General features: G+C 37.0%; 4 protein-coding genes and 1 pseudogene across 6 annotated transcripts; 4 read left to right on the top strand and 1 right to left on the bottom strand.

Moving 5' to 3' along the window:
• Positions 1-16,765: 16,765 nt before the first annotated feature.
• On the top strand, positions 16,766-26,443 carry LOC143544980 (putative ABC transporter C family member 15). The gene is made up of 9 exons (XM_077036948.1): positions 16,766-17,561; positions 19,708-21,137; positions 21,838-21,924; positions 22,702-23,292; positions 23,942-24,106; positions 24,203-24,497; positions 24,968-25,552; positions 25,945-26,184; positions 26,275-26,443. Exons 1-9 carry the CDS (start codon positions 16,766-16,768, stop codon positions 26,370-26,372), a joined length of 4,287 nt encoding a protein of 1,428 aa, XP_076893063.1. The 3' UTR covers positions 26,373-26,443.
• A 2,231-nt stretch (positions 26,444-28,674) lies between these two features.
• On the top strand, positions 28,675-37,567 carry LOC143544981 (glyceraldehyde-3-phosphate dehydrogenase, cytosolic-like). 2 transcript variants are annotated; one of them, XM_077036950.1, is made up of 10 exons: positions 28,675-28,731; positions 28,802-28,902; positions 29,752-29,867; positions 29,964-30,063; positions 30,147-30,293; positions 30,380-30,440; positions 30,531-30,628; positions 30,712-30,854; positions 30,941-31,114; positions 37,370-37,567. In XM_077036950.1, exons 2-10 carry the CDS (start codon positions 28,900-28,902, stop codon positions 37,422-37,424), a joined length of 897 nt encoding a protein of 298 aa, XP_076893065.1. In that variant the 5' UTR covers positions 28,675-28,731; positions 28,802-28,899; the 3' UTR covers positions 37,425-37,567. The 2 variants fall into 2 exon arrangements, with proteins under 2 accessions (XP_076893065.1, XP_076893064.1); XM_077036949.1 differs by lacking the exon at positions 37,370-37,567 and adding an exon at positions 31,225-31,438.
• Positions 37,568-42,363: 4,796 nt separating this feature from the next.
• LOC143544946 (uncharacterized) lies at positions 42,364-43,696 on the top strand. The gene has a single exon (XM_077036917.1). The coding sequence runs from the start codon at positions 42,638-42,640 to the stop codon at positions 43,274-43,276; it is 639 nt and encodes a 212-aa protein (XP_076893032.1). The 5' UTR covers positions 42,364-42,637; the 3' UTR covers positions 43,277-43,696.
• Positions 43,697-47,321: 3,625 nt separating this feature from the next.
• Positions 47,322-51,768, top strand: LOC143544947 (4-coumarate--CoA ligase-like 9). Its single transcript, XM_077036918.1, has 7 exons — positions 47,322-47,946; positions 48,716-49,173; positions 50,210-50,399; positions 50,566-50,711; positions 50,947-51,014; positions 51,360-51,462; positions 51,530-51,768. Exons 1-7 carry the CDS (start codon positions 47,382-47,384, stop codon positions 51,653-51,655), a joined length of 1,656 nt encoding a protein of 551 aa, XP_076893033.1. The 5' UTR covers positions 47,322-47,381; the 3' UTR covers positions 51,656-51,768.
• Positions 51,769-52,188: 420 nt separating this feature from the next.
• LOC143544948 (uncharacterized) lies at positions 52,189-57,806 on the bottom strand (annotated as a pseudogene). The gene is made up of 4 exons (XR_013137340.1): positions 56,958-57,806; positions 55,544-55,819; positions 54,685-54,822; positions 52,189-53,786 (listed from the first exon to the last, which is right to left on the bottom strand). The product of XR_013137340.1 is annotated as an uncharacterized LOC143544948 (transcript).
• Between the last annotated feature and the right edge of the window lie 14,283 nt (positions 57,807-72,089).

Consider the following 72,089-nt stretch of genomic DNA (forward strand, 5'->3'; position numbering starts at 1 on the left):
CAAATGTAAATCGTCCAATCACACGAATGGAGCAACACATTTGACACGACTATCGGGGCGATAAACTGAAGATTGCAACAAATAATAAAAAACAATTAACACGGTAAAGAAAAAATAGTCAAAAATATCTATATTTGGCTAATCATACATTAAATATAAAGTCATATCGCTTTGTAAACGACTAAACGTGTTGCAAATTTCTACCGAAGATCGTTAACAAATAGTAAGACACAATTAACACGGTAAATAGAAATTTGTCAAAAATTACAATCTATATTTGGTTAATCATACGTGTTTCAAATTTTTCGTGTCAACCAATTAATCTATTTATCACAATTTGCTAAACATGTCATGCGTGTCATAAAAAGTTATAATGGGTTGAATCCATTTAAACACATTTAGTTGTGACATTAAGATGTTGACCCGTTTATAACCCAAGCCCGTGTACCCTAAACACTAACTTGTTTAGTTTCGTATGAAATTATATCTTGTTAACCGTTAATGTGTGTTTAATTTTTTTTGTTATTAATAAAAAATTAGTGTTAACAATTTCTGATTATTAATCATACGATGTCGTATAGATGGTGACTAAGCAATGCAACTCGTGCTACAGTGAGGCCTACATTCATGGCTCACACGCCTTCTTCCATTCGACACGTGACTTACTTTTTTAACTTTTCGGACCACCACTATTTACTTTATTACTTTTTAAATTAAATATTTATAATTAATTTAAAAGAAAATAATATTTCTTAGTCACAGTCATAAAAATATGTTGGGTTAAACCGTTAAACTATAGCTTTTTTTAAATATAAAATACTCTATTTACTTTATTTTCAAACTTAAAAGTATTACGCCATGTGTGACGGTTGTCCCGTACCCACTTCTCAACGCTCCCTCTTCTTTGTGTTTTCGTTGTGTGACGCGAATTCCCTGCACCCTTACCTTTGTTTGGATGCATTTTTCACGGTGGCGGTGTTGACATGGCACATAGAACCACTATATTTGGTCTTATCAAGATTATTTTAAAAATTATATTTTTTTAATGTTTATAAGTGTTTTCTATTATACTGTGAGGAAACATTCATATAGAGGTGTTTAGTTTAGGCAGAAGAGTGTAGTGAGTGGGTTTGAGAGGTGATCCTTAAATGGTAGGTCTTGAAAAATGGTTATGTTTCACTTTTTTCGACCCACATTAATGAGAAACGATGTCTACTTTATCTTGACGTTTTATCACACATATCTTAAAATTTTCAAAATGACCAAAGTTTTACCTTTTCTATCTATGAGTGAACTTTTCATAGTAACCTTTTTCATGTTTTTAACTTTCTTTTTTGAAAGGCTAAAGATTATATATGTTTCAAGAATATACATGGTTACAAATTTATAACTGTTCTGGCTCTAGTAGTAAAGTATAAAATTAAATAGAATGATACACAAATATTTATTATACATATGATTATTTTTGAGATAGTATTCAGGAAATTTATTCAACAATCTAACCAATGTCTTTAATAATTTGTAATTATATGCTATGTACCTTAAATACAATTGCTCTTTGGTGTTGATGTATGGTTTTTACCAAGTTATATGTTACATACCCTAATATTCTAATAATATAAGTTAAAAAGTGTTTTGATATGTCTAGTTCGTATTTTTAGTATGCATACAGTGGCGAAGCTAAGATGAAAACACGTACGAGATTGGGTGGGTGTGGGTGGGGGGATGTATGCACATGTTAACTTACTATTAGTTAGATAAAGCCAACTATCAATATAAAAAGGTAGTTAATTATCAAGAAAAAGGTGTTAAAAGCAAAAATGGTTCCAACTTATGAGTAGAAAGCTCGTGTGTCCTTCTCGAGCCTTCAAACCATGACCATTCCAACCCTATTGTTGAATTCCACAATTACAAGCCTAAAAGATAACAATAATATTATCTTTGTAAAGATAGGTTGGACTCATACTTATTTATACATGGGTCATGAAAATTTATAGCATCACCGATAATATGACATTAATAGTTAACGTGACACGACTTAGCATGAAATTAAACGGGTTAGTGTTCAGGATAAACGAGTTCAAATCATTATGACACGATAAAAATTACATTTTAAAACGTATATAAAAACTTGCGAGAAAAAGTTAAGCGTGTAAACTTTTTGGTAGTTCACTTTATTATGAAAAATATAAAATCATATCTAACATAAATTTTATCGTGTAAATACACTAAAAACATATTTTTTAATTCCACTACAATTGTACTAAACAATGTAGTTTATAAGAGTGTTATTGGTTTTTAATTGCACATGTAGTTAACTCGTTAATTCGTTATTAATATTCTCTTGTTCGATATTTATTATAGTGTTAGGTATAACAAACGTCTAAGTAGAAGACAATGATTGTACAATATTGTCGTATACTTACTGTAAAATACAATCATGTTACTAAAAGTGTGTTTGAGATTGTGTTTTGTCTCAACATTTTTGTCTATCATGGTTTTAAGAAAACCGAGTGAGTGTTTTTATTGCGTCTTGGAAATGATGTTATAATTATTATTTTTTGGGAAGGTAATTAAGTCTCTTGATTTTTTAGAAACACGATCCTATCATAAATAACTATTAATTATATATTAGTCATTTCCATATCGAAAAAATAAATAAATTAGTCATTGCATATTTTGCGTCATTGTATTTTGTAGAAGCAAACCGAACAACTCAATTACATCACCCAAGGGAACGTAGGGGCCCTTGAGTTGTAACGCTAAAGCTCATGCTAATATCGGCAAATGTTGGTATAAGGTGAGGTAAGAGAATCGAGTGGGTATTATGTCTATTGCTTATATGTTTGTCGCATAGCAACATTTGTGCCTACAATTTAGCAATGACGTCACTGTCTACAATTTAACAATGAGCTTCACTAGCAACAAAAAAAACGTATTAACAACCTCTACTGAAATCAGGGTGAGGAGTTAAACCCAGAGTTTTCGAAGGTCTTAGGTTTAGAGAGCGATCTTTCTAACCTTAAGTCACCATGAATGTCCATATGTTTTCAAACATCTAACATTTCATAGTGAATACTCGCCCATACAAAAGGTAATTATTTGCTTAACACAAACCTCTCTAATTTTAATACATTTTAAAGGTTACAAACTCGTTACGACTATGAAGAAACGTGGATCTACTCACTGGTAGCAGATCTACTTTCCTCGGGTGTGATTATACTATTTCACCGATGGTTCTTCTGGGTCTGTGTTCTTCCACCTACAAAATGAACAGCGCCGTTACTTACCCCTCAGAAAGGGACAGAGGGGTCCTCTTTGGGGTAACCCTCCGGCGTGAGAATCAGTATATTTGTGGAGAAGATAATAATATGTCTGAGAGCTCTCTCAAGAGTATTGCTGAATAGCTTAATACCCTCTGATTGTGAGACTGTCTGTTTGTATGTAACTGACTGTGAGTGAATGTGATTCAATATGATTGAATGTGTTATCACTGCTTGTAACTGTCAATGATTGAGTATGAATGTGTCATCAAAGTGGAGTTGATGCTGTATTTATAGTGCTAAGGTTACCACCGGTTGGGCTCAACCTCGTTGGCTTCCTCCAATCGCACTGCGCCACGTGTCCTCTGGGACACCTGGCGCTTTCTCGTTGGTTGTAATCACGTGGTAACACATGTGTCATGCTGAGTTGTCGTCCTTTCATTTGGCAGCTATCAACATCAGCATATTCTTTCTCCTTAAAAAGATGCCTTCTGGAAGGTTGTCTGACGTGCACAATCAAGGTTGCCCTAATCCTGATTTGGATAAGGACGAGGTTGATTATGCGCACGTGTGATATGCGCCCATCCTGAGGATGCGCGAGGTCTTCTCTTTATTCTCACGCGCAGATATTTCATGCGCAGATGTGATATGCACGAGCATGTGATATGCGCCGCGCGCTGATGCGCTGCGCGCATATGTGATGCGCGAGCATATGTGTGCCTGGGCAGATGCGATATACACGGGCATGTGATATGCGCCGCGCGCTGTGTGCCTGGGCATATGATGCCTGAGCATGTTTTGTATGCGCCATGCGCATAGGTTTTGGCTTTGTGCCTTCATAATGTCTTTATCTTGTGGGTTGACCCGCCTTGCTCGGTGTTGAGGCGGGTACATACCTCTTCAAGCCCCCCCAGTCTAATGTGTGTCTTATTTCGCGCGAGCGCGGTAAGATGGATATTAGACTTACTGATTTGGTCTTTAAAGGGGTTTTGTCGTTTTATTGGTTGTTTCCATCGTTGCGCGAAGTTCTATCCATTTGGTTGAAAACGAAGGGTTGAAAACGACGGGTCGAACACGTGGTTAGTTGGTGGTGACGTGCGCCGTAAACATGTCAGACGTTTCGTGTGCTCGAGGTGCTACAGTTGCCTTTCACGTCCCCTCACACAGCTGTCTTGAACACGTGTCGCGCTCGCATTGGTTAGCACCTGCGAGTGGGGGCGCGTCTCTGCTCCGTGGCAGGTCGGTTACAATTTTATGTCCCCTCAACAGTGTTAGGGACACGTGTCGCGCCCTCGTTGGCTTGCACCCGCGAGTGGGGGCGCGTGAAATCCGATCAGCTGCCACATTTCTCTCTCCTGGGCCTATAAAAGGAGGCCCTTAGGAAATTTTTTATCTTCATCTTCATTGTTGATAATTTTCGAGTTTCTGCCTTTCATATTCTGAATTGAGTGTTTTCATCTTTTCGATTTCTCGATTATCTGCTGCTGCAGTTGTATGTCTGATAGTTCAGACTCGTCTAGCCCCTCAATCACCTCTGTTGCCTCTCGAAGACGCCGTGTGAAATCTGTGGTGATGTCGACATTGAAGCAAAAGGGGAAAGGGAAGAGGGTTGTTGAGACCACATCGGAGGAAGTAGGGAGGACCAAGGCCACCAAAAGGTGGAATGAAATCCTCTGCAAATTGAAGCAGGCCGATCTCGACAACCTGATCGCCTCTCAGGGCTTTCCCACCCTGTTTGGCTGCATGTTGCCTAGGTCCGGGCAAACGGCGGCGGACCCGCCTGCCGGCTATATATCCCTATATAGCCACTTTTTCACCCACTGCAACCTTCGTCTCCCGATGACAAGGTTTGTGGGTGCACTGCTAAAGTTCTATGGGATTCATATATCCCAAGTCCATCCGTTTGGACTCGTGCGCGTGACTCACTTTGAGTTCATGTGCAAATCCCAGCGCGAGGAACCCACTCCTCGGCGCTTTCAATATTTTTACAAGCCCAAGATCCAGGACAATTGGATCTCTTTCATTCCTCGCAGTCAGAAGGTGAAGTGCTCCACTGTTTCATTCAAGAGCCTTCATGACTGGTCTGAGAGGTTCTTTTACATTAGGGCTGGTGTGATACCCATCCGTATGACCATGCGCTCTATCTCTTCGGCGCCTGCGGATGAGGGTGTCCTCAAGAACCCAACTGGCGCCTGGGTTAAGAAACTGACCGCCGAACCATCCCCCGCGAAGAAAATTTGCGAGGAGGCGCTGGTGGGGGTCGGCATGAGTAAGCTATGGGCCGACAGCGCGCTTGAGCCCGTTATCCAAGTCGACGGGTTGTGTAAGTTTATTTCATTGCTTTATTTATTTTTTCTGCGCGAACATAATTATTTTGCTGATATCACTTGACTTGTTTTTGCGCAGTCACCAAGGATTATGTCCTTGCCGCTTATGATGAACAAGTGGAGGGTGGCTCCGTCGCGCTTGGCGCTGGGGAAGTTGGTTTCCCAGATCGCTTCGATGACATGTTCATCCCAGTGGATCTGGAATTTGACTTTGACAGTGACGCGCCTGGTAAGCTTCGCACTTATGCTCATTCCTTTAGAATACCCAAGTTTATTAACAGTTCTGTTGGTTGTTTTTGTAGATGCGCTTGAAAACTACGAGCTAGAGCTCGCGGAAGAGGAGGAGGAGGAAGAGGAGGCGCCCCTACTAAAGCGCAAAGCTAAGGGGAAATCTGGCGCAGGGGCCAGTAAGAAACAGAAGAAAGATGACACCCCTGTCGCTCATCCCCATGCTCAAACGAAGGGACCTAAGGAAACCCAGGTGTTTACCACAAAGGTTTCTTTAGCTTCCCTGCCTGTGAGAGTGGGCAGACCTCCTGTCCACTTGAGGTATGGTGGCGTCGCCTCCTCCTTTCGCGCGGCTGAAGAGAGAAGCAGTGCCGCGCCTGCAACAGGTATACTTTATTTATCTTCATCTGGCTGAATTGTTATTAAACCTTTCCTCCTTTGAATGTTTGCAGAACCGGCGACGGTAGCAGATGAGCCACAGGCGCCACAAGGTGCTGAGGCTGCGCCGGGGGCTGCTTCGGAGTCCCCTGTTCTACCCTCTGAAAAGGGTAGAATGAATTTTATGGCGATGTTCGCCGCGCGAACAGATTTGCGCCAAGGTATGTTTTGCACACTTGTCTTCTTTATTTTTCTTTTGGATTCAGTCATAAACCATTTTTCCTTGTTGATTTGTTCATAGGAGTTGTAGCTGGCGTACAAGTTGCTGGCGACACTCCTGGCGCCGTTGGCGGCGCCGCTGGTTCTGGTCCTGCTCCTGCTAGTGCTGATTCTCCCCTTATTGGGGTTACAAAAGAGCAGGAAGCCGTATTGCGCGCCGAACTGGCGGCGTCGAAACCTCCCTCGCCTCCTCCTACCCGCAGCCCTCTCCGCGAGGCTGGTTTGGAGCCCCCCAGGTCGCAGGAGAAGAGGCCTATTCAAGAAGATGAGGAGGATGAGGGGGCTCAAGCTGAGGACTCCTTGGGAGACCGCGCCAGCCCTGCGATGCCACAAGCCTTCGCAGCGCATACTTCTGGTGGGGCTGGCGCTGACTTTTCTGCTTCATCCCCGCAGGTATGTTTTAATTTTTTGCTCCGCTGCGCGTACCTCCATATAAGTATGTTTTATGACTTAGATCATTTCTTGTGTTTTGCAGGAAGGTGACCACGTTTATCGCCCGAGATGGAATATTAATGAAGAAAGTTCCTTCCAATCCATGGGCGTATGCGAGGACTTCTGGGCTCATGCCGTGCCTCCTACTGAAAGGAGGTATCAGGAGGAGCGCACTCGCGCTGACTTGCTCAACGATCACATTTTCGCTGGGTCAGCTTTCTTTGCTGCCTCCCAAGAGCTTCATCGCGATTATATTAAAGTACGCGATGCTCTTGTGGCAGCCCAGCAAGAGGCTAAGGTGGCTGCCTGGAACCTTTCTGATGCTCGCGCACGAGCTGAGAAACTCCAGGCGGAGCTCAGCGAAAATAGAGCAAGTGCCAACACCGCCTATATTAAGCGCGGGCATGAGCTCCAAGCTGCGCGGGAGAAGCAGCAGTTGGCGGAGGCCGAAGTTGCCAAGTACGCGCGTAGAGTGCGTGTCTTGGAACAGCAGGCTGAGGCGCGTGACCAAGCTATCGTCCAGAGTATCACTGAAAAATCATCACTGGAGAGCGAGGTTGCGCGCCTGAAGAGGGAGTTGGCGGCCGCGCAGGCCGATAGAGATGAGGCCTTGGCGACGGCGGCGTCCAGCCAGGAAGCACTTGGTGCTGCGCAGGCGGAGAATGAAAAAATCTTGGCGGCAGCAGCGTCTGATAAGGAGGAGCTACAAAAGACTAAGGAAACTGTTGAGTTATTAAACTCCCAGGTTCCTGTCCTCGAGACGTCTGTTGCTGGCCTCGCGCAGGATCGCCAATGGCTGGTGTCACAGGGCATAACTCGCTGCGCTTTGGCGATGAAATATTCCGCCGAGTTTCAGGCCCTTGTGATGGACTGCAATGCCGCCGCGCGCTTGGTGGGCCGAGCTGAAGGGTTTACGGATGGGTATGACTATGGCATGTTGAAGAAGAACCCATCCGAGTACCCTTACAAGAGCGACGCGGCCTGCGCGGACATGGCCGCGGTGGGGGAAAAGTACATGAATACTCCATTCCCATCCTTATGCAGGTACCTTGACCTTAATGAGTTTTACTTGACTAATTTTTCCAAGTGTTTTGTACTCAATACTTTTCTAATGATTTTGCAGATAGCTGCGCTTGCTGACCAGCCCGACCTCGGCGCGCTAAAGAAGTTGCTCGATGAATGCGAGAGGGCTGGTGGCGATGATGGTGGCGCGGGGGATGTTGCCCCTGCCAGCGGCTCTGGCGCTGCAAATAAATCTGCTCCTGCCACCGTCGTGATAGAAGACTCCAATGAGGAGGAAGAACTTGACTATGGTCAGTTCGGAGATGAGGAGCAGGCCGCGTCAGATGCTGCGGGAGATGATGAAGGTGATGAAGTGGCTGACGTCGACGTGGAGACTTGAGAAGCCCTTCATCAAATTTTACATATTTAATTTTTTATACTTGTAATTTGTAACTCATCATACTTGTAAATTTCAATCCAATGGAATGAAACTTGTTTTCTGTTTTTCACATCTTGCGCATTTCCATTCATCTCTTCATGTTTGCTTGTATAGATATAAGATATGCTTGCACGTTAAAATAAGAACAAGGTTGTAAGGAAATTATTCACTTAACCTCTGTTCTATTTTGTTTGTGGTTTCGCAGTATCTTGTTTATGCTGACATGCGCGCTAACTTTTCATTATTTCTTTTTTGCGCGTCGTTGTCGCGCGGTATTTATATGGAAGTATGAGTTTAGCCATTACATGTCAGCGTGTGTTACTCAGATATCCACTATGATTCCGCGCGCGACCTCGACCTGAGACCTTATCATGATATGGCATGTACTTTGCCTTAGTTGTGTTTAAGGATTTTTATGATCAGGCTGCGCGGGATGTAAGATGGATGTTTGTGAGTGTTTTGAGCTAAGGCTCTTTGTTTTGGGCTAAGGCCCTGACGTTTTTAGAGTTAAGACTCATTAACGTGTTTGAGCTAAGGCTCGTAAGTTTGGGCTAAGGCCCTGGCGTTTTAGAGTTAAGACTCGTTAACGCGTTTGAGCTAAGGCTCGCGCATGTATGTTTTACTTCGCTTTATTTTGCTTTGAAGTCAATATAGTGTTGTCATATTGTTCCAAATTAATAAAGGAAGTGTGAAACATGTATGCAAAGGTAATAGAACAAATATTGAAAGATAGCGCGACAAATATTGAAAGATAGCGCGAATCATCATTTATGATGGCTTAAAAGCCTTGATTACATATTTGAACTTTTTACATGAAGCATTTTCTAAGTTGTGCCGCGTTCCACGCGCGCGGTATCTTTTTTCCATTCAAATCTTTTAAAGTGTACGCGCCTTTCCCCAAATCTTCTGAAATTTGATAAGGTCCCTCCCAATTGGGGGACATTTTTCCTGGGGGTATTGCGCGACTAGCTTCATTGTTTCGAAGGACAAAATCATTTTTCTTGAAGTGGCACTCTTTAACGCGCTGATTATAATATTTTTCCAGCTTTTTCTTATATCGGCTTCATTGATGATAGCCGCTTCTCTGCGCCCTTCAAGCAAGTTAAGGTCCAATCTTCTTTCGCGCTCGTTATCAGTTTTGCTCATCATGAGTACCCTATGGGATGGGCATCCAATTTCTGCTGGGATCATAGCCTCTGTCCCATAGGTTAGGCTGAACGGGGATTCGCCATTGCTAGTTTTGCTTAATGTCCTGTGCGCCCACAGGACATTAGGTAACTCTTCGACCCAAGAATGGGATTCTCCCTCCAACCTTTTCTTCAGCCCATTTAGCAAACTTTGATTCGCGCGCTCCATTTGGCCATTCCCCTGAGGGTGGTAGACCGACGTGAAGATTTGGTTGATGTGCAATTCTTTGAGCCAACTTGATATCTTCCTGTCAGTGAATTGTTTTCCATTGTCGCTCACAATTTCCATAGGAAGGCCAAAACGGCAAATGATGTGGCTCCAGATAAATTGCTTCATCGCCTCAGCTGTGATTTTTGCTAGTGGCTTGGCCTCAACCCATTTTGTGAAATAGTCTATCGCCACTACCAAAAATTTCACTCGCCCTTGCGCTTGCGGCAGGGGCCCCACAATATCAATGGCCCATTTGTGGAAAGGCCATGCGGAGGTCACTGGAATCAAGTTGTTCTTTGGAAGCATGGTGTTTGGCGCGTAGCTCTGACATGCCTTGCATTTTTGGATTTCTTTTAGCGCATCCAAGTACATGCCTGGCCAATAGTAGCCTGAGCTCATTGCCTTGGCAACCACCATGCGCGGACCAGCGTGTATTCCACAGATTCCTTCATGAATCTCCCTAATCACATAGCTTGCTTCTTCAGCATCCAGGCATTTCATGAGCGGTCCAAGATAAGAGCGCCGATATAATGTACCATCAAGTAGTTCATAGTTCTGCGCCTTGTGTCTTATCTTTCTCGCCTGTGCGCGATCATCCGGTAACGTCCCCTCCTTCAGGAATTCCATTATTGGAGTTATCCAGGATGAAGGGGTTGTATGAATTACAAGGACCGATTGCGTTTGCACTGACGGGTTGCTCATCACTTCCACCCTGACATCTTTGCCAAAGTGATCAAAATTAGTTGATGCCATCTTACTCAACGCGTCAGCGGACTTGTTTTCGCTGCGCGAGATGTGTATGATTCTGAAGAAGTCAAACTGCTCAACGAACTTTTTTGCCTGCTCTAGATATAGAGGCATTGTGTTCTCCTTGGCGTCATATAGGCCGTTGACCTGAGCAGCTACCAAGTAAGAATCAACATGGGCCTCTAGCCTTTTAACTCCAAACTTGCGCGCAATGCGCAGACCAGCCAGCAGGGCTTCATACTCAGCCTCATTGTTGGTACTCTTGAAGTCCAACCTAATAGCATAAGTATATTCATGATTATCAGGGTCCACCAGTTTGAGGCCTGCGCCGGACCCTTCGCTGTTGGAGGCTCCATCAGTGAATAGCCTCCAAACATCTTCTTCATCATTTGCTCGCGGAGGGTCTACCTCGCGCTGAGCTTCTTCAATCTTTCCCTCTGGGATTTCCGTGATGAAATCCGCCAAAACTTGACCCTTTATCGCTGGGCGGGGCTTATAAGTGATCGTGTGTTCACCTAATTCCAGCGCCCACTTTGTCAGCCTTCCGGAGAGCGCGGGGCGTCGCAAGACTTGCTGGATGTTGTAACCAGTCAGAACTTCAATAGGATGACCATTGAAGTATCTATGGAGCTTGCGCGACGCGTGTGTTAGTGACAAAACTAACTTTTCCATGATGGAATAGCGCGTCTCAGGGTCTGTGAGCACCCGACTCACATAGTATATTGGCGTTTGGATCCCCTTGCGATCCACCAATAATACTGCGCCGATCGCGCGGTCTCCAGCTGACAGGTACAATGTAAGGGTTTCACCAGGAAGTGGAGCTGTGAGCGCTGGCAACTTTATGAGACATTCTTTTATCTCAGTGAAAGCTTGCTCAGCCTCAGGCGTCCACTTGAATTGGCTCTTCTTCAAACAGTTCCTCAAGGTGTTAACGAATGGAGTAGATTTGCTGGCGTGGTTCGCTAGGAACCTGTTGATTGACACCAATCTACCATTCAGCTTCTGAACCTCTTTCATGGTGGATGGTGAAGGCATGTCAAGGATGGCTTCCACCTTTTCAGGGTTCACCTTGAAACCATCCTTAGTGACCATTACACCAAGAAATTTCCCCTCTTCTGCGCCGAAAGTACATTTGCTCGGGTTGAGCTTCATGTTAACTTCCGTTAGGCGCTGAAGAGTTTCCTCGATGTCTTTGAGCATTTGTCTCTCCTCCCTGCTCTTGATCACCAAATCATCAACGTAGACTTCTAGATTTCTTCCGATTTGTTCACTGAAAACCGAATCCATAAGTCTCTGATAGGTTGCGCCCGCATTCTTTAAACCAAAGGGCATTTTTGTGTAACAAAAAACACCCTTGTCGGTTCTGAAGGCAGTCTTGTCTTCATCCTGTGGTGCCATTTGAATCTGGTGATAGCCTTTGTAGGCATCCAGGAAACATTTGAGCTTGAATGGCGCCACGGAGTCCACCTTTGCGTCGATGTTTGGGAGGGGGTAACAGTCTTTCGGACATGCTTTGTTGAGGTCCTTGAAGTCAATACACATTCTCCATGACCCGTTGCTTTTCTTTACCATCACAGGATTGGCTACCCATGTCTGGTATCGGATCGGGCGGATGATGTTTGCGCGCAACAGGTCCTCCACTTGCTCATTCATGGCCTTCGCCTTTTCATCCCCCATGATTCTCTTTTTCTGAGCAATTGGCTCCACCGACTTGAACGTGTTAAGAGAATGTTGCGCCAAGTCTCGCGGGACCCCCGTCATATCGGAGTGTTGCCACGCGAAAACCGACGTGTATTTTGTGAGCAACTTTTTCATTCTCAATCTCGTTTCGTCTGAAATGGTAGCGCCAATTGTGACCGTTTGCTCTGGGAATTTTGGGTTTAAAATCCACTTCTCTGGCGCATTGTCAGCCATTGGAAGTTTCATTCTCCCTTCCCGCGGCGTGCTTGTCACTGCGCACAAATGATCGCGGTAAACAAATGTTACGCCTGTTGGTGTAGGGAACCCCAATGCGCCTTGCGCTGGCGACGGTACAGCATTAAATTGGGCAATCGTTCCCCTACCCAGGATCATATTGTGGCATGACGTGGTGGGCAAGACCAAAAAGTTGACAACTTCGGCTCGCTTGTGCTCATCATCCCCCATAGTTAGTTCAAACTGAATCTGGCCTAGGGGATGTATGATTTCATTTGAGACACCACAGATTGGTGCGTTCACAATTTCGAGCCGCGCTTGGTCTGCCGGGTCTAACTTTCTGAAACACTGCTCATACATAATGTCAGATTCTCTTCCAGTGTCCACCAGGACCTTTGACACTTCGTAATGAGCAATGTGTGTGGTGATGACGAGAGGACTGCTTATTGAAGGGCCTCCCCTGATTCTTGGGAAGATAACTTGCTGCTCGCGCCAATCTCCGTGGATTTGTGCGCTTCTCTTTTTTGACGTCTGCCCTTGTCGTCCCCCCTCAGCCACACAGATTCTTTTGTATTTCTTGCTGGCAGAGGCTCCTTCCGGTTGCTCATCTTCTATTCTTTGGTTTTTTACCAAGTGAGCCAGCCTGCCTGACTTTACATCCTTCTCGATCGCATCCTTTAAATGATGGCATGCGTCGGTGTTGTGGCCCGGGGACCTGTGAAATTCACAATATTTGCCACTGTTTTGCGGTTCCTTGTAGTGTAGTTGCTTGGGGGGCTTGAATTGGACATTCTCAGTACTTAACACCTGTGAAGGTGTTTTAGTGAGGGGCGTCCATATTCTTGGCAGAGGTCTGCTAGGATCTCTGCCGCCCTCCCTCTTGTCACCCTCCCCGCGATTACGAACTTCTTTTTGGGGCTGGGGTGAGGTTGATTGCGCTTGTTTTTCCGCGGAAGAAAAACTTGTTGGCTGCAACCTGGACCATACAGAGTTCTGTTTGGCCCTCTTCTCTTTGCTGCGCGGTGATTCTGCCTGATGCGCTCTTTCTCTTGCCCTATCTTGGGCAATCTGTTTCTCATTTCTCGCGAAAACTCGCGATGCCTCCATTAGCTTGGCCCACGTGGTGGGCATACCATCTTTGCTTACGAGAGCCCGGCGGAGTTGATCACTGCGCGCGCCTTGTATAAAGGCCACGCGCATGAGTTGCTCAGTTATACCCCCGATTGCCAGGGATTCCTGATTGAAACGAGTGATGTAATCTTCAATCGTTTCATCATTCCTGCGTATGCAGTGCATGATGTCATCAGGATCGCGCGTGTGCCTGCGCTGCTGTACGAAGTGGGCTTGGAACTTTTCTAATAGTTCCTCGAACCCATCAATTTGCCCTGTCGGCAAGCCCTCGAACCATACCCGCGCTGCGCCCGTGAGGCAGCGAGCAAACATATGACACCATGTTGGCATCGTCCAGCTCTCTAGGTTTCCCGTGTTATAGAAACCTTGCAAAAAGTCATCTGGATCTGTTGTGCCATCATATTTGCCCAGACCACTTGGCATCTTTGTCTTGTGCTGGATGGGAGCCTGCGCGATGCGCGCAGTAAACTTTGAGTGTTTTACCAGGATGGCTGGTCTGTAGGGCGTGGTTACGTCCACTTGCCCTCTGACCGGTGGGCTGTACGGCATGTGCAGATCCAGATCTGCTCTGGCTCCAGGCGCCATGTTCACAGGCGCGCGGAGCTGTGAGCCTCCTGCATGAGTATCCCGTGTCTTCCTCATGCTATGCACTTCTTCATCACTGAACTCAGTGTGTGCAGTGTGAACAGAATGTCCTTCTTCCGGCGCGCGCGGCCTCTTTGTAGTCTGCTTATCAAAAGCTTGCCTTTGTGTTTGGTCGGCTAGCTTCTTCTGCTTGACCATTTCGTTGTACTTTTCAATCAGACGCCGCTGCTCGTTTATGAGCCATTCATTCGGATCATTTGCTTCATCTTCTGGACCCATTGGTCCTTTCAGCTTCGCGCCGGCCATATTTTGTAACGTGAGATCGTCTGGAGGAGTTTCAGTCTGGCCGTGAGGGGTTGTGACGAAGGGATGGTTGCTGGTGGTACGCGTAGAATCACGCGGAACCCTCAGAACCTGCTGTCCGTCGTTAACACCCTCACGTTCAATATCCTCCAGAGCTTGATCAACGTTACGAACTCCAGAAACCATGGTGATTGATTTTTTTTTTATAGATCTGATGAGATCTGATTGCCGTTTGTAACAGTGGATGGCGCCAATGAAGAAACGTGGATCTACTCACTGGTAGCAGATCTACTTTCCTCGGGTGTGATTATACTATTTCACCGATGGTTCTTCTGGGTCTGTGTTCTTCCACCTACAAAATGAACAGCGCCGTTACTTACCCCTCAGAAAGGGACAGAGGGGTCCTCTTTGGGGTAACCCTCCGGCGTGAGAATCAGTATATTTGTGGAGAAGATAATAATATGTCTGAGAGCTCTCTCAAGAGTATTGCTGAATAGCTTAATACCCTCTGATTGTGAGACTGTCTGTTTGTATGTAACTGACTGTGAGTGAATGTGATTCAATATGATTGAATGTGTTATCACTGCTTGTAACTGTCAATGATTGAGTATGAATGTGTCATCAAAGTGGAGTTGATGCTGTATTTATAGTGCTAAGGTTACCACCGGTTGGGCTCAACCTCGGTGGCTTCCTCCAATCGCACTGCGCCACGTGTCCTCTGGGACACCTGGCGCTTTCTCGTTGGTTGTAATCACGTGGTAACACATGTGTCATGCTGAGTTGTCGTCCTTTCATTTGGCAGCTATCAACATCAGCATATTCTTTCTCCTTAAAAAGATGCCTTCTGGAAGGTTGTCTGACGTGCACAATCAAGGTTGCCCTAATCCTGATTTGGATAAGGACGATGTTGATTATGCGCACGTGTGATATGCGCCCATCCTGAGGATGCGCGAGGTCTTCTCTTTATTCTCACGCGCAGATATTTCATGCGCAGATGTGATATGCACGAGCATGTGATATGCGCCGCGCGCTGATGCGCTGCGCGCATATGTGATGCGCGAGCATATGTGTGCCTGGGCAGATGCGATATACACGGGCATGTGATATGCGCCGCGCGCTGTGTGCCTGGGCATATGATGCCTGAGCATGTTTTGTATGCGCCATGCGCATAGGTTTTGGCTTTGTGCCTTCATAATGTCTTTATCTTATGGGTTGACCCGCCTTGCTCGGTGTTGAGGCGGGTACATACCTCTTCAGACTATAACCTTGCTTAAGACATATTCAAAGTACGCTAATATCTTGACCTTTAGAGTCGTATCGAATTAGATTCTAATTCATGCCTTGCTAGTAAGTTTATCCAAACCTTGTTTAGACTAGCGTGATGTGGGGGAGGGGGACCATTGACAATGAAAATACCGCCTCATATTTTCCTTGAGTATATCTACATAATAACAACAATATTACAACATATGTATATTCCTTTTCAATAAAACAATCGTAAAGTTACAAGCCATAACACTTGTTTCTTTTACCACAATACCTTCATGGTATATGGTAGTTACATAAACAAAACCCTCTTACATATTACGCATATTTCCCTGCATATGGTTAGTCTCATAACTTCAACTTTTCTTGCACAATCACTGATCTTATAACGAGTTAAATTTTCATTCGCAACTATTTCTTACTTAAGTCATTAGATTTCTGTCATTAAGTTACGTGCGCGTGTACTTTAAACACCCTATCTCCTATGTTATTTCTATCATTAAGTTACGCTCACGTGTACTTTAAACACCCTATCTCCTATGTTATTTCTATCATTAAGTTACACGCGCGTGTACTTTAAACACCCTATCTCCTATATTATTTCTATCATTAAGTTATTTTACAACAATATTTTCCTATATTTGGTAAATAACTTAATAACATTACATATATGTTCACTATTCATTACATCTTCATATATAGAACTTCATTTAAAAAAAATAAATATGTTACAGATTCTACAAAATCCTCATATTCCCATATATTATTTATAGGATCACCTACAGGAATAAGAATATTATTTATTATGAAACTAGAATCTTTGATGAAAAGGATGTTTTAATATATAATATTTAATTAAAGTTCCATTTATCACCTATGCATACATGATGCCATAATGTATCCATATATACACATATATTTGCAACCACCTTAACCTCATATTCATTCCACCAACCCCCCACTGTCTTTAGTCTATACAGATCCACATCTAACCTCATCCCATTTGTTTTTTTTTACACATTTTTATTATTAAATAAATAATGTGGGCTTCTTCTTTTTCTTTAATCCATTTCATGGAGTTTGCATCAATGGGGTTGATTATGAACATATGCAATGTGTTGTTATTCATATGGTTATTCATTTGGGGTGTTACAAATATTATTACAAACAAAAAAAGTGGTCAAAAATCAAGATTCACTACAAATGTGTCTTGGTTTTCCATTATTACTATTGTGTCCACTTCCATAATAACAATTTCCCACATGGGTTATATTGTGTACAAGTTATTACATCATGAACTTGTGACATATGAGTTAATGATAATAACATCAACATGGTGTTTATCAAGTATTGCTGGTGTTTATTCATTAGTTACTAGAGCGAAATCACCGGTTGTGGTTATTCTGTTTTGGTGTGTTTCTTTGGGTCTTGATTCGGTTTCGGTTACTTTGATGGTATTAAACAATAACACGAATGTTTTTCGGTCGGTGACGAATATTATTGACATGGGAAATTTGGCACTCACAATTGTTTTGTGTTTTAATGGTGTTAGTTATTTTGTTACGAAAAATGATAAAGATTTAGAGGAGCCATTGATTCAAGAAAGTGGTGAAGAATGTGATGCTTTTACAAATGCTGGGATATGGGAAAAGGTTACATTTAATTGGCTCGGCCCGCTTTTTGAAACGGGCCGAGCTCAAAAACTTGAGTTTGTTCATGTTCCTTCGATTCCTGAGTCCGAAACGGCTGAGGAAGCTGCGCTTTTGTTGGAAGAATCGATTCAGAAGCAAAAGACGGGCGGTGCAGTATCGCCTAAAGCCATAATTCATGCTATACGAGGATCTTTAGCGATTAATGCGGTTTTCGCAGGTAAATTGTTGCTATTTTATTATTTTTAGTTAGTTTTTTAAACTTGTATTCAGTCTCTTCTTTGTAATTAGAAGTTTAGTGGCCCTTGCATGCTAACAGGACCGTCTCCAAGAATTCTAAAAAAATTTTGGGCTGAGGGTTAAAAATTTTTTTGGCCTTAAGTAAAAAGCTTTTTGGTTGGGTTTAAACAATTAAATTTTTAAACGGACTTAATTTGTTATGATTTAGGCTGTGCAAAAGTAATTTTGTACAAAAACAGGCTTAAATGAGTCTATTAATTGACTTTAAAACTCGAAAATACATTTTTAATAAAAATATATATAAAGTTTATTTTAATAAATTTTCCGGTCTAGTAGGGTGTCGGGCCAGGGTCCGTCGACCACTCTGACCTCCCTGAGGGCCCGCCTGGCATGCTGAAGGTACTCCCTTATGAGTTAAAGTAAAGAGATAATGTGACGGATTTAATATGGGAGGGGTACGTTCAATAATAGCCACAGGCGCAATGATTTCAACTTGTACTATGTAATCAGAAGTTTAGTGGGGGTGGTTGGGTGGTGGTGGTGGTGTCGTGTTTTGAAAATACTATTTGTGTCTAATAGAATATAGCATGAGGCTAAACGTACCCCAGGGGTACATTCAGTAAAAATCCGTAGAAGGGGTACACTTATCACAACCCTGGAATATAGTGTTTGGATATGTAGGAGTCAAGGAATCTACTTTGTTGATGTTGAGAGGTTGACAAGTTAATATTATACAAAGTTAGGGTTGTTAATTCATTCAACTCTTTACCATTTGCGGGTGTTTTGGATTGCGTATTAATACTTGTTTATTTCATATTATGTTTGAATACATCAATACGCGAGTGAAATGACACATTTTGAATAGTAAACGGATTTATGTTTAATACGATACCAAACGCGCCCTTAGTTTTGTTGTAACTAGACAACTAGTATCACTGTTTTATTATTTTTTATATAAAAAATTATTTATTAGAGAACCATATCCAAACACCAATTATAAACCTACTAATTATTGCTAATTAGCATTAAGATTAGACAAATGCCAAAACCAAGCTTGTCCTTTACAGCCACATATGGTCCAAGATCCCTGCAGAAACTCACAAAACATATAAGACAATTGATAAAAAAGCTGAAGCTAATTTTTCAGCGCATGCAAGAAGAGGTGGCATATTTATAATATTATAAACTATTTTTGTTTGGTTCTTGTAAGTGAATCTTTAATAATCATACTAACAGTTTTGTAAAGAAACCATTTTTATTGTTGAAATGATAAGATAAAGTATTAAACTATGCTAGAAAATTGTCTGAATTTAATGCTTTGATCATTTGATATATTTTGGTCTGTTTTGTATTTATCACTTACAATATTATCCATAAGCAGAATGTTTTTTAAAATCTTTTTTTATGTTTTTTTTTTGGCTTTTTGAGCAAAGCAAATGCCATGTGAAAAGAACATGTGTTGTACACAAGGTATCTATTTTTATGTAAAGTTAAATAAAGGAGTGGGAAAGTTAGGGTAAGCATATAGACCAAAAGTTATTATTAAAGTTTAATGTTTGTTATCTATCAAGACTATTAGTATGCAAACATTGTCTAATTCATTTACCCCTTTAAAGATGTCCTAGTGAGTCCCATTCGATTAAAGACAGATCAAGTGGGACCCACATCACAAAGATGGTTTAGTGTTCGTGGTGGTGGGTCCCACTTTGTTAAAAAAGGAACCCACATAATACAGACAGTAAATTTAGACATTGCCTAATTCATTTTCTCCTTTAAAGATGTCCTAGCGGGTCCCATTCGATGAAAGACAGGTCAAGTGGGACCCACGTCACAAAGACGATTCGGTGTACGTGGTTGTGGTGGTGGGTCCCACTTGATTAAAAGAAGGGACCTGCATAATAAAGACAGTAAATTTAAACATTGTTTAATTGATTTTTCCCTTTAAAGATGTCTTAGCGGGTCCCATTCGGTTAAAGACAGATCAAGTGGGACCCACGTCACGAAGAGGATTCAGTGTACGTGGTTGTGGTGGTGGGTCCCACTTGGTTAAAAGAAGGGCCCACGTAATAAAGACAGTAAATTTTTTAAAGGCGATTTTAACTGTATTTTTTTTCTGGTGATTTTAGGAGTCAACACGCTTGCTTCATACATGGGCCCGATTTTGATCACGCAATTCGTGAATTACTTATCGGAAGACAGTACCGAGTCAAGCTATAAAACTGGTTTAATCCTGTCATTCATTTTCTTCGTGGCGAAAACAGTCGAGTCATTGTCACAAAGACAATGGTACTTTGGTGCGCAACGTATTGGCATACGTATACGCGCAGCCCTCATGGTACTAATATACAAAAAATCTTTATCCATCAAATATGGTGCCACAAGCAATGGGAAAATCATAAACTTGATCAATGTGGACGTCGAGAAAATAAGCGAGTTTTTCTGGCATATTCACGGAATATGGTTACTCCCGGTTCAAGTTCTTCTAGCTTTGATCATATTATACACTAACCTTGGTTTTTTCCCTTCATTGGCTGCACTTGTGTCAACTGTTTTAGTCATAATAAGTAACACCCCTTTAGCTAATATGCAAAAAGATTTTCAAACAAAAGTTATGGAGAGTAAAGACTCGCGGATCAAAGCTACTTCGGAAATCTTGAAAAGTATGCGCGTGTTGAAGTTGCATTCGTGGGAATGCAACTTCAAGAAGAAGTTGGTTGATTTAAGAGAAAAAGAGCGAAACTGGCTCAAGAAATATTTGTATACATGCTCGGCCATCGCTTTCTTGTTTTGGACATCGCCTACGTTAGTTTCGGTTTCCACTTTTAGTGTTTGTATATTTTTAAAAACACCATTAACCCCGGGTGTGGTTCTTTCAACTTTGGCTACTTTTAGAATCTTGCAGGACCCGATATATAATCTCCCCGAGCTCGTGTCCATGGTGGCCCAAACAAAAGTTTCACTTGACCGAGTCAAAGATTTTGTATCGGATCAAGATTCTAAACAGTTGGGAGAATCTCAAATGTTAAACGGGTCGAATGCCGCTATAGAGATTGAACCCGGGGAGTATTCGTGGGACACGAATGATTTGGATCAAAGACGGCCCACTATCAAGATTTGTGAAAAAATGAAAATCCCAAAAGGGTATAAAGTGGCGATTTGTGGGCCCGTTGGGGCCGGGAAGTCGAGCTTGTTGTGTAGTATTTTAGGTGAGATCCCGAGGGTCTCGGGTGGGCGGGTTAAAGTGTTCGGGTCGAAAGCGTTTGTGCCACAAAGTGCTTGGATTCAAACGGGGACGATAATGGATAATATTTTGTTTGGTAGGGAAATGAATGAAAGTTTTTATGATGAAGTGGTTGAAGGGTGTGGTTTGGATCGTGATTTTGAGACGTTGGTTGATGGTGATAAAAGCGTGGTGGGCGAGAGGGGGTTGAATTTGAGTGGGGGTCAGAAGCAACGGATTCAGTTAGCGAGAGCATTGTATAGTGATCAAGATGTGCACTTTCTTGATGACCCGTTTAGCGCGGTTGATGCTCATACCGGATCTCATATGTTTAAGGTACAATATTTGTTTTTTTTTTGTGAAGGTTATGGACTAATGTGGTTTATTCGTGACGTGACCATGCTGCATATGTTGTTACAAACGTTTAATCAAAATTCAAAACTTTGTGAAGCGGGCTCTTTGTCAGCGAGGATACGGGTCAAATGGGTTAAACGGGTCGTTGTTGGTTTGTTGACTTGTTTCTTAGAAATTTCTTTTGTGTTTTTTTTATAACAATATAATTAATGGTTTAAATATGAATAAAGAAACTATATTATTACATGAATATCTGACTTTTTATTAGTACAGAGGTTTTTATACATTTTAAATACAATTTTTGTGATTTTTGACTTGTTTGACAGATAAATTCTTTGGTCCGTTAGTGATAAAGTATAGCCTAGATCGACCCGTTTACCTTTAAATGGTTGGAGATTCCAACATAAAATGAATACGGATGTTTATGCATTTGAATACATTTTGAATGACTTTTGGCCCGTTTGACTTACGCCAACCTGGCCCATTAGCGATAAAGCATAACCCAGATCGACCCGTTAGCCTTAAATGCTTGAAAGTTTTAAAATAAACTAAATACGGATGCTTTATACATTTCTAGTACAATTCAAGTGATTTTCGACCTGTTTGACTTACTTTTTTTTTGAATTTTGGCCCGTCTGACTTCTTAACCTATTCCTCATTAACGTGACTGTTTATTTTGCAGAAATGCTTGCTAAATCTGCTAGATAAGAAGACTGTTGTGTATGTAACACATCAACTGGAGTTCTTAAGTGCGTCAGACTTAATTCTGGTAATTCCATCATTATTTTATTCTCTAAATTAAGAATGACATATATACATAACCCGACGGGTAAACCCGAAACATTATTCAGGTATCATATTAAACGATACCTGACCCATTTACCTGCACCACAAAGGTATGAACTTTATTTTTCAAGTAAACTACGGTTTTCGTTCTTGTGGTTTTTCCAAATCTACGGTTTTAGTCCAATAGTTTTAAATTTGCGATTTTCGTCCCTATGGTTTCATTTTACTTGTAGTTAAACCTGAATTCAATAACACCGTTAAGTATGGTCGTTAAACCCATCAGCGTGCCCCTCACGTGAGGGGCAGTTTCGTCCTTTTTCTCCCCAAATACAGCCCAGCCCCTCACGTAGGGGGCTTGTGAATTAGGATTGGGGTTTATTTTGGGAGAAAAAGGACAAAACTGCCTCTTACGTGATGCGCACGTTGATGAGTTTAACGTCTAGACTTAACGAGGTTAGTGAATTTGGGTTTAATTGCAAGTAAAATGAAACCACATGGACGAAAATTGCAAATTTAAAACTATTGGACTCTGACCGCATATTTGAACAAACTAGAGGGACAAAAATCGCAGTTTACTCTTATTTTTCTTTTGACCATAGTAATATAAAAGCATGCTATATATTTATTGGGTAATAAAATAATATAAAAAATATATTATATACAACGCGTAACTTTTAACAAACTAACGGGTATACCTGACACACGCATGGCAAATTTTGTGCGTGTTTTCATGCATGTTTACGTGCGTGTTTGATCGCAGGTAATCAAGGATGGTGGCATCGTTCAATCCGGTAAATACAACGAGCTGATCGCAGATCCTACAAACGAATTCGCACGACAAATAGCCGCTCATTCGAAATCTCTAAACCAAGTGAACCCATCCCACCAACCCAAAACCCTCTCTAAATCTAGCCATGGTTCCCATATCATGACCGAACACGAGCCATCTAGATCCAAAGGCGGGTCGTCAGAAGCAATGCCACAAGAAGAATCCCAATCGGGCCGGGTCAAATACAGTGTTTACAATGCATTCATTACATCTGCATATAAAGGGGCTCTGGTTCCGGTTATTGTGATATGTCACACCTTCTTTTTATTATTGCAAATGGGCAGTAGTTACTGGATGTCATGGGCCACTGAGGATCCGGGCCGGGTTAGCAGCAAAAGACTAGTTGGAGTTTTTGTGATTTTGTCGGGTGGAAGCTCGGTTTTCATATTGGGCCGTGCGGTTTTGTTGTCCATGATTGCGATTGAAACGGGCCAGAATATGTTTTTGAAAATGTTGAGTTCGGTTTTTCGTGCACCAGTTTCGTTCTTTGACTCTACTCCTTCGAGCCGGATTCTGAACCGGGTTGGTACTCTATCTTTGCATTTTTAACTGGGTGGGTAGATAACGGGTTAAAACGAGTTTGGACCGGGCCAGGTTGATGTGGGCTGGGCTGACCCACACATATTTTCTTTCTATTTTTTTATTTTTTATATTTTTAGTATCTTTTATGAGTAATTAATGTGGTAGTTATGGTTACAAAACATTTTAAGACTACAAGGGTCAAAACGGGCCGGGTTGACCCGAAACACTTTTATTCAACTTTTGTGTTTAACAATAAATGTTTGCATAAATCAAAAGACTTTTGATAACTTTCAACCCATTTGACCAATTTAACCCGTTCATGTCCGTCTCCGAGAATCGCTAAAAATTTTGGGCCGAAGGTGAAAAAATTTGGGCCTTAAATAAAAGGGTTTTTGTTGGGTTTAATTAAATTTTTCAATGGGGTTACTTAGTTATAATTTCCGTTGTGCAAAAAAAATTTGTTTATAAAATAGACTTAAATAACTTAAGTAACTGGATTTAAATTTTAAACACTAAAAACACATATATTATTTTCATAATAATATATAAAAATTATAATTTTTAAATTTTCGGGCCTTTGCTAGAAAAATTTTCCATTTGGCCCGTTTAAGATAAAAACAACTCAAAATGACCCATTCATTTTCTACAGTGTTCAACAGATCAAAGCACGGTGGATGTCGATATCCCTTACAGATTAGCAGGATTAGTTTTCGCGATATTACAACTTCTAAGCATAATTTTACTGATGTCACATGTTGCATGGCCAATATTCGTACTCTGCATTATTATCATTGCTATATCAGTATGGTATCAGGTATGATCAAAATTTCAAAACACAAATTTTTAACATGTTGAACAATTTTATTACATTACAAATATAAATATTATTTATTTTTTTTATATATTTTAGGCATACTACATTACTACAGCACGAGAACTAGCTAGGATGATCGGGATTCAAAAGTCACCGATACAACATCATTTTTCAGAATCAATTTCTGGAGCATCAACAATACGTTGTTTTAATCAAGAAATCCGGTTTTTGAGTAAATGCTTTAGAGTTATTGATGATTATTCGCGGGTTACTTTTCACAACACTGCTACAATGGAATGGCTTTGTGTGAGGATTAATTTTCTATTTAATCTTGTGTTTTTCATCCTCCTAGTCATCTTGGTGCACTTGCCACGGGCCTCCATCGATCCTAGTAAGTTTCTTTACTCAAACGGGCAAAATGAACGCGTTGGTTAATAATGCAATTTTTGTTCTGGGTTGGGTTGACCTGAAACACTTTTTGTCCAAATATGAAATAATTAGCCTTTTAATCATAAACTAATTTTATAAAACTATTTGAGTGGTTTTGCCTAATAAAAATGCATAGGATAAACGGGTGTCGGGTTAATATCTCAAAACGGGTAAATTTTGGTATGGGTCTTCTTGGGTTGCATTTTTTATCCAACTTTTTTATAAATAACTAGTGCATCAAAAAGGTTTAAAAATTGTATTATTTTAATAATAATAATAATAATAATAATAATAAATTGATTTAAGAGTATATTCGCAATAAAAAAAACTCGGGTGACTATTGACCGTTATTGTTTAAGTTGTTATTTTATATTGTCCACCTGAGCAACTCTTAACCCGTTTGACCTGTTTCATCTTTATGAATAATTACAGGTTTAGCCGGGCTAGCGGTTACATATGGATTGAGCCTAAACGTGTTACAAGCATGGGTCATATGGAACTTATGTAACGTGGAAAACAAAATGATTTCAGTTGAAAGAATCCTTCAATTTTCAAATATTCCAAGTGAAGCCCCTAAAGTTATCGAAAATTGCCAACCCGACCCTAACTGGCCGACAAACGGGCAAATCGAGCTAAAAGATCTACACGTTCAATACCACCCGGCTCTACCAACGGTTTTAAGAGGGATCACTTGTACTTTCCCGGGTCAAAAGAAAATAGGGGTCGTGGGTAGGACCGGGTGTGGAAAGTCAACGTTGATCCAGGCGTTGTTCCGAGTGGTGGAACCCACAATGGGACAAATCTTGATAGACGGGCTCGATATTTCAAAAATTGGGTTACATGATCTGAGGTCTAAGTTGGGGATAATCCCGCAAGATCCAACTTTGTTTCAAGGAACCATGAGATCTAATCTTGACCCGCTAGAACAACATTCGGATCATGACATTTGGGAAGTGTTAAACAAGTGTCGGCTTGCGGATATCGTTCGACAGGATAAACGGCTTCTTGATACACCAGGTAGGGTGGTTTTTTTATCACTTTGTCATTTTTTGAAAACTATAGGGACTGGTATTGTCAATTGTCAAGATTCAGTGTCTAAAACTGAGTTTTTGAAAAAAAAAATTTATGTGTTAATAATCAAATTTAAGAAGTTTGGTTTGACTATAAAAGTTATAATTTAATATTTTGAAAACTACAGGGAATAATTTTGTCAATTGTCAATTTTCAAAGTCGAAAAAACTGATTTTTTGGAAAAAAAGAAAAAGTTTTATGTGTTAATAATCAAATTTAAGAAGTTTGGTTTGACTATAAAAGTTATAATTTAATATTTTGAAAACTACGGGGACTAATTTTGTCAATTGTCAATTTTCAATGTCGAACAACCTGATTTTTTGAAAATGCCTATGTAGTTGCTGAAGATGGTGAAAACTGGAGTGTTGGACAAAGACAACTAGTGTGTTTGGCGCGTGCGTTGTTACAAAAACGCAAAATACTTGTACTAGACGAGGCAACTGCTTCAATCGATACAGAAACTGATAACGTGATGCAGAAAACAATAAGAGAAGAAACAAGCAGATGCACGGTTATAACCATAGCTCATCGGATTCCCACTATTGTCGATAGTGATCTAGTTCTTGTTCTTGATCAAGGTAACAAATTTAAATTATTTAATGACGGTTAACCTATACATTTCGCGTTACAAACATGAAATAACATTGGTTTTGTTAAATGGAATATAGGGAAAGTTGCGGAGTATGATTCTCCTATGCGGTTGCAACAAGATGGTTCGTCCGCATTTTCGAAGTTGGTGAATGAATTCTTGAGGAGATCATTATAAATGTGTACAAGGTTTAGGTTTTAGAGATGAGTGTACATATGTTAGAAACAAAGATTAAGGGTTTGTCACATTTTTTTCTTTAACATAATCAAGTTCATTATGTAAAAGATCTCTAAATGGACATTTCACGACTAGAGGAGGTATATCAAAATTTTGAAAATGATGTGGACAAGTAAAGTGAAAAATCAGGGGTAAACAAATAGCTACTTAAGGCCGGTTTGTTAAAAACTTAAATCGAGTCTCATTTAAATAAGTCTTAGCTCAAGTTCATGTATCGGGCTTATTTACATAAATGAGCATGTTAATATTGTTTAACTTTAAACAGAACTTATAGATAACATAAACTAGTTATCATACATTTGTTCATCTTCAATGTTAGCCTGTTAGGGTAGCCAAACCGAGCTCAAGCAAGTGGGTTCGGGCTCTAGTCATTTCTTACTTTTAAAATTTTGTATCTTTCAACATACAAATTAGAGGAGTTTATATACATATAATCATAAAATTCATATATTCAAATTTAGGTTGTACTCTTATTATACATATTAAAAGTTGGCAATAGTTTAAACAATAAAAAACAAGCAAGGTAATGAACTAGTTTATCTTAGATTGAGCTCGGCTCATTTACGAACCGAACGAAGCTGATTTCAATTGAAATTTTTTCGAATAATATTTGAGCCAATTGCGAGTTGTGAACTTTAGATTTACATAAATACAATTTAAAACTAAAAAAAAAGGCATGATATATAAATATAAGTTAAAACAAATTTATTATTTATTTGCTCATCTATGATGTCAAGTTCCACGCCAGGTTATAGCCATAGGAATATGTCCAACCACTTTGTTCTCCTCCACAACTTCAAACTTAGCTTTTCATTTGTGGTTTTGAGCATTTGACTTTTGATATTGTTTGTTGAAAAAAAAAACTATATAATATTAGAAAAAAATTTTAATAATAATAATATTAGAAAAAAAAACTAAATAATACACTATATAATATTAGAAAAACATTTTAATTTCACTTCACATAAATTCATGGTATCTTAGAAAAAAAAAGAATATGTTGGGAGTTTATAACAACCACCTAATTTACTTCTAATTATACTATAAGGTCTATACTAATGATCATTAATGACTTGAACCCTTGATCTTCTAGGAGGAAGTACCCTATAACACTTCGAATTACTATTGAGGTAAATTCCGTTTGGTTGATAATGTAGAGACGAAAAATGTGACTAAGCAAAGGCAAAACACTACTTTTTCATAATTAAAATACGAGTTTTGAACATTTAAAAACCAAAGTTATTGTCAGACGGATAGCTTTAAGGGTTTTTTTAGTTGTCTCGTTTCAAAAACTTTCACCAACAAGAAGAAGCATCGATGGGTTTCCACTTTCCACCCGTTTGCATTTACATTATATGATTAGCTTAAAGTGCATGGAAGGATCACTTGTATGTAACCATTATCTTGTGTTCCACTAGACGCCCCCTGATTTATTATGAGACACGTGATTTATCCTCATCATGTTGACCGCATGACCGATCAGCAGAGGACACCTAGTGGTTGTATACACTGTTGCCCAAGTTGTAAAAGTTATAATAAAAAGTAGAAATAATAATATTGTAATATCCTACAACTTTAGATAAAAATTTATAAATTTTCTTCTTATAGTGTTACGAATCCGTCTATGAAAAAGAAAAAAACAAAATTATTATTTTTTACAATTTTAGGAAAATATTTGTAATATCCTACAACTTTTGATAAAAATATTATAAATTTTCTTCTTATAATGTTACGAATCTGTCTATAAAAGAAAAAAAAAACAAAATTATTGTTTTTTACAACTTTAGAAAAATATTATAAATTTTCTTCTTATAATGTCACGGATCCGTTTATGAAAAAGAAAAAAACAAAATTAATATTTTTTATAATTATTAATACAAAAGAAATGCCTTAAAATAGTTTAAAAGCAAGTTTATTTATGGTGCCATAAAATAATCCGGCTCACAAATAAACCATCACCAAAACCAGCATAAATCTTCCACAGCATATTCCGTCAACTTCCACCTTCAAAAACCGTCAATTCCAATTTCTTCTTCTCCAAACGTCACCCTCACTATAAATACAAACTCCACTAATCACCTTTTGTCTCATCATCGTTTCATTCGATTTCTCTCCTAAAACCCTAACAAACTCTACTCTACTCAATAGCCATGGGTACTGTTATCTATTTATTTATTTATTATTAAAACTTTTATTATTATTATTATTATTATGTTATGTTTTTATATCATAATATTAATGATTTGATTTTGATTTGAATATGCAGCAGGTGAGAAGAAGATTAAGATCGGAATCAACGGTATGCGATTATTATTATTATTATTATTATTATTATTATTATTATTATACTGATATGTTAAATGTAACAGGATTTGGAAGGATTGGACGTTTGGTAGCTAGAGTTGCACTTCAGAGAGATGATATTGAGCTTGTCGCTGTTAACGATCCGTTTATCTCCACTGATTACATGGTAGATTCTGTTACTCTGCTCTGTGTTATGTGATTTAAGTGATTTGAGTATGTAATTGATTTATATGTTGCTTTAGTTTTGTTGTTATGTAGAGGCTAGGGTTTATCTGTGATTGGATCTGTAATTGAGTGATATGATGCTTAGTTTTAGATGTTTAGTTAGTGATATTAATATAATGCTGCTGGTAATGATAAACGATCTATGTTAGTTTTGTATTTTATTATTTAAAAAATTTTTATTTAACTTTTAAGTATACCTTTTCAAATAGTTTTTGACAAATTTTGAGCTATTTAGACCGGCTTTGACCGACCACTGCTTTGTCGGTCGGATTAGGTGAAATTGAATCAGTGAATAATCTTGTTTTTTACAACGCTGATTCGAAAAGTGAATTTTAGCTATACTGATAGCTAATTGATTAGATCACATAGTATTACATTACTTAATTTTGTTTCAACATATAAATGCCTGATTTGATTGATGAATGATATTAGTTTTGAAGCAGTACTACTAAGTTTGAATGCATATTGTATCTATTAAGGTCAAAAATGGCTCAAAGCAGTAACCTCTTAGCCATGTTGCTGACAATGACCTAATTATCCTGGCTCACAATATCTGTTTTCATGTGTTTATTTAGAAGTTATATGAGTTCATGTCGTGGTATAGCTTTCAATCTCTGTTTGTATGTAATTTATGTATTTGAATTTCTTTAGAATTCAATTAGTTGGATGCTATGATATCGTTATTCTTAATAATGTTTGTATGCTATGATATCATTGTGTACTTTAAATGGAGTGTTAATTTAGTTGTAAACAATTATAACTTTAGTTCATATATATATTTTGCTTGCAGACATACATGTTCAAGTATGACACCGTTCACGGTCAATGGAAGCATCATGAACTTAAGGTCAAGGATGAGAAAACTCTTCTCTTTGGTGAGAAGCCAGTCAGTGTTTTTGGCTTCAGGTAAAGTCGATATGCGTATTAACATCAAGTGCTTTTAAATCTTTTTTTATTTTTTATTTTCAATGTTAACTTTTATTTTGTTTTGTTCTTCACAAGGAACCCAGAAGAGATCCCATGGGGTGCTGCTGGAGCCGACTTTGTTGTCGAGTCCACTGGTGTCTTCACAGACAAGGACAAAGCTGCTGCTCACTTAAAGGTCTGATCGAGTTTCACGTTACTAATTACATTCTTAGTTAGATATTTTGTCGTGTTTACATATGGTTTTGTTTGTCATTTCAGGGTGGTGCCAAGAAGGTTGTTATCTCTGCTCCTAGTGGCAATGCTCCCATGTTTGTTGTGGGTGTCAATGAGCACGAATACACTCCCGATCTTAACATTGTTTCAAACGCCAGCTGCACAACCAACTGCCTTGCTCCTTTGGCTAAGGTACTTTCATACCATTTCATTATTTAAATATTTAATTATCTCTATTTGCTGTTATATGACTTAATATTTTTTTGTAACAATTTCAGGTGATCAACGATAGATTTGGCATTGTTGAGGGTCTTATGACTACAGTTCATGCTATGACTGGTAATGTAGCTTTTAAGTTGGTTAATTAAACCAGTCATTATTATGCGGTGAGTTATAACATATATGTCTTATATTGTTAACACATTTCAGCCACCCAAAAGACTGTTGATGGTCCATCGATGAAGGACTGGAGAGGTGGAAGAGCTGCGTCTTTCAACATTATTCCCAGCAGCACTGGAGCTGCCAAGGTAACTAATTAACTTAATATGAAAGTAGTTTCGTGTTTATTATTGTGTTGTCTTAGCTTTTTTTTTTTTAATGTTTTTTGTAGGCTGTCGGCAAAGTTTTGCCTGCCCTTAATGGCAAATTAACTGGAATGGCCTTCCGTGTACCGACCGTGGACGTCTCAGTTGTTGACTTGACAGTGAGACTTGAGAAGAAGGCTACTTATGATCAGGTCAAGGCTGCCATTAAGTAAGTTTTCAGCCACTGATAATTAATATTTTTAGAATTTGATACTTGGAATGTTGCTAACGTTTTGATATAACATTGTAATACAGGGAGGAATCAGAAGGCAAGCTCAAGGGTATTTTGGGATACGTTGATGAGGATGTCGTATCAACCGACTTTGTTGGTGACAGTAGGTCAAGCATCTTTGATGCCAAGGCTGGGATTGCTTTGAATGACAACTTTTTGAAACTCGTTTCGTGGTATGACAATGAGTGGGGTTACAGGTAATTTCGTCCTACTTATTTCACTCAACATCGACTCTCTAAAAGTTTGAATTGAGCCATCCCAAGCCCGAGCCTGAGTTACTGACTTTTGTTTTCTGTTTGTTTTGCAGCTCTCGAGTTATTGACTTGATTAGCCACATTGCCTCCGTGGAAGCCAAGAACTGAGCATTGAAGTCGTGTCAGTTTTTCTTTTGAGTATGAATAATGGGAATCCTTTTTGGTTGTTTTTAGTAGGACTTTGTTCCTTTATATCGGATTTTATTTGGTTCCATTGTTTTGGAAAACCGTTTCAGATTGTATTCGAATATATCCCCAATATATTTTGATGATGGTTTTATGTTGAAGTGTGTGTTGCGTTTGTTAAGTTGAATTTGCTTTGATATGGTTTAACTTATCAATGAATATACAGGTTTGAATCATACTCTTTGGTCTTTAATTGAAGTTTTTAAAGATCATAATAGTGTGTTGTGCACTTAGAAACTTGTATAAAAGTTTTTGTATATGTATAATGAGTGTATTACTTATTTGACATCCCTTATTCAGTATTGGTTGAAAAAATGAATATTAGTTTGGTCAAAGTAGCCGGAGAATGACAATTTTTAGAAAAAAAATTTTTTATGTTTTTTAGTAGGAAAGAATGACAATTTTTAGAAAAAAAAATTTATGTTTATAGAAGGGAAAATTACAAACTGAGGCAGCCAGGACTTAGCCTACAGTCTACAAGCATGGCGGCTTTGGATTAAAGATTAAAATTCAATAACTTTTCTTGATTTTAAGATGAATTTCAAAAAAACTCTAAAAATCACTTTTTTGAAAGGCTTAGGATCCTCCCACATTACATATGATCCTCACACACCATTTTTTTTTCCTATACGGCTCGTATAGGGCTATATGGTCGAATACCCTGAATCGTGTCAGTTTGTGTCTGATGTTGTCGGTCATCGTTTATAGTGCCTCGTATAGCCCTATACGGGTCGTATAAGCCTATACGACCGTATAGACATTTTTTTTTGAATTTTTTTATATGTTACCTGACTTGCATCATATTTTTTTTTAGTAATTTTAATCGTTTTTCTTTTCGACCCTTTCATTTGTTGTATAGCACCACTGATAATTTGTCTATACGGCTCGTATAGCCGTTTTCCGGCATCGATTAATAGTGGTCAAAAGGCAATCTGAATTTTTCTGCAAATGTTTTCTATACGGTCGTATAGCTATACGAACGCATATGTTTTATAGTTTGCCAGGGAGCAATACGAGCCATTTAATGCCTCTATGGCTCGTATGGTCTATACAGTCGTATAAGCTGTAAAAGTTGTTTTTTTGTTCCCTTGTCAATCATTTGTACCCTATACGAGTCGTATAGACATGTGAGGGTGGTGTATGAGGATCATATCCCTTTTGAAAACCCACGTTGAAGATAGAAACCGGCCGAAACATAACGTTGAAGATTGTTTTCATGAGGTAAGTTTTCATGTGAAATACGTGTAAGACAGGATTGAATTGAAAATTCACGTGGTAGGTGGATCATTATAAGGTGTCAGTTTTTTATTGATTGTTGAAATCTCACAAGGAATTTCCCAGTGTCAAGTGAAATACGGATTTGAAGGGATCATTTTGGGAATTTTCAATTTAAAGGGTTATTTTGGGAATCCTTCTACTAAAAAGGATCATTTTGGAAATTTCTGACGGATTTGATTTGATAGTTTAGTGTCCATCGGACGGTTCAATCTCCGATGGATGTTGGTTCAATCTTCGATGGATGTTGACGTCCATTGAGGAGTTTAAGGTTAGATTTATTTGCGGAATTTAAGTGATTTAGGTAATTTGTTTTTCGGATAACAGATTATGATGACACATAATGCTAACTTTTCAAGTGGTAATCCATGTCATCGTCCTAGTGTTAGTAAGGGCATGCAAGAAACCAAAAAATTTAAACTGAAAAACATGAACCGAAACAAAACTAACGGTTTGGTTTTATGTTTTTGTAAAAGCTGAACTAACGGTTTAGTTTTAGTTTTACATGTAATAAAAACCAAAAAAATTGAACCGAGCGAATTTGATTTTTAAGTAATTTAATAAATATGTAATTCAAATAATTTTGACCAAATGCATAATAGTTTATTAGTTAACAATTAACAAAATTATTTATACCTAAATTCATTATTTTTGTCTAACTTTGCAGACTAAAATTTTCAAGCTCAAAATAACAAAAAATAGTTAAAAAAAATTCAAAAACCGAAGTTTTGGTTTTCGGTTGGTTTTAGCTCAAAACAGTACTCAACATCACCACGCACACTCCTAAGTCCCAAAATGGTGGTTTGCGTAATCCACTATTAGAGAGAGCCACTTCCATATGTCACACTTTGACTGCTATTTGGAAAGTTAACAAGACGTGTTCTCGTAACTCGCTATCTTAGCTAGACTAAAAATTTAGTCCACCATCTAAAATCATTTTTTTAAACCACCTAATCCTGATAAAAGTATTAAGGTTACGCATCTACCATTGGCGCCGCCGGTGGTGGTGGCGTTGGTGAATAGTGGTAATGAATCAATCAATCAATCAATCAATCATACCCAGTAAAATCCCACCGACAGCAGAGCTATAGGTAGGGTCTGGGGAGGGTGGGATGTAGGCACACCGTACCTCTATCCAAAGGAATAAAGAGGTGGCTTCCAGAGAGACCCTCGGCTCTAAGAACATGTGTATGAAAAAAAAAAAAAAAAAAAAAAAAAAAAAAAGTTTAACAGTTATATAAAAAAAAAAAACTACTACTAATTATAATAATATTAATAATAAGGTCGCAGTTTAACCGCAATATAAAAGCTAATAATAATAATAATAAGATATGTAAGGGAAATACCATTATGGTAAGTGACCTAAATAAGTTAAGTCTAAGCCCTAAGGTATTCAATTCTCTCTAGGAATCCTTAGCTTTAATCCTACTTCTCCACGAATTCCTATCCTCAACCATGTCCTCGGAGAGATTTAGGTCTATCAAATCATGCCTAATCCTCTCATCCCAAGTCAATTTCGGTCGTCCTCTACCCCTCCTCCCCTCTATAGTAATGCTTTCTACGGATCTAACAGGATTCGTCGTCTGTCTTCTCTTTACATGTCCAAACCATCTCAATCTCCACTCTCTTATCTTGTCTGCTATGTTCGCCACCCCTACTCTCTCGCGAAGCACAACGTTTCTTATTCTGTCTAGCCTTGTGTGCCCACACATCCAACGTAGCATTCTCATTTCTGCTACCTCCATCTTCCGCACTTGTGCCTTCTTGATGGCCCAACAATCTGTTCCATATAGCATTGCAGGTCTAACTGCCACCCTATAGAATTTTCCCTTCAGATTAGTCGGGAAACTCTTGTCGCACAATATACCTGTGGCTGCTTTCCATCTACACCATCCTACCTGAACTCGGTGGGTCACATCACTGTCTAATTCCCCATCGCTCTGTACAAATGATCCTAAATACTTGAACTTCGTTACCTGCGGGACCACCTGCCCTTCAATTGTGATGTGTGCGTCTTCACTGTCGTTTATCTCACCAAAATCACAGTGTAGGTACTCCGTCTTAGATCGGCTAATCTTTAAACCTTTTGTCTCTAAGGTTGTTCGCCACTCCTCAAGCCTCATGTTTAGATCTTGTTTTTTCTCAGCAATTAACACAATATCGTCTGCGAACATCATGCACCACGGGAGAGTCCCCTGAATCGACTTTGACAACTCATCCAAGACTACTGCAAAAAGAAACGGGCTCAACGCTGACCCCTGGTGAAGACCTACCTCTACAGGAAAGAAATCAGTATCCCCCACTGGCGCACGGACACTTGTTTCACTCCTGGTATACATATCCATAATTATCTCTATGTATTTCCTGGGCACTCTTCTACCCTCCAAGCACTCCCAGAGCACCTGTCGTGGCACACTGTCGTAGGCCTTTTCTAGGTCAATAAACACCATATGTAGATCACGCTTCTTCTCCCTATACTTTTCCATTAATCTTCTTATAAGGTGTAATGCCCCTGTGGTGGAACGCCCCGGCATGAAGCCAAATTGGTTGACCGTAACCTGAGTTTCTCGTCTAAGTCTAACCTCAATCACTCTTTCCCATAGCTTCATAGTATGACTTAGTAGTTTGATTCCTCGGTAGTTACCACAACATTGGGCGTCTCCTTTGTTCTTATAGATAGGAACTACAACGCTGCTCCTCCACTGGTCTGGCATCTTACCTGATTTGAGAATACTATTGAACAAAGTAGTTAACCACATGACTCCTTCCTCCCCCAGACACTTCCACACCTCGATGGGTATGTTGTCTGGGCCAACCGCCTTAGACCTTCCCATCCTCCTAAGTGCGTCCTTTACCTCTTCTCGTGTGATCCGTCGGCAGTAGCAGTTATTCGATTGTTGTCGTTGAAAGTTTGTGTTGTCATGATCTTCTTGGTAAGCTCTCCCATTGTTAAAGAGATTGTGGAAGTAGGTTTGCCATCTTAGCTTGATGTCCTGCTCCTTGACCAGTACATGCCCATCTGTATCCTTTAGTGGTAATGAAGAGTTGGTTAATTCAACTGACTGTAGGTCGATGGAGACGGTGTTCTACTAGACATCATCTAAAATGTTATATGATTAGCTTAAAGTGCATGGATGGATCACTTGTATGTGGCCATTATCTTGTATTCTACTAGACATCATCTGAAATGTTATAATAAAAAGTAAGAAATAATAATATCCTACAACTTTGGGAAAATATTATATATTTTCTTCTTATAAGGCCATACGTATTGGGCGAGAAATGAAGGCGAATTGGGACGATTTTTGTGGTGCACACCGCCCCTTGGGCGAATTTGGGGCGAAAAGGGGCGATGGCGAGGTGAATTTATCACCCGGCATCACATTGATTTTATTATTATTATATTAATATGTGTTATATAAATATATATATACAGTGTTGCAAAAATCCCGACTAGTCAACGATTAATCCCCGATTAATCGCTAGTCCCTACTGCACTGATTAATTTTGGGCTAGTTGGCCAATTAATCGGTCAGTGGTCAAATCCGGCCAAAATCAGCGGTTTCCGGTCAAATCCGGCCAAAATCGGCGGTTTCCGGCAAGAGTCCGACCAAAATCAGCGGTTTTCGGCGATATTACGACCAAAATCAGTGGTTCCGCGTGAGACTTCAACAAAAAAAAACTAGCGGATTCAAGTGAGATTCCAGCCAAAATATGTTTTGTGTATGTATAAAACTTGAAATTACATATAAAAACGTGTGCGTGTATGCATAAAACTGAGAATTATGCATTAAAGTCCGATCCGATTAATCCCGATTAATCTCGACTAATCGCTAGTCCCCACCCCACCGCCCGACTAGCGACTGGCGATTTTTGCAACACTGTGTATATATATATATATATATATATATATATATATATATATATATATATATATATATATATATTACTATTTGGAGCCCCTACACAATTACACTCCAAACACAAATTCTCACACATCTTGCTGACTGGACGCCACATGGCGCAAAACGCCCATTTTGTAGCTTCTCCACTACACATAGCCTAATGTTACGGATGCATCTTTAAAAAAGAAAAAACAAAATTATTATTTTTTTATAATTATTAATACAAAAGAAATGCTTAAAATAGTTTAATCAAATCTGCCTCACAAATAACCACACTCACCAAAACCAGCATAAAGAATCTTCCACAACATATTCCGTCAACTTCCAACTTCAAAAACCATCAACTCTAATTTCTTCTTCTCCAAGACAGTTGACGTCACCCTCATTATAAATACCAACTCCACTAATCACCTTTTGTCTCATCATCATATCATATCATTTAATTTCTCTCTAAAACCCTAACAAACTCTAATCAGTATGGATACTGTTATCTATTTATTCAGTCAGAGAGATCAGCCAGAGAGATCTGATATCATGATTACCCAAAAAATGTACCATCAAAGTTTGCATTTTTATTGCCTCATTTTTTTATGTGATACAAAAGTATGAATACTCACTTTGAAGATGCGCATACATTGTTACTTATGGCTGAGTGCTGACTAATAAAAATAAACAACTTTTTGGTGTGTTATACTGTGTTTGGTGCAAATCCGATAAGTTTCCCCTGACAACGAGTGGTGATATAGGTAATTTCTTCCTACTTTGAATTGAGCCATCTCAAGCCCGAGCATGAGCTTCACTTATTGACTTTTGTTTTTTGTTTGTTTTACAGCTCCCGAGTTATTGACTTGATTAGCCACATTGCCTATGTGGAAGCCGAGAACTGAGTATTGAAGTCATGGCGTCGGTTTTTCTTTTGAGTATGAATAATGGGAATCATTTTTGGTTGTTTTTAGTAGACTCGATTCCTTATCGGATTTCATTTGGTTCCATTGTTTTGGATAACCGTTTCCAATTGTATTCGAATATATCCTCAATATATTTTGATGATGGTTTTATGTTGAAGTGTGTATTGAGTTTGTTAAGTTGAATTTGCTTAAGTATGGTTTAACTTGTCTATGAATAATCTAGTAGTTCTATGCTTGAATCATACTCTTTATCTTTAGTTGAAGTTTTAAAGATGATAATATTAGGTAGCGTTTGGTATGCAGGAATGATAAAAGGAATGGAATGATTCATTACGTGGGAATAAAGAAAGTGATGTTTGGTTACTCAATGGAATGCAATTATCCATTACACTTGAAATTTTATTCCATCAAAATCATTTCTTCCCATCCTTTTTTTTCATTTCATTCTTCCCTCATCCTACTTTCTCAATACCACCACCACCACTACCATCGCCACCACCTCCGCCACCACCACCACCACCAGCACTACCACCGCCACCTGACCATAACCGCCACCACCATTGTCGCTACCTGACCACCACCACCGTCGCCGCCACCCTACCATTGCCATCACTACCAATGTTACTACCGCCACCCCACCATCACAACCACCTTGCCTAACCGCTGTCACCATCATTTTTGTCGCCGGAGCTAACACCACCACCATCGCCATTTCAGTTTTTTTTTTGGTAAAAGAAAATTTATTTTGGAATATGAATATTTTTATTATTTCTATTTAATTCTTACAATTTTTTTTTTGAATATCAAACAACATAAAGTAATTATTCATTTCATGCCCATAGGTTAACCAAACAAAGCCAAATGAATGGTAATGATCCATTTCATTCCCTTGTTCATTTCATTCATTCTCTTATTCCATTTCCTCTTCGTTCAATTATTTCTAACTAAACATACCTTTTAGTGTTGATTGTGACCAACCAAACAAACTCCTCCACCACCACCACCGACTTCTTTAACTTTGGAAACACACAAAATCACACATAGGAGAAATGTTGATGGAGATCAACGAATGTGTTGTTTGATAGGGTTTGAAATGAGTTTTTGATGATAAGTATGGGTTGTGTATAAATATTTTAATCTAGGAGAAAAAAACAAAAAAGAAGTCCAAATCGGTTCTGAGTGTGAATATTTTATGTATTAATAAACACTAGTTTTGTACTCGTCGCACGCGTTGTACGTTAATGAATTGTCACAACATGATGAGTACAAAATTAGTTGTTATCGACGTTTTAATGTAAATTTTATTCAAGCCCGACGTGCGGATTATAATATACAAGTCATTAATGCATCATATGTATATTTAGAATAAACGTTTTTTTCTAATTTAATTCATAATTTCAAATGGACACTCTACATCTTTTGAGCTATTTACGTAATAAACTTTTTAGCACCCATATCATCTTAATATACATCACTTCCTTAATAAATTACTGTCGTCGATATTATCGTTACCAATATTAGTGTTCATTTTTATTGTTTCGGTTGATGTAAAATTCTGTCACAACATGCGAATATGTTTACAGTTTACTAGTAATCGGCTGACCAAACTCCAAAGACATATTTCTACTAAATTAATTAATACAAATTCATACACTTCATACTTTCTTGGCTTTGAGCCAATTTAGATAACTATGGATGAGGGGCACATAATTAGGTTTTAAATGCTTAATACCTTACAATGATTATCCATCTTTAGGTTAGAAATATTCTTGTAACACTTTATTGTTACAAGGTACACTGTATAAAACGTATATTTTTGTTTTTAGCTGGGTTTTGTTTTACTTTCGGCTTTTACTAAAAAAGATTCCCCTTTTAAAGTTAAAACATACAACGAATTCATGTTAGACCATTCGTCATGGCATGTTATGGGAGGTATTATGGGCTAAAACGCCGGGGGAACACCGTTCCCCAGGCATTATGGCTTATTTTTTTTTGGCATTTAGTACATAACGCGGTGGAAGGGAAAAAATAATAAAATAATAAAGTTGAGGCATTATGGAGGCTTTATGACTACACCTATTTTTGTATAAAACCATAACTCTGACTGGACGCCACGTGTCGCATAATGCCTAAAGATAAGGCTTTATAACTACTCATGGTCTTATGCTTTCCTTTTAGAGTGTACGGCCAATGTATGTTTTGGCCAGATTCTATTTTACTTTCAACGTTTATTAAAAGAAAAGGTATAAGAGAATTAAATAGATAAGTTTATGTATCCTAAATTCCTAATTGAGGGGAGATCACCTTCCCGATTATTCGACTAAGGTAATAAACACTCAACTAGACCCACGCACGTTACAATGGGTTTCATAGGTTTACAGTTTACTAGAGGGTAAATAGTAGTTCGAACTTCAACTATAATATTAAATTATATAGTTTTGCCTATTAAATAGAGGATCGTGCTGCTATTTACAAATGTTGCACACAATAGGAGAAGATGGTATTAGGAGAATCGATTCTAATACACTTTTAGTGTTTGGTTACAATTAAGCCATCATCACAATGATAGCTAGTTTAACCAAACTTTTGAGTCAAATACTATCTTATCAATATCTTTTTTCTTATATATTGATAATTTGATATTGTTTTATATGAATGAAAAAAGTATGAAACCTACAAATAATAATAAAAAATTATGTCATCTATTCGAGTAATTAATTGACTCCGGCTAGGTTTTTATTACAAGCTTGCCTTTCAAAAACAATATATGAGTTAAGCTTCCTACTTGAATCATAAATATTCTTTCGTTGATTCTAATCCAAGATAATATTTTCTCAGATAAATTCTGTAAATTTGTTAACCAATTAAAACTTTCTATCATAAGCAAGTTAGACCAACATGACATCTCTTGGAATATAAATCAATATTCGTATATCTTAAATATAAAATAGGAAAAAAAAAGTTTTATATATTGGATTTGGAAAAGCATGAAATATTTTATTCCCTTATTTATTCCGTTCCTTCTCTTATTTCATTCCCTCTTCATTTCATTACTTCCAACCAAACATACCCTTACCCTCTTCATTCCATTACTTCCCACCAAACATACCCTTACGTTGTGTTCCCGAGTTAATTTATTGATGGAAAAGAAATGAAATGAGGGGAAAGAAAAAAATTATTGTGTGCTAGAGGTTTTTTTAAGAGAAGGAAAAGAAAGGATGACAGAAAATTGTGTTCCCGAGTTTCGTTAAATGAAAGAAAAGAAAATAGATGGAAAGAAAATAAAGAGTAAATTGGAATGAATTATTTTCTTTCTAATTTGAAAAGAAATGGAAAGAAAAAAAGGAAAGGTAAAAGGAAAAAGAAAATAAAAGAAATTTTTTTCCTTTCTTTTCTTTTCTCTTATTTATTGAACTCGGGAACAGTGCGTTAGTGTGTTTTGCAATTAGAAACTTGTATAAAAGTTTATGTTTATTTGACATCCCTTAATCAGAATGTGTTGAAAATTACTCCGTATTAGTTTGGTCAAAGTAGCCAGAATGACAATTTTGAATTTTCATAAATGTATTTTTAGAAAAAAAAAACTTTATATTTTTAGAAAGAAAAAAAACGTTGAATGTTGATAGAAGGGAAAATTACCAAAAACCAGAACCTTTTTAAAATAGACATGAAATTTGGCCTTCACCGGTGGTTACTGGTTAGCCCTTAGAAATCGTCTGATCAAAACCACAAACTGAAGCCGCTAGGACTTAGCCTATTTTGAATGATGATCATTTTTTTAAAGTACCATATATAACGCATCGTATGTTTATAATAACAACCCCGTAATACGGGGGATAATAATAATAATAATAATAATAATAATAATAATAAGCGGATCATTAGTCTCACCCAACCTATATAGCTTTTAAACCGGGTTATAACATCTCATTTATTTGTGAAACCTTTAATTATCAAATTTAAGTATATTTACAATAAATAAATTTAAAATCCAAAAAATATATATAAATATTATAAACGAATAATATAAAACAACCTGTGTGTAATTATACGCACACCACATCACTGTTTTTTTAAATCATTTTTTTATAAATTTAACACTAAAATGTAAAGATAATTAAATTCTTAAATTAGTATATGTAAAGATAATTAAATTCTTGAATTAGTATAGTTAAAAAGTAATTGATAATAAAGTAAAAAAAGTTATTTGAATTTAAAAATGATTATACTACTCCGTATATCTCATTAAAAGTGTCCATATTTCATTTCTTATTTGTCTCATTATAAATGTCAATTTTCAAAATTTATTAGTCAATTTCTAAGTTTACACTTAAAAGCACACACAACTAACATTAATAACAATATTGATGGGCCAAATTATGGACCAAATTTCAAATACATTATTGTCATTTATTAACAATAAAAGTAATCATTCAATCGATCTTGAACTTTATGTTTTTTTACACTATGACACTTTAAATAGGACGAATAGAGTATAATCATGCCAAAAAAAAGTAAGCAATTAATGCTAATTCATTTTTTTCCTTTTTTAATCGTTTTAGACATTTGTAACTCTCTATTATTTAAAATTTTATCACTGTAACCATTAATAATTTTATATTTTTTGATCCTGATTTGTGCATATATCATTTGTGATGCCAAAAAAAATCAGCAATTAATGCTAATTCATTTTTTTCTTTATTAATCTTTTTAGACATTTGAAACTCCCTGTTACTTAAAATTTTGTCACTGTAACCATTAATAATTTTATATTTTTGGTCCAGATTCTATTCATATATCATTTGTGATGATGTGATATCTTAACAAATATTTGTTGCATTAAATGCACCAATAAAGTTTATTTTCTATTGTAATGATCTTATAAAAATGCTATACCATATTGTACACATTAGTTTGAATCATGGATCCGCCACTGACCACTCATTGTATATAACTCGAACCTCGTGATAGATATTTTACAAATTACTTTCTACTATCTTTAAAAACGCTCATTCTTTGAACTTATGTAATAATGAGTTTGTTTATACATAATCCAAAATCAAAAGTTCTATATAAACCACTAGCTTGAGCTCTTTAGACCCATCACAATCTCCATTCTTTCTAGCATCCAAAATGTCAGTTTTATAGGATGGGTTGATCCACAAAAGAACTGGACGGAGTGGGTTGATATCATGAAACCAACACATAGTCTTGTGTGGGAGACAACCGGAATTCATGATGCTATCATAGATTCTGGTTTAAAAATTCCCAAAAATGAGAGGCTGCTTCTCTGGTTTGATGAGAAGTGGTCACCAAAAACCAATACATTTGTCACCCTTGAAGACATTATGGTCTTAGGGGGCTTTTCTGTTCTAGGAGCTCCTGTCACCTGCCAAGTTGAGAGTCCCGAGGATCATGCCGCTTTAGATGAACTAGTACATGTGTTTAGATCTCGTTCAAAAAAGGCCTCTTTGTCTGCATGGATGAATATTTTCAAGGGTACACAAAATGCTCTCGAACACGAGGCATTTTTAGCCTTTTGGCTATCAAAATATCTCTTTGCGTATGTGAAAGATACAGTTTTACCTGAAACTTTTCGCATGGCTATTCTGCTAGCCAAAGGGCGAAGAATAGCTTTGACGCCTGCTATCTTAGCAACGTTGTATCAGGACCTGCACTTTTTACAAGATGCTATTATCGATGTCATGCAAGGTGTTGGAAGTTATGTTGTGAAGGGTGTATTTTCTACTATGTACTACGCCCAGGCTTGGATTTGGGAAAGGTTTTCAAATGTGAGTCCTACGGGCGAAACTAGATTGGCCCGATGGTGAAAAGGAGCTTGTTTCTCCTTCGAACCCACATGTGCCACTTTTGCCAAAAAAAGACGGCGTAAAAGGATAAGCGCAAATTAGTTTGCTTATGGTGAGTTGAATGAAGTAGTGTTTTGTGGTGTGTTTTTTGCTTTTACTATGTGAGTGGCGCATACAATGGCAACACTATGAATCCAGACCCTAAGGTGGTGCTAGCATAACTCTATGAATCCAGACCTTGTGAATTTATTCAGCCAAAGATTTGACACCGTGATTAACTTAAAAAAATACCATCGATGTTTGCATTTTTATTGCCTCATGTTTCTTTTCATGTGGTCGAAAAGTATGAATACTCATTCTGAAGATGTGCATACTGCATACATTGATACTTATGTTTGACTAATGAAAATAATCAACTTTTTGGTGTGTTATACTGTGTTTGGTACAAATCAGATAAGTTTTCCCTATCATTATATGTTTAACTGTATGTTATATCATAATGCACAAAATACCCATAAAAGGCAAAATAAAAATAACCAAAATAGTAATAATTAAAATTATAATAGTATTAATGACATAAGGACTTGACATTTACGACTAAATAAATGTTTGCATTAAAGTTATGGGATTTAAAAGTTTAGAGACTAAATTAAATCTTACAATACTACTAAACAAAAATAAAACAAAAATAATGATGTCTAGGTGTCCTAACCATTTTCATTTCTAGATTAAAATTCCATACTAATATTCTAATCTCTCTTCTCCTTAATCCATGCTATCCATGGATCATTGGTGAAAATGATTTTACCCATGAGTTACATCTCAAGATGTAATACATACATTAATGACTATTTACAATAATATAAAAACTAAAACATAATTTTGCTCAATGTATACATTACTTTTTATTAAAAATGTCAACACATGTTTTAACAATAAGTAGGGCTGTGCAACGGTTCAGAACCGCGAGAACCGAACCGGAACCGAAAATGAGTGAAAAATAGAACCGGAACCGGAACCTATTATAGTAAACCGGTTCGGTTCCAGAACCGCTAAAGCCGGTTCTCGCTAATCGGTTCTGGCTAGAACCGGTTCGATAATTTATTTATATAATGAGTTATGCAAACTTTGCAAATTGCAAAACAAGTTTGTATAATTGTATGTCTTCTTTCACGGTAAAATTAATTTAGATTACAACATGAACACCCGTTATATTTTTTATTAAAACTAAGTGTTGAAGTTAAATAAATCATTAGCAACGATATATTAATGAAAGATCATATCATTTTATATTAAATTACCTTGATAGTTTAAATCATAATTGATCATGGTTGCTAGTTCTTAAACGTAAATAATGAAAATCTGAATTAAAAAATGATTGAATGGATGACGGTTAATAAGTTACTCTATATAAAGTGGGGATTGGTAAATTTATTTAAAACGTTTTGAATATTCCGGTTCTTCGGTTCCAAGTCTAGAACCGCCGGTTTTACCCGGAACCGAACCGGGAACCGTTTAATGCAAATTCTGAGAACCGAGAACCGAACCGGTACACACATTAGCGTTTCTGAGGCACCGGTTCGGTTCCGGTTCCTCGGTTCTAACGGTTCCGAACCGTTTTTTGCTCACCCCTAACAATAAGGACTCGTGAATTCAGTTTGAATTATGCGAGACTTCTCACTTCATATATATACATTTTTAATTATTTTGTTTAATTTAAATTTCTAATTAATGTGATTATTAATTTTGTTTCTTTAATTTAATATTCTAAACGTAGTCATACTAAAAAAAATTTAAGCATTAAAACAATGATCAGTTATACCTAAAGAAATTTAAAGTCCTGTAATTTTAATTCAGATTTTTTTCTAAAAAGTTATAAACCCAAATTCTTTGTTTTTTGAAAACTGTAAAATTTTGTTTTTTTATTTCATAAACATTTATTACATAATCAATTTCAACAAAACAAATCTTATGTTACTCTACTAATAAAAAAAATGTTGATGCTTAGGTGTCAAGCCTACATTCACTCATAGCTTAATTTTTCATCATAATTCCTAATATCCCATCTCATTTATTCTAATTATCCATAGTCAAAACCATTTTATCAATTGGTTATATCATAGTTAGATGGATTTTATTAACTATTTAAAGGTGTATAAATGTCACGTTTATAATCACCATTCAAGAAGAATTGATGCCAAATATAATCAATTATTGGGTTGGTTGTGGTTTTTCAACATCACACACAGTATACATTTAGGTGTGCATATGTGTAATCTGATGACATTATACGCAAGATTATTGTTTATATGCACATTGATCATCATATTTTAAATATTGTTACACGAAAAATTATATTAAGTTCATATTATCCACCATGTGTAGTACACGTAGTGAAACATGAAGAAGATACATTTTATAAGTCATGAAACGTGAAAATTTTATAATTCATAAATCGTATACTTTGTCTAATACATTAATTTACATGGTAAATGAGACCTTAAAGTGATGATTACAAATTCGAAAATACTTCTTTGTATACAGAATTTGTATTATATGTTGCGTTTAATATGAAGACACATTTCGGGCATGCAATCCTATTACCAAATTGTGTTTGTCGCATTACGAACTACAATTGTATCACATGTTTCGTTCTGATTTGACATGAGGCAATCATCGATACGTATGGGTCATTTTAAAAAGTGATGAATTTGGTTCATTTCAAAACAACTTCAATAAAAACTAATATAGCCTCAAAGGCTTGTGGAGGACATTGCATTTAAAGCAACTCGGGTTATCATCTTCAATGAATCTTTTAAATTTATTATATGGTATGTTAAGTTACATGTAATATCAATCATGAGAAGTATTTTAAAAAACATAATTAAAATATCATACCTGATTTATTTAATTTATTTTTACCTTGCATTTTGTTTATTTTTTTTAAATAACAGAATTTATTTATATTTGTCATTTGACAAATCCCGTGTAATACACGGGCTCAAAAGCTAGTAAGAAAATATAAATCAAAGAATGTCAAATAACAACTAAATCTCTTAGATCAATAAGTTTGAAGAGTTAAATACATAAATGGTAAATGTAGTTGGCCTTGTTTACACCTTTGGGTTCTAAGTTTCAAAGTTGCAAGCTTGAGGTTTGTGGGTTCAAACTTATTAACACTTTTGGGTTCTAACTTCTAAGACTCACTTCCATTCATTTGTTATACCTCTCAATCATGTTTTGGTTGACTTGACGAGTTCGTAGGTTGACATGTTTAACTTATTTAGTTTTTTTTAATTATTATGTCATAAGTTAGACCAATCATGGTATTTATGCCAATTCTTTAAAATAAAAAATTACTTATGTAGCATGTTCAGTAGTTAAAATTTAAACATAATTGTTTTCTACGCATTTGAATTTTTGGTGGTAAGTATGTAATTTTAAAGTTTAAATATGTAAATTAGTTGGTTAAGATATTCAAGATTGCGCCTCATCGGGTTTGTTGGCAGTTTTAGTATGCTCAAGATAGTCCAACAAGTATTATTCAGATTGAAGACAATGAAGACGCTTGGTTAAGTATCTTTTAAGTACCATAGACCAAACTAATCACCAAACTACACTTATCATTTTATATTGCTACAACCAAACTATACTTAAAATTAAGTTTGATTTTGATTTAAATTAATCATCTACTCTTTAATTAATAAAAAGTATAACTTGTTACTAATCTCAAATAATATTTACATAGAAGCTAGAATTTATATATTACTCAATAAAAAACCCACTGCCTTTGATTTAATTATTCATCTACACACAACACACACATGTTTCATCAGCAAGAAATAACCCGAAAAACCAGGAAGACCAGGTACCCGCATCGTCGACGCAGTGTGCCCGCTAAACAAACTCAACCCACGACCCATTACCCAACAAGACTCCAGCCCCTAACTATTTAAAAAAAAGGTTTGGTGAATATTTTGTAATTTTCCCAGAGAATACTATGCAGTGAGTAATGACAATGACTAGCAATGGAATCATGTGCTTCATGATTTGTTACATTCTCCTTTTGTCCCCATTAACACTATAATAATATTCTCAAACTTCAAATTCAAACCACCCTATCAAAATGACAATTACAAACTCCAATTCACCAACAATCAATCCACAAAATGGTTTTTGCTCAAAAACCAAAATCTTTCATAGCCTTAGACCTACATCACCTATACCTCCACCCTCCTCTTTATTATCAATAACCAATTACATCTTTACTCTCCTCCAAACCACCCCTACAACAGCGTCTTTAATAGACGCTACAAACCGGCACATCATCCCCTACTCTGACGTCCCACTTATTGTACGCAACCTCGCAGTCTCCCTTGATCAGTTATCTCTTTCCAATGGAGACTGTGCTTTTATTATTTCCCCGAATTCATCCTATGTCCCGATTCTATACCTTTCGTTGTTTTCGATCGGTGTTGTTGTTTCTCCCGCGAATCCTGCTAGCTCGGTTCGAGAGATTTCGAGAATGATTCGGCTATGTAAACCGGTGGTGGCTTTCGTTACTAAGGAGGCGGTTAACAAACTGTTGGAAGCTGGATTTAGTAATCGAATCGTGGTGATCGAATCGAATGAGTTTGAATCGATGATGCGAGTTGAATCGAACGGAGATGAGTTGAAACTCTCTAACAAAGGTGTAAATATGTTTTGTATATTGATAATTGTAATTAGAGTTTGTATAAGAGAGATGGTTATATATACTTAACCCATATTTACATAATACCGTCTCTAACCAGGGTGTAAACGAGCCGAGCCGAGCCGAGCCGGGCTTGAGTTTGGCTTGTTTAACTTATAAATAGCGAGCTAATACGAGCCGAGCCAAGCTAGAGGTCAACTTGTTTAACTTATAAAGAACTCGAGTTTGGCTTGTTTTAACTTATAGAGATTGAGCCGAGCCGAGCTCATCTTGTTTGCTTTTAAAGAGCGAGCCGAGCTTGGCTACGCGTTTCGACTTGTTTAACTTATAGAGAGCTTAAACTCGGCTTGTTTCAAGCTCCATTTCTAAAAGAGAATTCTAGTTTGGCTCGTTTAACTAATAGAGAGCGAGCCAAGCCCAAACTCGAATAAGCTCGAGCTCGGCTTGTTTCAAGCTTCATTTTTAATAACAAACTCAAGCTCAGCTCGCTTAACTTATAGAGAGCTCAAGCTCGGCTCGTTTCAAGCTCCTTTTCTAATAGAGAGTCTGGCTCGTTTAACTTATAGAGAGCCAAACTCGACTCGTTTCAAGCTCCATTTCTAAATGAGAACTCAAGCTCAGCTCGTTTAGCTTATTAAAAGCGAGCTGAGCCCAAGCTCAACTACGCTTGGGCATGGCTCGTTCGAATTCAGCTCGTTTAAGCTCTATTTCCAAGCGGCTTGGCTCGTTTACACCCCGTCTCTAACACATGCTAATTTCCATTGTAGTTTCGGTATCCGATACCGTGGCGATTCTATACTCGTCCGGGACTACAGGTAACATCAAAGGCGTAAAACTCACACACCGGAATATAATATCATCACTCGCCGGAGCAATCGACGGACGTCAAACCAGGTCTTCTCCAGCAGTCTACCTTTGCACGGGGCCGTACTTCCACTCGTACGGCTTCAATCTCTGCTTAAGAGCAGTAGCATTTGGTGATAGTTTAGTGTCCATCGGACGGTTCGATTTACGGCGGATGTTGACGTCAATTGAGGAGTTTAGGGTTACGCATCTGCCGTTGGCGCCGCCGGTGGTGGTGGCGTTGGTGAATGGTGGTAATGAAGAGTTGGTTAATGCAACTGACTGGAGGTCTTTGGAGACGGTGTTCTCCGGCGGAGCGCCGCTTAAGGTGGCGGTTATTGATAAGTTTAAGAGACGGTTTCCGAATGTTTCGTTGGTGCAGGTAGGAGTGTGCAACAAACTGAAAAAACCGATTCAAAATAAAAAAAATAAAACTGAAAAGGTCGAACGGAAAAAAAGATCGACTGTTTGATTTTATGTTTTTTGAAACCGGAATTTACGATTCAGTTTTGGCTTTGCATGTAATAAAACTCGAAAAAACTGAATTTATAATAATCAAATATGTAACTTAAATATTTTGGTCAAATGTATAATTATAATAATTAATTAGTTAATAATTAATAAAATAATAAAATTATTTATACATAAACTCATTATTTTCGGCCACTTTTTTCGATATAAAAATTTTAAGCTCAAATGACATAATCAAAAAACTGGAAATTTAACCTAAACCGAAGATGGACGGTTTCAAAAATCCAAGCCCAAAACCAGTCGAAACCGAACCGTACACACCCAGGTTCAGGTTAGTTGTGTCATGCATATGACGTCCTACGTGGCAAATTCCAGTTAGTCAAATGCTCGTTATGTTTGATTTTGTTGCCAACAGGATAAAAAACATATTCTAATATTTTATTTCCATTATCTATTTATATTTTTTCAACTATTTAATCAAAATCCATAATATTAATTTTAAAGCTTCTACTATATGTGAGACATTGCTACTTATTTCATTTTTTAGCAGTTTACATAAACCTTTTCCGCACATCATACGAGCTGTATAACTTTCTGGCTTGACCCTAAGTATATCAGAAGCCCCTCGAGATACTTCGTATGACTAAACTTGACGCTCATGTACATTGAACGGTCCGTCATGGCCCTGATGCGCATTTTCAATCGCCTCATACACTATAGATGTATTTTTTCAAAGAAAATGTACAAAATAGCTATTTTGACAATTGAGTTTGACAAATGACCGTTGACTTTTTTATTTACTCGAACTTTATTCCATATTTTTAGTTAAGAAAATGGATGCTAAAACGAGTCAAATGACTATTATGGTGAATTTTCTTTTATTTATTGTTAAGATTATTGATCAATGAACTAATGCTACCGCCACGTGGTTGGTCAACTCTCTTTAGGCGTATGGGTTGACCGAAACCACAGCCGGAGTCTCACGAATTTCAGGATCGTATGAGAGCACAATAGTAGGCACCGTTGGGCGGCTCATAGCCAATTGTGAAGCAAAGATAGTTGACCCAAACACCGGTGCTGGGTTGCCTCCTATGAACCGTGGTGAACTATGGGTCAGAGGCCCGTTCGTTATGAAAGGTAAAACATTTTGCTTTTGTTATAAAAGGTATGTTAAATGTAAGAAATTTTTTTTATATTGGTTATTTATAAAAATAATGCTATAGTTTAGAGTTTAGTGTTTAAGGTTAACAGAACGGGCCGAACAAAAATGTTTGACCCGAACCTTTTTTATTTTGGTGATCAGGGTATGTTGATGATGGAGAAGTTAAAGATACAATGGTTGACTCGGATGGATGGCTAAGAACTGGTGATCTTTGTTACTTTGACAACGAAGGATTCTTATTCATTGTGGATCGGTTAAAAGAGCTTATCAAGTATAAAGGTTATCAGGTATGTTTTATGCATTTAAAACTTCGTAGCTGTAACAGGCTGCAAACTAGGTAACGGGTCATAACGAGCCAGGCCCATCGTGTTGACTCGTAACATTTTATTTAAAAAAAATAATAAAATAAATAATAATAATAATAATAATAATAATAAAATTATTATACTAATAATTTAAACTGGTTGAATAAAGTTATGTATACTTTCTTATTTTACACGAATCTGTGTTAACGAAATGTAGGTACCACCAGCTGAATTGGAACACATTCTACAATCGCATCCCGACATTATAGAAGCAGCAGTGATTCCGTATGCATTTCACCCTTAAATCGCTAAAAGTAACAAAATTTAACTCGTTCACATTTAAACATGTCTTTGGGTTATATTTTGTCTCCAATGCATAAAACCTCCTAAACCGTTTTATTAAATAAAATTTAACATTAGGATTAAATAAAAAAAAAACGTATTTCAGTAAGCCCAACTAGACCCAAAATATTGGGTCTAGTTGTGCGACTGACAAACATTTTTTTTATTCAACCCTAATGTTAAATTTTATTTAATAAAACGATTTAGAAGGTTTTACGCATTCGAGACAAAATATAACCCGAAGACATGTTAAGATGTGAACGAGTTGAAATTGTTTAAATTTTGCAGGTATCCAGATGAGTCAGCAGGACAAGCACCCATGGGTTTTGTGGTTAGAAGAAAAGAAAGCTCTATTAATGAAACACAAGTAAAAGATTATGTTGCAAAACAGGTACTTTTTATTAATTAATTTTCTTTTAATTTATAAACTATACCTCGCTAAACGGATATAAAATCAGGTTGCACCATACAAGAAACTCAGAAGAGTTTGTTTCATTGATTCGATTCCAAAAACCGCTTCGGGAAAGATATTAAGAAAAGACTTGATCAATATGGCTCTTTCGGGCATTGCTTCTAAGCTTTAAGTCGTGTTTGGCTCGGGTTTAAGACTTGAATATGGGAATGAAATATTGAAATGGATAGAAAATCATCAGTTTGAATATTGTCCAAACTAATGAATGAGATTTTATTACTTGAATTCAGATTTAAGTTAAATTACCTAGTCGAGCTCGAGCTGAGCTTTGGCTCGTTTAAGGTACTACACGAGATCTAGGCGAGCTTAGGCTCGTTCAAAGTTTTTTTTCAAAATATATAAATATAATTAAAAACATATATAACTTAATTAATAAATAGCCGAGCCCGAGCTTAATATAACAACTGACGACCCGAGCTTGAGCTTTCATAAAAGAGTTCAATGAGCCAAGCTCAAGCTCGAGCCCTCATAACTCACAACGAACCGAGGTCGAGTCTAGTCAAGCTCGGGCTCGGCTCGACTCGTTTAAAAGTCTTCTTTTAGAATCAATGTGTATGTAAATCATGATAAAAGATTATAATGTAATCTGATATACTGCAACTTTTACATTTTTAACATATTGACTATATGTTATAATTTCATCTATAAGTTAAATATATATATATATAGAATAAAATTAACCAAACTATAAAAAAATAATCACTTCCCAAATATAGCTTCTCTTGTCACAAGTTTAATCCCCCTAACCCATAACTCAGCCATCTCAACACCACCTTCACACACAAAATGCACCTCCTTATTCCTAGTCATAACCACCCGAAACAACCCCGGTTCATCACGGTCCGCCTTTCTCCTTCGGTTCCACCGAAACGCCTGGCTCGGGCCCACCTCGGCCCATTTACACACCACGTTTCGTCGGCTCGATTTCCCCCACCTTAATAAACCATTCCCCTCAATCATGCTTAACTGTTTATTATGTGGACTCCCTTTACCCCCTTTACAATGCTTCTTGACCCGCCCCCCGCCCAACACGAGCCCACGGGCCAAGTGGTCTAATAGAACCCGTTCGGCATCGTTCCCTATACCATGTTCACGGGCCAACATAAGGGCCGTTTCATGTCTTGCATTTTTGATATCACATATGGCTCCTTTTGATATCAAAAGCTCGCATATTCTTCCGTGCCCGCCTTTTGCGGCTAGCATAAGGGGCGTGTACCGTCGCCGTCAGGGGCATTTACGTCATTTTCACCGTTCGTTAATGCCTCAACGGCGTCGTAATCCCCTTGTGAAACCGCTCGGTGGAGGGTGTAAAATGTAACTTTACTAGAATTCGGGGTGGATTTCGTAAGTGCGTATTCGAGAATAACTTTCTCGAATTCGCCACAATTTACACTCGCTTTCGATAAACCAATCGCGGTTTCACCATACTTGTTTTCGAGATTCACATCAGCTCCCGCGAAAACAAGCAACCGAAAGGCGTCCACGTGGCCGTTTACAACCGCCACCATAACCGCCGAGTACCCGTTTTCGTCCCGCTCGTTAAGGTCAACGACACCCGTTTGGTCAACGATTTTTTCCAAAGACTCCACGTCGTTTACACGTGTCACAAACATTAAAGTAGAGAATACTGTAACATCTGATGAATAAATAACCGTCCCGGTCCGAACCACATCCAAAATAGCTTGTCTTAACCCTAGTGTCCATCTAACCAAACCCGAAACCGACTGAACACATTGGTTAGCCATATTAACCAACCCGAAATCCGCACCGGACCGAGCCAAAAGCTTAAGACAATCCACATGTTTATTCCTAGCACATATCATCAATGCGGTTTCACCCGTTTCGGTTTTCGCATCAAGATCACACCCGACACTAACCAACCGGTCCAAAACTGCGTAACACCCTCGACGGGCCGCTAAATGGATTAACCGAGACCCCGGCCCTTCGGTCGACTGAACCGGGAACTCGGGGTCCGCACCGTGGTTAAGTAAAACATCAACTGCTTTTAAATTTGCACAAAGGATGGCATGGTGTATTAATGTTCTTCCAAAATGAGTAATGTTAGGGGATATATTTTGTAACAACATGGTTAAGATTGAACCGGTTTGTTCGAAGTACTCGACCGCGCACCATGTGATGCTGTATGGCTCGGCTAAACCCGCGCCTACTCGGAACTCTTCTCCGGTGGCTAGGTCCCATGACCATGCACCTAGGCTCACCTTTGTGTCTGTTCTTGCACCAGCCTGGTTGCAAAACAACATTTAATGTGTTATGTGGTTTTAGGAGGCTAGTTTCAAAAACTAAATGTCATAAGTAGTTTAAAAACTAAATATACATCACACTATAACTAATTTAAAACAAACCCTATAACAAATTTGAAACAAAAATATAAAACAATTTTATTAGTAAGAGTAAAGTGTCATAATCGTTCTCTCTGATCATTTATGCAACTTTTGTCCAACCTTTTTTTTTGCAACAATTACAGGGATGATTTTGGCACTTTACTCTATTAGTGAATAAAGAAAAGAATATTAAAAAATAAAAATAAATACTAGTCCAGTTGAACCACTAGTTCGGTTTGTTGTTCCAACCGGCCCAAGTAGTAATGTGCTGCCCAATAGGCCGAGTTGTTCAAAGAGTTCGTGACTGTTTAAAAGAAGCTTGCTTGAAATCAGTTTATTTGAAAACCATCCTAACCCGAGCCAGGTAAGTATGCTCTTGCTCATTTGACTTGTTTAAATTAAAGTGGATAATTCAACATGTATAAAACTATAACTTAAAGTTATTACAAAAATGTATAGTCCAAATTATGTGTATGTTAAATATCTTTATGTTTTTATATGTGTATCGATGTTTGTAAAATAAATAAAATTTAAAAGAAAAAAAAACAAGTTGGATTGAGCTTTTTACAAGCTGAGCTCAAGCTAAACATTTCAATTCGTTAAGACAAAAGAGCTGAGCGGAGCCAGCTCGTTTAACTTTGAACCCAAGCCCAACATGGCTCAGTCTCGGCTTGTTTGCAACTTGTCATGATACCATTGGGTTTAATCAGCGCCATAATATAACAAGCCCCGATCCATTCCAACCCCGCCCATTTTATAACTTTTTGTTTAAAGAACTCATTGTCCACTAGATATTCACCTGTAAGAGAAGCCGAACAATGGTGACATGGCGATTAACTATAGCGGCAACGAGTGCGTTACAACTAACATCAGTGTGTAGAAAAGGCTTGGATGACCGAAGCAAAACTCGGGCAGTTCCATTTATGTCTACTCCACACTGTCACCAAACATTGTAACATATGTAAGTGTATATGTTTATGCTTTATAGGTCATAATAATATCAAATCATGATGCAAGATTATAAAAATGAAAGGTAATAAGTTTAAAAATATAAAAGATTGTAAAATTATACTGAAAAAAGTAACGAACTTTTAAAACCTTTATGTTTTTAGATAACTAACTTATAGGATTGTTTTTTTACCCAAAACCTGACCAACTAAAACCTTAAATGGGTTGGTTATCTGGTCACTTTTTTCTAGCAAAATACCGAACAGCCCGACCTAAAAAAACTGAAATCTAAAAATTGTCCTCGATTTTAATTTCTTCCTTTTTATGTTGCATGTTTATTCTATTTGTATTTTCGGTATTATATGACTATAGCGTATAACTAGGTTAGAAACTCATGTATACACGAGCTAAATAAAATATATTATATATTTACAAATCAAAATCTAGGAAATACTAATTATTTGTATTGAAAAAGTTTATTTAAATCTAATTATTACCTAAGTGGGAAAAAAATTGTAACTTGTATAATTGTGACACGAGACAACCATTTAGTTATTAATTAGGTATAGATACATAACATATAACATATGGACTTATAATACAACCCTATGATTGATGCAAGTTGAATAAACATGAAACAAAATAATCTTCTATTGATATGTACCACTTCCATTTAATTCATTTGGTATAGTAGGTGGCAAAACATGTACCTTCAAAAGTGTGTCAACAACATCATCAAACCCTCTACATGATGCATTGACCAAGGCATGGACCGCAACATTAGTGCGAATGAGCTCGGACCCCATTAGAGTTTTAGCCACCTTGGCTAGACCAAGATGGCTAGCTTCAAGCAAAGCCTCTTCACAAGCCAACTTAGAAGCTCCACCTTCAATTAACAACTCGAGTATCTCAACATGGTTTCCTCTTGCTGCTGCAGTGGTCGCGTACCCACGAAATAATTTTTTGTTAACGTTCGCCCCCAAAGTCTACAATAATCGGAATTTAGAATGATAATCATGATTTACTGTGTTTACAAGTTATAAAATAAAAACAATTCTTCTAAAAAATGTATTTAAAAAGAAATATTAAATGTAACATGAAATATATGTGTAAACTTTGTGATCAATAATTAACAACATAATAAGATGTCACGTTATAAGTTTATAAGAAAACAATAAAAACATGTGAAGTTATATTTTTTTTTCATGTAGTTTGTAATAATATTAAATGGCATTTTGAATAATTTGGATAATTAAATGTTATGATTAATCATTTGACTAAACATCACTAAGCATTAATTATGCAAAATTAGTGAATAATTCAAAATTCAAAGGAAAATTGGATTTTAATAATCCCAACTTAATGCAGTTGGCCAATAATAATCCCAACTTTGAAAATAGCTGTCACTGGTCCCAACTTTCACACTATTTGTTTTCATTGAACCTTCGTTAAAAAAAACTTAACGGCGTTAAGTTTTTTTCAAATTTCAAACCGATATTTTAGGGCTTTTGATCGGAATGAGGATACGAGTCGATTGATGTAAAAATTAACTTGAAACGGCGCTTCAAACAGCTTGATTTTTGTTAATTAATAGTTTAAACACCAGAATTGTAGCATCATTTAGTTGTTTAGACCACTGTTTGGAGGTAAGTTTTACATCAATCGACTCGTATCCTCATTCCGATCAAAAGCCTTAAAATATCAGTTTGAAATTTGAAAAAAACTTAACGCCGTTAAGTTTTTTTTAACGAAGGTTCAATGAAAACAAATAGTGTGAAAGTTGGGACCAGTAACAGCTATTTTCAAAGTTGGGATTATTATTGGCCAACTGTATTAAGTTGGGATTATTAAAATCCAATTTTCCAAATTCAAATTTACAAAATTAGTGAATAATTTAAAATTCTAATTATTTTTCCAATGATCATGATCATGAAACAAAGAGTAAAATTCATGTTAAGTAATATTGCATAATTAATATATCAATGTACGTAACGACCCCGTATATGGTCGTGTAACAGGTGCTCCATCTCTTTGATCGAGATCCACAATAGACGGGTTAGGTAATTTAAGAGTATATTTTATTGTTAATAAAAACGACTAAGGTAGCAAAAACGATCAAATTACCAGTAATTTTCTAGCAAGTGTCACGTTTCCAACATGAGCCGCAAGAAACAAAGCAGTGACACCCGTTTTAAACTCCTCAAATTCCACTCGAACCTCGCTAGGAGACTCATCGTGCAACACGATTTCTGATTTCTTCGAGTTCAAACACACTGTCCCGACAAAGTTCACATCAACAAAGGGATCCGACAAGCAATCAAGCGCCATTTTAAGATCGTTCATATGCGCTGCTTCTATAAGACGTTGTGATACTTTATCTTGGTAATCTTCCACAGGAAACACTTGTTTCACGGGCATATGTCGTCCGGTGGAGTCTCCGACAGACCGCACATTGTACACAGTCATGTTGTCCGGTGATTATAAGTTAGTAGAAGGTGTTAAAGAGAGCAAAAGGTTGAAGGTACGTTATTATTATTGTTAGGAATATTAGTGGTGTTATTTACTTTATATAACAACTTTATATATATAACAACCCATACCTTTAACCGTTTGTCTTAATTATTATTTTTATTGGTAGCTTTATTAATTAAATAATTTGTGGATTATTTTATTTAGATTTTAGATTGTTTATTTGTTCATCATTATGCTTATAAATCTATGTGTTGGCCAAGTTGATTGGGTTCATTAAACTATCAACTAGGGTGTGTTTACGGTCCGGATCAGTCCGCATTTTGATCATCAGTATTGTCAATGAGTAGCTTTCGTTCATCGAAGAATTCCTTATGTTGTGCGATATCATTTTGATTAAATCGGTATTTAAATTCATCGGTTAATGAGTTTAATTTGCCTCTCGTATGTATAGATCAGAGCCGATTAATGGATTGGGATTGTCAAGATTCAAAGTATTTACTTCGATAATCATCACTAAATTTGTAAAAAAAAGGTTATTTTACACAAAATAATGATGTATATAGCATTGTTTTCTATTTTTTTAAATAAAAAATGGATCTATTTTAATTAAGTTAAGTAGAAACCTATAAAGCTACATACATCTATATACATAGTGTTTTAAATTTGATACATAAGTTAGTTATATAACCGTAAAACTTTTCTCTCTCTCTCTCCACTACACCTGGTTGTTGTGTTACACCAAGTGCAAGTGCTTATACAGTTCTCGTGTTTCTCTAGTTAAAATTATTAGTTTTGTATGGGATGAATGCTAGTGAGGAATATGTTTTTTGAATAACTAATATTTATTTAAATTTCTTTGAATAAGTAATATATATATAATAACCCAAGTTTTGTTAGATAATATTTATAATAATCTTAGTAATTCTACATTAATAGAAATAATATGTATATGTACTAGTTTTAAACTTTTGTTGGAAAGTCAAGATAAGTATAACAAATAAAATTTAACAAAGAATGACGGTTTAGTTATTATTCAAAACTCAATTCTCATATGCTACAACAAACTTTCGGATAGATCGGCATGGTGATGATCATTCGTTTCTTTTTCTTAAACATACTCAAACTCTCTCAATTCACATCTCACGAAACATACCAGCTCCTATTTGCACACGACCTTTGTTCTTCGTTACCATCACTGCATCACCCCGCCACCATTAAATAAGCATCATCCTCCGCTGCCGCCGCGGACTGCCTCCGCCACCACAAATCGGACACTACCGGGCCGCTAACTACCAGACACCTATTTTGTTCTCAGTCGTAAGCGTCCCCGTGTTACCGCCTCTAACGCCTCGATTTCTGATCATATCAGCTCACTGTGCGGATTCTCAATCTAGTTGAAGACAACTTGATCTGTTTTGCTTTGTTTAAAGGTACGGTTTCTGTTTTCGTTTACTCATAGTATTGGTTCTAGTCCATTTTATATTCGATGTCCGTCACTTCGTAGTGCGGATTTTTGTTATCTAGTTCGGTTTATTCGTATGATATGGTTATATTAATTTTATAGCATGCAATAGGTTATATATATTTTGAATTCATTATTGCATGTTCCTGTTTAAATATCTTTTAGTTATACGACTTTAGTTCAGTACTCTGTTACCCGAGCATTTCTGACTTGTCGTTGGGGCGTCAACGACATGGCACTTATCGTGACAGTGCGTAATCAAAGTTCACGGCGTCTCTGAAAGTACTCATGTAGTACCTTGGCCACTTAGAGGCGTATAGATCGATCTTAGCTCCGACTCCTGACTCCTGACTCCTGACATGGCACTTATCGTGACAGTGCGTAATCAAAGTTCACGGCGTCTCTGAAAGTACTCATGTAGTACCTGGGCCACTTAGAGGCGTATAGATCGATCTTAGCTCCGACTCCTGACTCCTGACTCCTGACTTCTGTTTGAGATGGAACAATGTGTGCACGCCACCCACACCGTCTCTTTGGTGCATGGACTAGCTAGCTGTGTACCCCTCTGTTTAGGCTCTGGGTGCTTCCGTATTACACGACCTATTTATTTTAACATCATCGTCGTGTATTTTAGTAATTATATTTTGTTTCGCTATATTTCTGGTCCGTTTTGATATGTGTATATGCATTTGATTAAATTTGAGTATATTCAGATTACGTCCCGATCGTATATCGGATTATGTTTCGCATTTAATTATAGTTCAGTTAAATGTTACACGATATATGTTACACGTCACACATTATATGTTACAAGTTATATGTTTCTGGCTCTGGGTGTTTTTGTTATAGTTCTGATATATTTCCGCATGCGTTTGACCATGTTCTGGCCAAGTGTCGGATCATACATCCGAATTTTATTAAGTATATGTTTAGGTAAAAAAGGTTGGTTTCGAGTTTGAATTGAAGTTCGTATATTTATTCTCTTACGTCTGTCCTTACCTATACTATTGTTCTTTCCGTTACTGGGCAATTTTTGGCTCAGCCGTGTTTTCTTGTTTTGTTTTTCTTATTTTGTTTTCAGGTAATCCGGGATTCTGGGAATTTAGTGATGAGAGATAAAAAATGAAGTTCAAGCTTCTAAAAGTTAATTCATTTTGTTTAATAATATGACGTAGGTTGCATTAATTTTTGTTGTATTTTGGATTGTGGCGTTGATTTGATATCTGTAATAGTAACACGTTAGCCTGTTCCGGGTTGGGGTGTTACAGTTATGGTATCAGAGCTCAGGCTCTTTCCTGTAGAAAACTTATACAATAAATAATTAATCATGTGAGTTAATGGGTAGACGTCGGGTTAGGATTCCTCTTTTCGTTCTCCGCGTATTCCGTAAATCTTTATCTTTCAGCTCATACGCTACCTTACTTCCAGATGCCTCCTAGAAGACGTGTGAATCGCCAAAACGAGAATGATGCTGGAAACGACCCTCCTCTTGCGACCCTTGTTACTAACGCCGTCAATGCAGCTATTGCGGAAATAGTCCCTAACATCATACAACAGTTGCAGCAAAATAATGCCGGTGGCAACAACGCCGGTGGGAACAACGCCGGTGGCAACAACGCTGGAGGCAACAATCCCCCTGTTGGTATTCATGTCTGGCTTGAGCGTTTTCAAAAGCAAAAGCCAAAATCCTTTAGTACTGCTAGTTCTCCAGTAGAAGCTGAAAACTGGATCGCGCACATCGAGAAACTGTTTGAAGTGCTGGGTGTTGAAGATGTGTTTAAGGTTCGGTTAGCTACTTACAAGCTCGAAGATGACGCTCACAGATGGTGGAAGACACTGAAAGCTGCACGTGGTGGAGACAATTATGCTGCTACACTTCCTTGGAATGAATTCCGTACTTTGTTTTACCAACAGTATTTCACTGATGCTGATCGCAGTGAATATTTGAGAGAATATTCTTCAATTATTCAGGCTAATGATGAGCCCATCGTTGAGTTTAAAAATCGTTTCAGTCGATTGGTTAGTTTTCTTGGCCCAACTGTAGGCACGCAAGAACAACATACCAACCATTTCAAGTGGGCCATTTGTGACCGAGATAGGAAGTTTATCTTGAACCTCCGTTTTAATGACATAAATGAGATAGTTGATGCGGTTAAGAACCTTGATAATGATAAGAAACACCGCCAGAAGTCTTTTGATGAAAGTCATAAGCGGCCAAGAGAAAATAATCAGGGTCAATCTTCTTCTCAGGTTGGAACCGAACAGTCCCTTGTACCCCGAGACCGTAGATAGCGTACTGATGGGAATTTCAACAATCAGCCACGAAATGGGGGAAATCAAAATCAGAATCATAGGACCGCACAGAATAATATGCAACAACATCATAACCCCACCAGAGCTCAACCACTTAATCAACAAAACCGAAATACTCCTCTGTGTGGCACGTGTGGGAAACGTCATGGAGGTGCTTGTCGTCGAGCTGAAGGTCGTTGTTTTAGATGCGGAGATGCAGGACACATGATCAGAGACTGCCCTCAGCGGGACCCTAGAGCTAATAATGGAGAAAACGCTAGACCTGCGCAAAAAGATTAGTTCTGGGGAAATTGAAGCCATGAACCGTTTTAATTATCCGTATTTGTTTTCGTTTTAGTACCCCGTATTTCAGTTTATTTGGGTTTGATTTCGTGCGAATTTGGATTTTGTTAAGTTTCACACTCTGTTTATCTGTCATGTTAGAAGACTCTTATGTTTGGTATGTTTGAAGTTTAGCATATTTGGGTCGTGTTTCGTATCATTTATGTCAAGATTTTGACATCATTTTTTTTTTTTTGTATATCAACACGTCATTTTTTTTATATAAGTTTAGTCTTTAAGATGTGTAATGGAGGGACCGTTAGGACACACTCGTAAGGTAAATTGATGATTATGATCGCGAACGTAACCATGAATTTACAGGTATGTATGTGTGCTACTAAAATCCATTTTGCAGCTTAATGTTCCTCTAATATTTAGATACGACATTGTCTTAAGTTTTCGCTATTATCTGCTAGTGTTACGTGTCTTTTATTATATATTTATTTATATTTATATCAGTGTAGAAATGCATGTTAATATTCAAAATATGTTTTTGAAAATTTACGTTTTAAGTCTTGATTTTTTTTAGTATTCCATTAGTTATCACTTTTTATTTCCACTTATAAGTCACATGTTTCAGTTATCTGTCTTTCGTTTTGGTTATTAGTTACACAATTTAGTCATAGGCTTTAGCTCATCAAAATTTATTTATTTTAGTTATTAGTTATCCAGTATGTTATATGTAATTCTGTGTTCAAATGAAATTTTTGATTTCCGTTTATAAGAACTAGTATTATCCGATACAGGTTTTAGGTTACCCATAGTTTCGTTCAATATCATCATGGCAACGAGTCAGCTATTTCAGTTTGGATGGTTTTGATTTCATATGAATTCTGTTTTATATGTCCTAATATTTGTTTCCAAGACTTTGCAATTGTCATGTCTGAATTTATGAAAGTTTTAAGTTTGTTTTGTTTCTGTGATATCCGAAAGTATGTTTCACCGTCTTACAATTTCGAGGACGAAATTTTTTTTTAAGGGGGGTATAATTATAATAACCCAAGTTTTGTTAGATAATATTTATAATAATCTTAGTAATTCTACATTAATAGAAATAATATGTATATGTACTAGTTTTAAACTTTTGTTGGAAAGTCAAGATAAGTATAACAAATAAAATTTAACAAAGAATGACGGTTTAGTTATTATTCAAAACTCAATTCTCATATGCTACAACAAACTTCCGGATAGATCGGCATGGTGATGATCATTCGTTTCTTTTTCTTAAACATACTCAAACTCTCTCAATTCACATCTCACGAAACATACCAGCTCCTATTTGCACACGACCTTTGTTCTTCGTTACCATCACTGCATCACCCCGCCACCATTAAATAAGCATCATCCTCCGCTGCCGCCGCGGACTGCCTCCGCCACCACAAATCGGACACTACCGGGCCGCTAACTACCAGACACCTATTTTGTTCTCAGTCGTAAGCGTCCCCGTGTTACCCGCCTCTAACGCCTCGATTTCTGATCATATCAGCTCACTGTGCGGATTCTCAATCTAGTTGAAGACAACTTGATCTGTTTTGCTTTGTTTAAAGGTACGGTTTCTGTTTTCGTTTACTCATAGTATTGGTTCTAGTCCATTTTATATTCGATGTCCGTCACTTCGTAGTGCGGATTTTTGTTATCTAGTTCGGTTTATTCGTATGATATGGTTATATTAATTTTATAGCATGCAATAGGTTATATATATTTTGAATTCATTATTGCATGTTCCTGTTTAAATATCTTTTAGTTATACGACTTTAGTTCAGTACTCTGTTACCCGAGCATTTCTGACTTGTCGTTGGGGCGTCAACGACATGGCACTTATCGTGACAGTGCGTAATCAAAGTTCACGGCGTCTCTGAAAGTACTCATGTAGTACCTTGGCCACTTAGAGGCGTATAGATCGATCTTAGCTCCGACTCCTGACTCCTGACTCCTGACATGGCACTTATCGTGACAGTGCGTAATCAAAGTTCACGGCGTCTCTGAAAGTACTCATGTAGTACCTGGGCCACTTAGAGGCGTATAGATCGATCTTAGCTCCGACTCCTGACTCCTGACTCCTGACTTCTGTTTGAGATGGAACAATGTGTGCACGCCACCCACACCGTCTCTTTGGTGCATGGACTAGCTAGCTGTGTACCCCTCTGTTTAGGCTCTGGGTGCTTCCGTATTACACGACCTATTTATTTTAACATCATCGTCGTGTATTTTAGTAATTATATTTTGTTTCGCTATATTTCTGGTCCGTTTTGATATGTGTATATGCATTTGATTAAATTTGAGTATATTCAGATTACGTCCCGATCGTATATCGGATTATGTTTCGCATTTAATTATAGTTCAGTTAAATGTTACACGATATATGTTACACGTCACACATTATATGTTACAAGTTATATGTTTCTGGCTCTGGGTGTTTTTGTTATAGTTCTGATATATTTCCGCATGCGTTTGACCATGTTCTGGCCAAGTGTCGGATCATACATCCGAATTTTATTAAGTATATGTTTAGGTAAAAAAGGTTGGTTTCGAGTTTGAATTGAAGTTCGTATATTTATTCTCTTACGTCTGTCCTTACCTATACTATTGTTCTTTCCGTTACTGGGCAATTTTTGGCTCAGCCGTGTTTTCTTGTTTTGTTTTTCTTATTTTGTTTTCAGGTAATCCGGGATTCTGGGAATTTAGTGATGAGAGATAAAAAATGAAGTTCAAGCTTCTAAAAGTTAATTCATTTTGTTTAATAATATGACGTAGGTTGCATTAATTTTTGTTGTATTTTGGATTGTGGCGTTGATTTGATATCTGTAATAGTAACACGTTAGCCTGTTCCGGGTTGGGGTGTTACAATATATGTATTAAATTTGACACCAAGTAACCGTACATAGGATCGTTTGAACATTAAAGTGAGTGACAAACCGGTGAACAAAGTCATTGGCGTTACACGACCGCCGGATTTGGCCGGCTTTTATTTTATTTCATGTTTTTTAATGTTAAAAATATACATATATAAAAATAGATAATACAGAAGAAGCAACCTGTTATTATGGTTGAAATGATGACGTGTTCAATTATTCTCTATCTTTAAGTCAAGGCTGAAATTATTTTAAATGACTCCTTAAAAATCATTGGGATATGTTTGTTGTATAGGAAAAAAAAACATATATTCCTTATTTGATCTTAAACTAAAAATAATATTGATTGAAATATTAGAAAAAATAGTAGTTACGTGATGTTTTTTATTATTTGGGTATTCGGGATGGAGCTAGGGTTGGGTTCGGTTTCAATTGGTTATCCCGGTTACACTGGCGCAATTACATTGGTAAAGGAATTCGGAGTAACTATAATAATAATAAATTAATAATAATAATACATTAGGAGTTAGGACTATCTGTTGACTCTTTAAACTCACGGGTGAAATGACACAACACATGGATCTAACAATAACGCTGAAGAGGTAGGTCCCAGCAGAGCCCAGTTGGACCCGCAAGACTCACCTTAAACAGGGACGTCTGCGCGGTTGGACCCGCAAGACTCACCTTAAACAGGGACGTCTGCGCAGTTGCACCCGCAAGACTCACCTCGAAGAGACGTCTGCGCAGTTGAACTCGCAAGACTCGAGGGACGTCTGCGCAAAGACCAACTGGATCCGCAGGACCAACCATGCTCAGAGACGCGACGTCCTTACACGCAGTACGCAAGCTGCTCTCGCAGGAAACGCCTCCCAATGGTCGACGTACTCCGCCTGTTCCCGCAGCTACGGATACTAGCCATCAGGGAAGGCAACCCGCACAGCAAGGCTACACGCACAAGGCACTAACTCTCAAATAATTCAGTAATGTTACCTGAAGAGGGAATGAGCAAGCCGGGAATACTCCCGCCCAAAGCCGGGAATTCTCCCGCCCAAATGAGCCAGTCCGTACGATACTGGAGGATCTTTTGTACTGTACCTGCCAAGGTATGGACAAAAGATCTGACCAAAGCTACGACAGCTCACTGACAACAGTACGACGGGCAGCACGCTCTAGTACTTAAAGTCACTATCAGCCGCTGCCTACTCACCAACCCTTGTCGGGGCACGTCCATAGCCTGCAGTTGGTGGAAAAGGAATAGTACACAGCCGGCCTGGTCACTATCAGCCGCTGCCTACCCACCAACCATCAGCATGGCACGTGCGTAGCCCACAGTTGGTAGAACAGGAATACTATTCAGCCGGCTGTACCTGCTTGGAAACCTACCTTCGGCTATAAATACTCCAACACCTTGGAACGGTATCATATCTTATTATCATATCTTCTCTCTAGTCATTTCTCTTAATATACACTTATATTCAAGAGCAATCTAGTCTGATTCTCACGCCGGAGGGTGGTCACAAGGAGGTACCCCCCTTCTCAGTGACGAGCTCACGGTGTCTGTTTTGCAGGTCATCAGAACAACCATCTTTGCCGGAACTAACCCTCGTGGGAAACATCTATTTAACCCCCAGATTATCCGTAATCTGCCAGGGGTCACTTAGTGTTTCTTCAAACGCTAAATGTAAATTTTATCTATATAAGTATTACGTAGTTTTTATGAAATTTCAAGAAGGTAATTGGCTATATTATAAAAACCTTGAATAATATTTCACATAATAGAATGCATTAACACGTGTACGTTGAAACTTGTGATTTTGTTTTAGAGTTGATGGATATATTTTTTGTTTAAACATCAAAACAAAATATCATACGTCAGAAATCATACTTCGTCTTTATTGATTCAACACAATCGATAATCTCCACGAAAATTACACCACCGATAAACCGAATACAAGATTATATCATTATTGCAGTGATCTTTTATCAAAACTCTCTAAAGGATGTAACAATAGTTCAAAACCACAGTATAAATCTCTCTTTGTTTTATAACAAAAATTGCTGTAAAAAACTCATGGGCCACCGGGACTTGATCCTTTCAGCAAGTTTCCAGACATTAAGCCCACAAACACTTTAATCCAAATTGAATAAAGCCTCATATACATAAAATATAAAACCAAGACATTAGGAATGTGACAGCAAATATTGAATTCTAATTTTTTATAACACAACTTTTAACATCATATAAGAAGTAAAAAAAAGTCAATAGGAAGTTAAATAATTAAAAGGTATATATACCATAGAATGTTGGACTTTTATTGTGGATGGGGGTGGGGGTGGGGGTGGTTTGGAGACCCGGTCGCTTCTATGCTTCACCCTAGTCTCAAGCATCAACCTAGTTTTTTTTAAAATGTATTTGCCGCATAAACACGTTTTTGACACGTTAGGCGTCCGTTACTATAGGATCATTGGGAGGACATAGTTAGTTTGTATTGTCGTCGGCCAATAGCTAATAGTTAAGATTATTTAAGTCTAATATTTTTAAAAAGAATAGCCCCACACCACACCACACCACACCACACCACACTGTTCTCTATACGGTGAATCCCAAACTCCCAACACGTACATTACATTCTTGTGACCTTTATACCCATGGCTCATTGGCTCGAGTCTTTGGTCAGCTTTAACCCTTTCCTCATTCTATTTAACAACTATGATTAAAAACTAAGCACACTTTATAAAAAAAAACTTGTTTTTGTTTTTAACGAGCCATGTAAGATGTAACTAATTAATTGGAATAGTAATGCCAAGCCCGATATTGAGATGATTTTGAGTCGTCAAATCGTATATAAAAAATGAATATTTAACTAACAATTCACATAATTAACCACTTTAAGGGCAGATAACATCAAAACCAAATAATTACAAGAACCTTTAAATGGGTTAAACTTCAAGAATTCAAATAGAGCTAGGGATAAAGCTTTAAGCCAATTTTTGTTCTGCTTTAATTACTCAATGATAAAGCCTTTAAATTTATTTATTTTTATTTTTTTTATAAACGGAGTTCATATATTAAAGAAAAAGATCTAATTACAATAGAGAGGCGGATAAGCGGGCAACAAACTGCGCCACCATCCTCTTTTGAATGGCAAACCCAATCATATTGAAAACAAAGTTGTAGTTCTTTGACATCAATAAATTATTATGCACGACCCGTTGAACTCTCTTAAAAGATTCAGAATATAAACATGCGTATGCATCTAATAAGAAGAGCATGGACTTAATGCACTTATTACCCACTAACATTAATTAAAAAACAAAACATTTAAAATAAATTGATAATACTAAACGTGGTTGATCCTCTAGTTGTGCTCACGCTGGATTGTTCATCACCATTAATCTCCCCGAAACAAAACATCCATCAAACGGTTAAAATCGAACCATCAACAGCTTTTATGATCATATGGTAGGTATTCAGAACGAATTTCATATCTTAAGACACACCATTTGCTTGATGTATGGGGGACCTCAATTGCTTCAACAAATTTCATGCATGTGTCTTTCGATAGAGCTTTCAGGTCCCACTTTGAATGGTAACCACCGATCCTATCGAAAAAATACATTTCTCCACCTTTACATCCAGCGGAGGAATTTTTGAGAAACTTAGTAAACCAGTCACCTTGTTGACAAAGGGGATTGTAAAATACAATGCGATCAAACGGTAAATGGTGTTTCAAGCGAACATCATTCCAAAATTCATACGGATCAACTTGATAATGAACTGTTATATTCGCATTTGCCTTTTTAAGTGCTTTTAAGTTTTTAGCAATGTTGTTAGTCTTCACTTCCCTGCTTCCTGATGAAAGAAGGATATTTTGGCAATACATAAAGAATAAATAATTATAAAACTTGAGTTACTTTGGAAAAAAAATATATTTATCAATTGATATTTTTAATATATTTATCGAACTTGTGTTTTTAAGAGGTAGCGACTATACCATTAACATAAGCAAGAAAGTTTTGATGGATAATGTTGATACTGAGTCTTTTTCTATAGTCAGAAGAAATAAAACTGAAATAAAAGCAACCGATTCAAATTATTGTACGTTCTTGTTCATAACTAGAAAAAAGACAATAAAAGTCACTTCGATAAATATTTTTAGAACGATTTTGTTAATATATTTTAGGGGAAAAAAGAAAAAGAAATTCGGAAGTCAAACTCACCATTAGGATAAGGAGAGGTAGCACACAGCTTGATCTCATTGTTTGTTATGTGAGTCAAATCCTTAGCAAAACCAAAGTCATGCTCACCGACAGTGAGGATTTTGGATGCTGGTCTAAATAAGATTTTCAGTTCATCAAATTTCATCTTTGAATAACTTCTTTTTACAAATTCTGATGTTTTATTCATGGTTAGACGGTGAAAAATGGATATGGAGGAGATAATGCAATTTCATCAGGATAGAAAACATATACAAATCATAAATCTATCTCAAAATGAAAATTGGGATTTTTTGAGAAACAAAGTTCAAATGAGGAAATTTTGACACTGAATGAGATTTTATAAATGTTTTTGTTATAGCCATTTAATAATGGAAATATGCGATAATCAACAAAGAACTGATTTAGATGGAAATACAAGTTTTAATTACAAATATACAAAGGATTTTTTAACCGATTTGATTAACGATAATATACAAATGATTTTTTAACCGATTTGATTAACGGCGATAATATTATGATATTACGTGGAAGTTGGTCAAACTATTTATGACCCATTTTAAACTAGCGATTTCAATTATGTTAAAAATTAACTTTTTTTTTACATTTATATTTTATAAAAACAACACTTTGGGCCAAAATAGCCAACCAAAAAAAAGAAGTTAATTTCAATGTAACCAAAATCCTTGTTTCTAAATGGGCCATAAATAGTTTGATCAACTTCCATGTAAAATTTTCTTGTAATACGAAACTATTATTGTCGTTGATTATATCGGTTAAAAAATCATTTGTATCCTTGTAATTAAACCTTTATTTCCATCAAAATAGGTTCTTTGCTGATTATCGTATATTTCAATTATTGAATGATTATAATAAAAACATTAACAAAATTTCTATCTATGTCAAAATCTCATTTAAACATTGTTTCTCAAAAAATCCAAATTTTCGTTTTGAGATAAATTTCTGATTTATATATGTTTTCTAGCAAGATGAAATGACATTATTTCATCCGTATACATTTTTTTCCACCGTCTAACCATAAACAAGGCATCAGAATTTATGAAAGAAGTTATTCAAAGATGAAATTTGATAAACTGAAAACTTTATTTAGACCAGCATCTAGAATCCTCACCGTCGATGAGCACGCCTTTTGTTTTGCTAAGGATTTGACTCGCATAACAAACAATGAGATCAAGCTGTGTGCTACCTATCCTTATCCTAATGGTAAGTTTGACTTCCAAATTTCTGTTTTCTTTTCCTAAAAAATATTAACAAAATTATTATTCTAAAAACATTTATCAAAGTGACTATTATTATCTTCTTCCTAGTTATGAACAATAACATACAATATTTTAAATCGGTTGCTTCTATTTCAGTTTTATATCTTGTAACTATAAAAAAGACTTGGTATTAACATTAACCATCAAAACTTCTTGCTTATGTTAATGGTTCGGTCACTACCCCTTCAAAAACACCACCTTTGATAAATACATAAGGAACATCATTTTTTTAAATATATTTTTTTCCAAAATAACTTATAATTCTTTATTCTTTCTATCAGTTTATGTATTGCTAAAATATTCTCCCTTTTTTTTGAACATAATCCCTTGGAAGAAGATATTGTTGTCTAAAAATAATTATCAAAGTGACTATTATTATCTTCTTCCTCATCATGAACAAGAGCAAACGGAAATTAAATCGAATGCTTGTATTTTAATAATATTTTCTAACTGTCCAAACATTAACATTATCCATCTAAACCTTCTTGCTTATGTTGCTGGTTTAATCGTTGCTTCTTAAAAAACACCATTTTAATAAATATTTAAAAACATCACTTGAGAAATATTTTGTTCTTATAAAAACTCAGTTTTTATAACTCTTCATTCTTTATATCAGTTTATTAGTTTATGCATTGCTAAAATATGATTTTTCAACGGGTCTAGGGAAGCGAATGCTAACAAAGTTGTCAACAATTTAAAAACACTTAAAGAAGCAAATACAAATGCACGATTTGTTATCAAGTCGATTCATATGCTGATGATCACTTCAAAGACCAATTACCATTTGATATGATTGGTGTTTACTGCTTACCATTTAAATTGGGACATGAAAGCCCTATCGAAAGACACGTGCATGAAATTTGTTGAAGCATTCGGGATACCCTATGAGGCTATGATGGCTCCAAAGCATCAAAGTGTAATTGTCTATTAATATATTACATCCGTTTTAAATATCTACCATGAAAATACATGTATGAAATTTCTTGAAGCAATTGGGGTCCCCTATGGGGCCCAAGGCAACAAATTCGTGGTTCGATTAAAACTGCTTGATTGATGTTTTGCTTTCGAGGATTGATGGCTTCTTTCTTGGGATTAATTTGCATATATATTTTTTTCCTTTAGGGGGTTATATTGCTGTTATTAGAGATACATAGGTATTTTGGATGTTATGGTTTTGATGCTATTAGCCCTTAATCTGGTTAGTTGTAGACTTATAGTTGGTTTGATTTTATCATGCTATAGTGAACTCAATGTTTTTATTTACATCAAAATTGAATTTTTAAGTTATATAAAACGAAATTAAACACAAATTTTAATACGTATAAGTTATAACCCGAAAATGTAGCCACTACCAAAGAATAAATTATAACCTAAAATTTAATGCACATAAGTTATAGCCTTTCATCGTTCATTTGACTAGCTTTAATGGCATTTCAACAACATGTTTTATTGAAATCAAATGTCTTGAATGTTGTTGTAAGAATTTTAACAATTTTTTTGAAATTTTATTATTTTTTTTTTAAAATTCAGCTCACCTTAAAACTTAAGTTTACTTCAACATATATTTATACAATTCCGTTTAAACAAATTGTGCATAACAACAAAACTACATTTATAAGGCAAGTAATAATCATCTAAAAACATTAAAAAAATGAACTAAAAGCATTCACATCCTGCTTTCAAAAACTATTGTATCTCTAAATTATACATACATTTGTAACAAAAACAGAGATATAGTTTAGAGAAGTTAAAAGTTTTTCTCTAATAGCAACAAAAAGTCACTATAAAGAGAAAAAATAATAATAAAATAAGCTTACGCGTATATGATAAAGATATAGATAAAGAAAAAGACGTGAGATGTTTTTACTAATCAAATAAATTTCAATTTGATGGAAATTCTAAACCCAAAACTTAGTTGCAGGAGGCGAAAACTAACCAAATGATTTATTTTTCATGGAATTGTTTAAATGTCGGTTAATAACAAGTACTGAGAGATATATAGGGGTTGAATTCTTACTTCTTTGACGTTGTCGACAACCATCAATTATGGACGTACTTCATGAAGGACTTAATGTTTTATTTGACACACATCTGGTACCCGCATGGTCATTGAGTATGAAAAGCTGTGTCGCGAAAGCCATGGAAATGATCATATTGGTGAACCTAAAAAATAATTTCTATAGATCGAGAGATGTGTGTTAGAGTGATCTTTTTAGGGTAGTTTTATGCTCATAGGTCGAGAGGCAATTCTTAATGGCAATTAATGGTATTTTGACTCACCTCATAAACACACGAGAATGGTTAAAGGATGAAGAAAAATTAATAACTACTCAGTACA

This window comes from Bidens hawaiensis, unplaced genomic scaffold (genome assembly GCF_021521415.1).
Source record: "Bidens hawaiensis isolate Kalapana, Puna unplaced genomic scaffold, B.hawaiensis_p1.1 tig00013805_1, whole genome shotgun sequence".
Lineage (NCBI taxonomy): Eukaryota > Viridiplantae > Streptophyta > Magnoliopsida > Asterales > Asteraceae > Bidens > Bidens hawaiensis.

Coding starts and splice junctions, on each gene's coding strand:
- LOC143544980 (XM_077036948.1), top strand. CDS start 16,766: ATGGAGTTTGCATCAATGGGGTTGATTATGAACATATGCAATGTGTTG. Junction 24,107..24,202: donor CTATATCAGTATGGTATCAG/GTATGATCAAAA, acceptor TATATATTTTAG/GCATACTACATTACTACAGC. Junction 26,185..26,274: donor AGTTCTTGTTCTTGATCAAG/GTAACAAATTTA, acceptor AATGGAATATAG/GGAAAGTTGCGGAGTATGAT.
- LOC143544981 (XM_077036950.1), top strand. Junction 30,294..30,379: donor GCCTTGCTCCTTTGGCTAAG/GTACTTTCATAC, acceptor TAACAATTTCAG/GTGATCAACGATAGATTTGG. Junction 30,855..30,940: donor CAGGTCAAGGCTGCCATTAA/GTAAGTTTTCAG, acceptor ATTGTAATACAG/GGAGGAATCAGAAGGCAAGC.
- LOC143544947 (XM_077036918.1), top strand. CDS start 47,382: ATGACAATTACAAACTCCAATTCACCAACAATCAATCCACAAAATGGT. Junction 47,947..48,715: donor GTTGAAACTCTCTAACAAAG/GTGTAAATATGT, acceptor TTTCCATTGTAG/TTTCGGTATCCGATACCGTG. Junction 50,712..50,946: donor TCAAGTATAAAGGTTATCAG/GTATGTTTTATG, acceptor AACGAAATGTAG/GTACCACCAGCTGAATTGGA.
- LOC143544946 (XM_077036917.1), top strand. CDS start 42,638: ATGAAACCAACACATAGTCTTGTGTGGGAGACAACCGGAATTCATGAT.